The sequence below is a fragment of the Falco biarmicus genome, chromosome 2 (genome assembly GCF_023638135.1).
Source record: "Falco biarmicus isolate bFalBia1 chromosome 2, bFalBia1.pri, whole genome shotgun sequence".
In the NCBI taxonomy this organism is placed as follows: Eukaryota; Metazoa; Chordata; class Aves; order Falconiformes; family Falconidae; genus Falco; species Falco biarmicus.
Window position 1 is genome coordinate 71,553,628 of NC_079289.1, and position 66,698 is coordinate 71,620,325.

General features: G+C 41.0%; 1 long non-coding RNA gene across 1 annotated transcript; it reads right to left on the reverse strand.

The window, feature by feature from the left end:
- Positions 1–26,646: 26,646 nt before the first annotated feature.
- Positions 26,647–42,161, reverse strand: LOC130145269 (uncharacterized). The gene is made up of 3 exons (XR_008820458.1): positions 42,022–42,161; positions 29,130–29,335; positions 26,647–28,196 (listed from the first exon to the last, which is right to left on the reverse strand). It is a non-coding gene; the product is annotated as an uncharacterized LOC130145269 (long non-coding RNA).
- Between the last annotated feature and the right edge of the window lie 24,537 nt (positions 42,162–66,698).

Here is a 66,698-nt window from a genome sequence, read left to right on the forward strand (position 1 = left end):
GTTCTAGGTGAAAATATTAGGGATCAGAAAGTGTCCCAGGGTTTTTCTGGGTACTTATTGCAGGATGTTTGCTTTTGTTCTTAAAATGGCTCAGATATTTGGATGTAATAAGTCTGTATCCTTCTCCTCAGAAATTTCTGGACTATGCTGTGCCTGTGGCTGCAAAAGATGATTTTTGCAAGAGTCCTTAACTAGTGTGTTGCACCCACCCCACCTCATGCCCTACAAGTTGAGCTTTATGACTGCCTAAAAATCTCCATGTGATTGCTAAAGTCCCTCGTCTGCTCTTGTGCTTCACCATCACACTCCACTGAGGCCTTCAATCTGGATTTGTTTTTATGGGTTCAGGTTTTTCTGGAAGTGTTCTGCTGCACCATACACACACAAACTGTTACCGGAAATCTGAACTTTTAAACCCAGAGTATGTATCCGACAATCGGCCCTGTGAATTCATAACTGTAGTGAAGGGAAAGCCATGAAACAGCTTATTCAGTCCATTGAAGAGGCTTTTCTCTTTCTTTTCACTGTTCTGGCTATCATTTCTCCCCCTCCTCTTGCCTCCAACTTCTTTGTGCATTTGGGATTGATGGTTACTCAATAATGAAGAATTAGGTACCTTCAGGAAATGTGCCACTTTCCTTATGATTTGTTTTTTCATATGTATTGTAACATTAAGTTTTCTAAAAAGAAGACATGCTGGAAAATAAAGGCATACAGTGCAGATTTTAATTGCGTTTAGGTAGTGCCCCAGTCCTGAGTGGATGGCTGGACTAGTCCTGCTGTTGGCACAAGTATATGCTAACATCTTTGCAGAATGCTAGGGAGGCAAGCAGTGTGCTTACATTACAAATTGTATCCCAATCCCAATATTCTATTATAGATTTGACACTTAGCTTCTTTGCAAAACTCTTACTTCCTACCTCAGTTACATCAGTGTAAGAGGAGTGGCAGGCTGAGTGAGCAACAACTTCCCAGTTTGAATCTTAGCATTTTTCCTTCCTCTCCCCCACACCCTTCTGTAAAAGCTACACAGTCTTTATCAGGAAAGGGATCTTTTCTATCAAATCTCTTTTAATGTCTTTATCATAAAAAATCTTTACTATATTTCATAAGAAATATGTGAAAATTATGGAAAACCTTGCAATGTTGGAGTCAGGAGCCATTAGTATACATGACTGTACATAGTGCCATTGTGCCACTTCAAAATGGTGTTCAAGTTGGAAAATGCTCTTGGAAGTTACAAATCAGGTAAATAGAAAGTCAATTTTATACATAATTGTTAAAGCAGGCTGAGTTTCAAACTAGTAGTTTATCCATAAATTGTATCCTAGATACACCAGAAACGTTCTTTTATTATGATAGGACCCTCTTGACAGCACAGTACAGTAGTTAGCTGGGGCAAAAAATCTTTGCATTTCATTCAACTAAGGGAACTGCAGCAGAACTTAATATAAGTATCAGGATCAGCCAGAAACCAAGTGCGCTTGATGTTCTTTCCATTCCCATGAACAAAAGCTCAAGCAGCAGTGCTGAGATACGATCACTGCCAGAAGACCTTCTTCATCTCCTCTGAAAATAAAAGCTGCACTTGGAATTTCATCAGCTAGATCAGTTTCTTTTCCTGGAGTTTGTAAGAGACAAGAAGATGGGTGACTCGTCTTTGTATTTCTGATTTTAAGGGTATTTAAATATAAGATAAGAATTACACTTGACTAAATAGAATTACTTTCCTCCATCATTAATCATGATGGAAGAAATGCATCATTAATCATTATGGAACTTCATACAATATGCTGTTCTCTTATTTTAAAAGTAATAGAACTGAATTCTAGTGTGCAATAAGACGGGGCTGCAAAGTGACCTAATACACACAATATATGTAAGTTTAAAGGGTCCAGCAACACTTACATTGTTCTCTGCAACTAGAGAAATGTTAAACTTCCAGTATTAAGCTAAATTATTTTTAAAATTTAAAGTTAAATTTAGATTTCATTCTCTGCTGGGAAGTAAGAGATTCTTCCCCTGAGTAAAGGAACAATAATCCCTCTTTAGAATTAGCAAAATCAGAAAAGAGGATAATAAATAGGAAAACAGCATTTTGGTTAAAGCAGGGGTCCTCAAACTTTTTAACCAGGAGGCCGGCACATGGATGAAGTGGCAGGCAGCCATCTGCGGCTGCTTGGTTCCCCCTCCAACCCCCGGCAGGGCGGGGGGGTCTGTAAATACCGGGGGCCGGATTGAGGACCCTGGGGGGCTGTATCCGGCCATGGGCCATAGTTTGAGGACCCCTGGGTTAAAGATTCAGGTGAATTCTTTTTATTACTGGACTGTCTAGAAAGAAGTTCAGGTTATTTGTACACAGACGATGCATGTTTACCTCTCTGTTTCTTGTTATGCCATATGGTTCCCTTACAAACATTATGACTGTTGACACAGTCTGAGGGACTCAAAAATGGAACAGATGACTACTGGAAAGTATAAAATATTTGTAACTAATTCTTAAGCTTCTGGCAGATCTGTGCCACTGTAGCATTCCCTCCAACCTTCTCCATCTCCCAAAAAAAGAATATAAAGGAACGGGAGCTATAAGGTTTGTGGGAGACAAGTTTATTTTGTTTACCACAGAGTTGCTATATGAAGAGAAGACTGTAGAAATAAATCACCATTGAAAGTGACACTAGAAGTGCAAAAGACTAAAAATGTTATTTCATCAAATGGTGTATTTTGCATTTCTAGGGTTTAAACCTCTAAAGTTCACTTAAAAATACTGCTTTTCACAAATGTCATGGAGGCTTGTCAATAATTTTTATTTCAAGACAACGTAAATGGCTATGGTAATGAATTCAGTCAGGAATTGTTATCTTGGATAAGGAAGGCAAGCAGACACATGTAAGAGTAAAAACATGCTACAACAGCAGTAGCCAAAAGCGTAAGTAAAAAAGACAGTTCTCTTGATTAGCAAGAACTGTGTAAAGATATCAAAACCAACTTGGTCTCTTATCTTCAGTCTTGGAAAGCGGTAGGAGGAGTCAACAACAAGTTGTCACATAGAACTGTGCTTGGAAGGCTCCTAACTGCTCCTGCCCTGCAGAAACATGTAACCCAGGCAATGCAGGGGTAAAGTCACATGGTAAACTCTAAGCAAGGACATAAGGAAGGGAACATTGTCCTCTGGGGCACAGCAGAAAGAGGGTTTGCCCACAGCTTACATGAGAACGATCAGAGACCTGATCTACAGAAGCAAAAGACTGTTTTCTCTCATTGGTGGCTGCACTCATAATATACAGTGTACAAAATGTTCCTTCATAATTAATTTTCTAAAACCAGACCATTACTTAATAAGTAAGTCTATGTGGGCAGTTTAAAGGGGGAAAGGATTTTGCTACCTCCCCAAAAAGATGCTTAAAAAGCAAGGAGTTTCTTAGGTCAGATCCTAATGCACCCATGAAGCTTGGCCCTGTTGTTGGCAGATGCAAACTATTCCAGAGTTGCACTGGAGAAGACAGCATCGGGTTGGTGCAGATGTCAGGTAGAGCAAGATGACAGAAAAAAGATAAACTGGAGGAGAGATGGTAGGCAGAACTACCAGTGACACAGTGAACTTAATATCACTGTACATGGAAAGCATGCATCCAGTGCTGCTTTTAATTGTTAAAAACTACAGCTACTTATATTATCAGGGATAAGATGTTGTAGAATAATTATTGTAGCTATAAAAACATACAATAGGCTTACTACAGTATTTTTGGCTGCTAGTGAATAATGCTATGATAAATTTATTGTCAAATAAGGAGACCCAAAGATAAGAGCTTTAAGAGATTAATGAGGTCTGTGTCATATAAAGTAACAAACACCCGAAAAATATTCACACTTGATACTGAGACAATATTATGTAAGTGCTTTTGTTTCCAACATGGGAAATTAATGCTTGAACTTATTATATTCTATATAGGTGGTATTTATAGAGTTTTGCATCTTTCACTAAGTAAAACTGTGTTCTGGCATGACCAAATGATACTGCTATCAGTACAGTGCTTTCTAGCTTTTTTTCTTTCCCCTCTTTAGAAAGATTGAAGCTTTAAAGTCTATTGCAAGACTTAACAATTATCCTTGGGTTTGTAAAAACGATGAGATTTTCTTTTTTTTCCCTCCTGACAGTTTTAAGAGATAGCTTATTTGAATGGATGTCACTACTTTTATTTGTGCCATTTCATTGGTTTGCCTAGAAGAATAAAAGGCAACCTTTTTAAACAAGTGTTAATACAGATACAGAATAAATGTATGGCAGCTCTTCATCGTAACAAGACTCCTGAGCCTCTTCTCGGTGGGCTGTCCATCTCTCTTCCAATTACACCACTTTGGCCAGGCTGTCTCTGCCCATGGTCACAGGTAGCACATCTCCCCATCTCTGAGGCAGCAACATTTCTTTTTTCTTACATTATTGAGGCCTAGAGGTAGATTTGGGAGTGAGACATTACTTGCCTCCCATTCTCCACCTTTGCCGAAACCTGCAGAGCAGCAGCTAGGTGCCTGTTCTTACTGCAAAGATCGGCTTACGAAGTTCCCATCACAAAAAACAAAATAAGATTTAAGCTTCAGAACATGCACAAGGGTGAAAGTCAGACCAAACCATTACAGGGAAGAGACCATAAAAGAGAAGCAATGAAACAAGGATGCCCATTCTGCAGGAGGGTCAGACTGTATGGAGGAGCAGAGAAGGATTCAGGTGACACTAGAAAGCCAATTACTGAAGCCAGCCTTTGACACAAGCTGTGTAATTTTAATCAGATGGGAAAAGACTGGAAAGGGAAGGACATCATGCAGCTTAAAAAAAAGAAAGAAAAAGAGAGATCTATTAAAAAAAAAAGTCTCTAGGAAAAGGTATATGGTGGAGCAGAATTATAATAGAACTGAGTCACAAAAGATTGAAAATGAAATGAGCTTCTTGAAAAAGATGTCTTAGTTAGAGAATGACCACAGAGAGGATAGAAATGAACCGTACTTTAAAGAACTTCTACAGCCACATGGAAAATTTTGCAAAATAATTTAGAGGTCTTTGATGTGCTTTATCTTAGAATTTGAGCACTATAAAGTGTGCAGTTTAATAGTAGGATATTCTCGCAGAGTTCACCTCATGGATTACTGCTTACCCTCATCTGAAAGGGCAGTAACATTACAATGACTACAGTTCACCTGTTATCCCACATGCACTTCTCACTTTCAGCAGCAGATTTAGAAGTTGTCTCTGTCCCTAGTCTTGCTCCATGATGTAAGTACCTAAGCTGTTTCAGAAGAAGCTGGTGTGCCTACACTGTCCTGTGCCACAATGCCAGTCAGGCACTGGCTGGAAGCTGTGTATTTGTGCTTCTAGATGGTGTCCTGCTTAATTCAGCTTCCCAGCAGCACTGTGTGCTTGGATTCTGAAGCCCACTTCCTTGAGGGACTGCAAGGTTCCATGCTTATACAAACCGGCAGGCACAGATGTCTCCCATCCAGATTGTAAGCACTGGGGAAGGGTCTGAGGTTACCTAACCCAAACAAACAAATTCATCTGACTAGATTTGAGATGTCTAAACTCTAGATGTCTGTTTCAGGATAAGTAACTCTTTCTTATAAGTGGAAAGAAGAAGACATCTGGAGAAAGTAGTTCATCTCATCTACTTCAAACACTAAGGATAAGGTGAACTGTACTGTGGAGGAGATCTGCTTCTTGACAGTGACCACAAAAGGAGCAGAGGGCAAGCAGGTCAGATGTAGATCAGTCTTCTGATGCTTGAATTAGGACAGGTGTTTTATCTCAACAGCCTGTTTCTATTGTCAATGAGGAAAAAACCAGGCACCTCCAGAAGGTAAATCACCCCACATCCTAGAAAGATAGTTGTAATTTCTCTAAATGCTAAAACAGGGACACAAAACCAGGTTTAAAATGTGTGCGTACCTTTTAGATTGCTAAAATGAGGTGAGATGACTCCTAGGGAAGGTGGATACATTCTTTTGTTCCTCTATAGCTTTTTTAGAAAGAATATAAGAGTTTCTTTGTCTTTTTCTCAGGACTTCTACATTTATAAAACTTGTGTGTTCAAATTAACAGTTTTATACTCTGTGACAAATATGCAAGCTTTACTAAATATGAAGTGATTGTTACTTACTGCAGAGGTCTACTTGGTTATAAGCATAATGGCATAACATTACTTTTCCTCCTTACTTCACGTCCTCTTATTCACCCATACTTTAAAATGTAATTCTGAAATACAGTGAGCAGTATAACCATAAGTTTCATCATAAATACGCTCTGTGTGAGCAAAGACATTGGAGTGCTCTAATGCTGAAAGATGGAAGGCAATAGTGAGCAAAGATTTACACCAATGTCTCTAATGCAATATGATGGGTTAAAAATCCAGTGTAGTTTTGGAGATGGATACCCAGAGGACTCATGAAGCAGGGAAGAAGCAGACCTTTCATCTAATGCACCTTGACTGCTTTCTAACCAAATACCAAATTGCCAGAAAAATGTTGACAAACTGGAGGGGTTTCAGAGAAAAAGGGCTAGAAAGGGTGTTAAGGAGTGAAATGCAGTGTGGAAAAAAAACCAGAGAGAAGACAATAGTAGCAATCTAAGGAAAAAGGAGTTGTAAGCTGTATGATAGATCTATCTGGTCTAGCACTAAGTGTCCTATCAAACATGTTTCTCCCTGGGGCATTCCACTCCTGAAAATTAACATGAACAGGCAATAAAAGGAAAGCAACAGGACAACTCAAATCTCTGTCTGGGCTACAGGCTACTGCTCTGCTATCTACTGTCTAATGTGATTTCTTCCTGTCAGTGAGGTAGCTTTATGGCTTGCTTGTTTACTCCAGTGGAATGACTGGGCTTTCTGCCCAGTTTGTTTCTCCAGACTCTGTACCTATGTGACACACGCATCAGCAGCTGGCTAGCTCCTGGCTTGCTAGAAAATAAGTAGCACACCTTCATCTTTTAACATTGGTATGATTAAAATAATACTTTTGCCTATAAGCCACAAATGCATTTTGAACTATAATAGGCAGGGGGAAGATTTTGGGTGTTGCCAGATTTTTTTTCTAATGAAAACCAGAAACCTTGAATAACTTTAGGATAAACTGCATAACTTAGTGAGCTGAGGTCAATGCAGTGTATACTCATTAGACTAATTTGAAACCCTTGTTTTTGTGAATGAATTAACACCAACAATATTGTATTAATATTGTATTTTTTATCCTTTTTTCCCCTAGAGTTGAAGAAGCTGGAGTGTCCTCCAGACCTAAAACCTGGGATTGACAATAGGATGAGGTTAGTAAGTACTAACAGAAGGGAAGAGAAGAATAAACAATGCCTCTGGAACTAAAAGTCAAGTTTCTAAGAACAGTCTCTTGCATGTTGCTACAGAACATAAATATTTCCCAAACAGCACCAGTATAAAATACTGTAAGGAAGCCAGAAACACAGGCTGAAAATATTTACAAAAATGGGTATGCATCAGCAATCTGAAGTCATTGACCTTTTTCCCAATACAGCAAATGGAGTGTCTATATAAGCATTTAAGACCTAAGCGACTAGGAAGACGTGCCTAGACTTAAATAGGATTATTAGCGTAAAGAATTACCGAAGTCATAATGCACTAATTTATGTAAATATCACACATTGCATGGTTTATGATAAGCCATGACACAAAGTCACATAAAACATATGACCAGAGAATAAAAGTATTGCTAATGCAGGATTGATAAATTGCACTGGTAACAAGAAAAAACTTGTTATAGAAAGGCATTTCCCAGCATCATATGCACATAGATGCTGATGAATGTAAAGGACCAAGAGAATAGATGGCCTGGGATAGGATTTACCCTACTTAACTGTGAAGGCTAATTTTGAGCTTCTTTAGTTGCTATTAGTGCCAACAGAGATCTATTAAATGTAAGCAATGGCATATAAAGGATGGTTTACCTTGTGGAAATTTTAGACTGCAATGAGTTGCTCTCTAGCCTCCATTGACTGGTGTTGATTAGGTTGCTATTGACTGTAGTGGAGTCAAGCCAATTGCTCATGTGTAGACATTCACCTTGTAGCTGACTAGCTTAAGACGAGATGAATTCAGTCCCTAATTTGAGGCGTATTCTACCTTATTGTTGAATGAATGCAAAATAAATGAAAGGGAAAGGCAAAGGCTGATATTATTAAATTATGAAAATAGGGTGAGAGGATCAAAATATGAAAAAAACACTTGAAGTTAACTATGCTGATGAAAAATAAATATTCCTTTCCTTTTGACACCTGCCTGGAATGTCAACTCTATTTTATCCGTCAAGGTTATTTCAATGGAGATGTGATTATATGACTAGCTTAGCCATCAATTTTTTTATACAATTTTACATTTATATAATGTGCACAGTTACATTTTATATAATTATAATTAGATACTTTTATATTTCTTTTTTGTCATCGGCTATGTTTTATTAAAATTGAAGTAGTACCTCAGCTTCATAAATCTCAGGAACTGTGCTTTGCTTTGATTTGCTTTTTTTGTACCCCAACACATTAAGACCTTATGCATTTTTTGTAGCTATTCAGAAAGGAAATAGAATCTTTGATGACTTCATAAGATTAAATCAATCATAATTATGCCATTAGGCTGCAAAGTACATGAGTCTTATAAAGGTAACATCTTCTAAAGATAATGTTTGCTTGGTATGGCTTGAGATTTCAAAAACCAAATTCAGACCTCCTCAGGTGGCTGGTTGATGACCCATAACTATTCTTGTGAATTCTAAGGATGGTTAAGATTAAAAACAGGCTTCTTTTGCGTTGTGCCAAACCAAGAAGGAGTAAGAGAATATATTTTATGATCTGGTCAGTAATTCTGAAGGAACACCTTTTCCCTTGGAAGGTGTTACGAGGAAGTGTATTGGCAGTGAGTCTGCTCTGTGGGGTTTGTACACAAGGGGTACTCTCACACACATATCCCAAGCAAGGTGTTATTCTGCTGATGGAAAGCATGGCTCAACTGGTTCAAACCTGCTTTTTTCACTCCCCAGGGAAGTGTATCAGCCAGAAGCCCTGGATGTGAAAAAGCATGTATGAGGAGTATTTCAGCCGCCATCCAGTTCTGCACGAAACAAATTAAAACCCGACTCTACTAAAAAAGTGAAGATGGCTCCACAAGCAGGTGGTGAGGGCTGCTGCCTGGCAGAACCTTCTCTGGCATTTGACCACCTAAAGCATTTTCACGTTTGTCACTAGGGCCAAAAACAGGAAAAAAGAAAAATTCAGTTCCTTCATGAAGGCTCAGAAAGGATGTGCTCCCAGTCCTAGCTACAATCAAATATACAAATGTGCTTTCATGAATAGTTGAGTATTTTTGATGGCAAGACTGGGTACTATTGGTACCACAGCTACCAACTTCCAGCTCAGTATGTCGTGAAATCAATAAGAGAGTTTTGTCTGGGAAAAGAAGATTTGAACTTTCTGAGACTAAGGGGTCACTGAACCCACGTACACCATTTTCCGGGTCATCTCATCAGTATAGATTCACTGTTAGAGAAAAGATCACATACTTTTGAAAATTGTGTTATAGCACTGTATTTCATTTTTGTGCTGTCCTCACTGCTGTCACAGTGAATTGTGTGTGTGTGTATATCAAACTGTGTCACAGGATGACTTCAGATGAGGTCAGATCTGCCTTGTAAAGACCTCAGCACCCATCACCATTACAAACTGTGTCTACACTAGCAAACAGCGTGATCCAAAAACCCCGATTTGTATGGTGACTTAGGTGGTATGGAGCACCTGATATCCACACTATATATACGTTCTTTCTTACACTAGCTCTAGCCTCAGCCCATGGACTCAGTCACCATTACCAGCTGAAAAGCATTTGGTACATTTTGGGAATAAATATAGTTTAATTCATCTGAGCCCTTGAGTGCTTGAGACTCGTCCATGAAGCACGGTGACAGGGACAATCAGGAGATCAACTTCAAAAGTGCACCCCTGTCTAACCTAACATGCTAATATAGACATACCTGCAGAAGAAGAGTGTTACACCAAGGGCAAACTTGGCCAGCAAGCTCCTCAGCCTCTGCAGATCCCAGAGAGGTTAGGTGGGACTTTGTAGGCCACAGTTTTAAGCTCAGACATCTACATGTTGTCAGATTCTGGTTTTTGTACCTCAGTATTTCAGCAGAGCAAGGAGCTGAACCCTTCTGGGCTTTTGTTCCTCAGGTGTGAAGTGGGAATTATGGCACATCTCCCTGTCAAAGGAAGACTGTGAAGTTGAGGAAAAAGACTGTGAATTACTTCAAATGCTATGGTGATGAAAAATAAAGTTAGACACTCTCTTACAACAGTATAGAAAATGTTTTATTAGTTATTTTTAAAAGGTTGTCCATTAAAACACTCCAGTACTAATAAACTAGAAAAAACGACCAAAAATGTAAGTTACGCAGGCGGGAAGCAATACACAAGGAAGCAGAGGAAGGTCTGCTGTGTTGCAGAGCTCAGGGATGAACTGTGATCTCCATCAGCAGCACTAGCAGCACCGGGGAGGGGCCTTGGGCAGCGCGGGCAGATGAGGCAGCGTTACTGCTCTGCTTTGCCTCCTGAGGTGACTGTGCTCTTGGTAGCTCTGAAAGTCCCACATACACATATTGGTGATTCCCCACTGAGGAAGACATGAGGCCATAGTGCAGAAAACTGTTTACTTACACATTGCAAGGAGTGTGCTTTCTTTTGAAAAGGCTGAACAATTTCAGTAAGGTTTAATTTGTGGAAAACAAATTTAAAATTCACCTTCTCTCAACTGACTGATTCATCTTGCCTGATACAGAATACCATCAGGCCTTAGCTAACCATTACCACAGTTTGAACAGCTCACATAGGAACTAGTGACCGAGACTCCTATCTAGACATTACTTTACAGATTCTGTGAATAATGAGAGATTTGAAAGAGTTTGTTTGCAGCTGATATATCGACAACAAGCAGTATTTAATTCCTTGAGTTCTCGAAGTTACATTCACAGATGTTACAAGTCAAAAACTTAATTCTTCTGGAGTTATTTCTTTCACTGAGATATTTTTGCAAGCAATGTGCCCTTCACTCAGAGATTAAATCAGACAACCTCTCTGTTAATTTAAATTTACAATACTCATTTGCTAGGCTATCACTTGTTTTCATTTTTCTAGACAAGCAGCTACTGTTCACCAGCCCGTGCACTTGAACTGCAGATTGTATCTGCATGAAACTCATAATTCAAACCACAACAGCATGCAAGAGCCCATTTGGAAAATGATGCCCATCAGGAAGAGATTCATTTCTCTGCATGAATTTTTGGCAACACTCTATTCTTCATAATTTGTACTGCAACTGCTCTCGTTTACTGGCACTACAGGTGTACCTTTGTGTGTTCATTTTTAACTGTAGGTGATTAAGTTAAAAAAAAAAATCCCTCAATGATAAGTTATCTATTCCGTCTTTGTCAGATTTCCTAGTGCTTGACTTACAGCTTCTTCAGTCTGAGTCAGCTTGACTATGGTATTAATGAGAAAACCAAGCATCATCAACCCTAGGTCTTGAAAAGATCATCACACTGTCATTTGGATGAGTAATGAGTACTATGATCTGCAACTGGATGTGACCAAATCAAGTACCATATCTTCACAGCACATAACCTGTATGAAATAAATGCAAAACCAAATACCTTTGCAAGAGTGGGACTTCATTATCAAAAAACTTCTCTGTCCTCCTCGTCTCCTTAAGCAGGGTTATTTAAAGATTTTGTGCAGACTAATTCAGTCACACTTCTTCAGTACTTTTACTCAGAGATTCCATATTTGAAAATAATCAACAGGTCTGAGAAAGAACTTTTCCTTGTGTTTCACTCCAAGAAAAAGAAAAAAATAAAATAAAAAAAGAATATGAAAATAAATACTCTTCAAAATTGATTCCTAGTAATTTATTCAAATGATGTCATGGAGAATTAAATTAAATTTAAAACACCAGCACGCAGGGAATTACCAAGCTATTCACAAGCACGCAGGTTAGGGTGCTCCACTGTCGAGTATATTTCTTGAGGCTCCAGCAAAGACAGCTTCAGACTGACAAGAAACAATGCAAACCACTTCTTTCTCTGAAGGTCTCCTAACAAATATGTAGGCAGGTATTTGGATTTCTTTTGATCCAGTTATTGTGAGTGCTTACAGTAAGGCAGCAAATATCTCTTCATGTATTCTCATTGCAGAAATGTAGAACTCTTGAGACCTACCAGTATGATAAAAACTGGTTATAACTGGGCGTGTATTAGCAAATGTCAATTGGCACCTAAAGTAAATGCTAGTGAGTTACATTGACTAGTTATAGTCACCTGGGGAGCCGGGGGGGAGTCGTACCTTGTGAATAGATTATGTTCCTAACCATTTCAGCTACTTGCTGCTGAAAGTCTTTGTTCTCTTATTATCCTTCTCTCCTGAAAAACACAGATGTTCCAGGTAAGTGCAATTATACGAGTCAGAGAAGGAAACCCATAAAAAGAATCTCAGTGTTCAGAGAAATGCGGGACAGATGCAAAATAGAGGAAAGGTAAGTCAGACCTGCATCCAAAACAAGGTTTTTCAAAGCTTATTTGGGTATTTCATTTAAAGCAGAAGCTTCATTGAGTCATGAACAATTTGCACGTTGTCTTTACAGCTCATAAATTTTGTTTTTCTCATGATAGAAAGGCACTGACAATCTTAGCAGCAAATTACTTTGATGGAAATAATGCACGGAAATGCACTTCAAAAAATGATTTTATAATACCTCACAAGCTTTGTAAGTAGTCATATTTGAGGCCAAGTCATAGGTTATGTGAAGGAAGATTTGAGGGAAGCATGGGGAAATCCATCTGGATACACATGGCTTGACAAAGCCCTGCCATCTGGCTTTGAAGAGTAGCAGTATGCTATAGCAGCCACGCTGGGTTTGGGACCTGAGCTGACATCTCTGCACAGCACTGAGCTATGTATGCTCCTTTCCTTGGAGAAGCTCAAAAACTTGCAAGGAGATGCAGGACCGTAACTTTGACAGCTTACCACGCAGTCATAGCTATGATTCCTGATGGACCTTTGAACACGCTTTGACAAACTGACAGCAGTAGAGGGTGGGATTCAGTTGCCTACCTGCCTTATCATGCCTGGTGTCCAGCAGGCCACTTTAGACACCCAGTTGTAGCTGTGACATCTGTGCAGGATTGGCAAATAACACAGGAGATGCTTTGCCTTTGGAGTGGCAGCTGGAGGACAAGGGGTAACCCATGGGACCTAAGTGGCATTAAAGAACCATGACTGGGTCGTGGAATCCTTCCCAAAGTGTCAGTGCTTCAGAGCACTGACTTGCTTTGAAATATATCTAAGAACTAGCAGGAGAGTTGGAGAAATAAAAGCACTATTAGGGTGCACTTTTTATCTTGCAATTTTGTACTTCTGTCATTATCATAATTCTGGGAAATGACAACTTTTAAGAACATGTTGTTTTGTCCTTTTAAACTTGTCTTCTTAACTACACAATGGGTTTTATTTTAAAATATTGGGGAACAGAAAAACAGTATTAATAAAGACTGTCTTAACAATGATTTGTGTTTTCTTTTGCCACCCTTACCTCATTAATCTTGTACTGTTCGCTTCATAGTTACAAGTAATCTGTAGATTTGAGAAATCTCATTGTATGTTTTGGCCTGTGGCCCAGTGGACAGGACATGATTGAGCAAGGCACTGAACTTGGGTTTTCCACTACATAATTAATTGCCCTAAATATTTGGCTATGCTAAAAAAGGGGGGATCTGTAACCCCTGCCGCTGAAAAAGGTGTGTCTTGCACAGTTGTTTAGACAACTACTGGTAGCAGCCTACTTTTAGGAAGAAATCTGGGCTCTGGACTCTACATGAACAGAGCTTAACAATCCTTACCTAGGGTCTGAAATGTGGAGTTTAGGCAAATATTTGTGCTTGAAGGCTTTCTAGATGTTTGGCAGTTTCAGGTACCCAGCTCCTCCTGTGTGCCTAGGCAGGACCGCTTGCTGACAGCACAGTCTGATTAAGGGGTCCCAAGCAGTGAAGCTAATGTGCAGTTGTACCTCCCTTTCATAGACTTATGATCCTTACTGGACTGGCTCCAAACCCTCAGCAAGGGTCAGTCTTGTTCCCATTAAAATGAGTGAAAGTTTTCCCACTGAAATCAATATAATGAGAATCAGAGTCATTCTCATTAAGTACAATTCCCATAGATTTAAGAGCCCATCATTTTCTACTGACTGCTTATCAGTCAGTGTAAGAAATGGACCTCATTATGGAAAAAAATGGCATTGAGCTTTGCATTTTCAAAGTATGGTTTAAATGTGAACCAATTAACTTCAAAGTTTTCACCTGATGCAGTGACAAATCATGATGATAAACATGCTAGTGCTGGTTATGAGTCTCACTAACACAGTCTTCGTGCCTTGGAGTCAAGTCTATAAAAAAGTTTTGAAATAACCAAAGTTCTACAGTCATGGGTAGCATGAATCATTTATACAAAGAAAAATAATGAAAGGATTTTACTCAGAAAGGTATTTGCCTTTATGTACCTTGATGTTAAAGCACCAGTAACTTTATATGCTGCTAAAAGAAATGAAGGGAATAGGACAGTTTCTGAGGACATAAAATAAGCTTTTTCTTCTCCTGTAGCTGTCAGAAATTTTGTGACTGATATTTTGTAAGATGAAAAAAAGAGAAGGAAATTGAAAAAAAAAGAGAAGGAATCTACAGTTATCTCCAGATTTTGCATTTTTTCTACTTGATTTTTTAATATTTCATATTTAAAATTACTTGTCCACTGGTTTTAAGGTTGAATCTTCAGATTTTTTTTGTATGCATGTCCCCAGAATGTCAACTTCTTTAAAGTGGAATGAGCATCCCTGAAATGAGCTTTTCTCAATGTTTTGGTAGCTGGACTAGCAAGAAGTAACTTCAGTGAATTGATAAAACCAAACTGAAAGAACTAAGAACAAACAGACACTTTTGAAAACGAAGCATAACACTCTAAAAAAAATAAGCCAAGACTTTCACTGTCTCTTTTCCTAAACTAAGTTAAAGCTCATCACCTGTGTGGGAAGATTCCTTATGACTGGAAAAAGGTAATGGTCACAGTCATTTGCAAGAAGAACTACGTCAGCCTCACCTTAGTTCCTGGGAAGGTGGTAGAGCAAACCTTCCTGGAAGCCATTTCCAAGCACATGGAAGGCAAGAAGGTGACCTGGAAGAGCCAGGGCAAACCATGTCTGACCAACCTGGTTGCCTTCTGGGCCATAGGCAACATGAAAGTAGTAGATAATGTTTATGGTGACCATGGCAAGGTCTTTGATGTAGTACTTCTACAGCCAAATTGGTGAGACATCATTTGGATCAGTGGACTAGAAGATATATAGAAGACTGGACCACTGAGCTCAGAGGATTATGATCAGCAATAGCAAATCCAACTGGTCACTAGCTACTAGTGATATCTTTCAGGAATCAGCATTTGTCTAATGCCCTTTTGTCTTTATTTAAGATGCACATAGTGGGACAGCATGTCCTCTCAGCATGTTTGTGGACAACGCTAAATTGGGTGGAGTGATTAGCAGGCTGGAGGGTAGGGCTGCTATTTACAGGCAGATTGACATGCTGGAGACATGGGTTGATAGGAAGCTTGCACAGATGTTGAACATTGTGTTTAGCAAAGGGAAATGTAAAGTCTTGCACCTGGGGATGAGTAGTCCCATGTATTAGCATAGGCTTGGGGCAACTGGCCAGAAGGTAGTTTTGAAAAAAGGACTTGGTCATGCTGGACAAGAAATTGACCACAATTTAGCTGTGTGCAGAGATCACAGAATTATGGAATCATAGGATATGTCAAGGTGGAAGGGACCCATAAGGATCATGAAATCCAACTCCAGGCTCCTCACAGGACTACTAAAACTAAACCATATGATCAAGAGTGTTGTCTAGTCATTCCTTGAACTCAGACAGGCTTGGTGCCATGACCATTTCTTCAGGAAGCCTGTTCCAGTGACCGACAACCCTCTCAGTGAAGAACCTTTTCGTAATATCCAATCTGAACTTCTCCTGACCCAACTTCATACTATTACCATATGTCCTATCACTGATCACCAGAGAGAGGAGATCAGCACCTCCTTCTCTGCTACCTCTCTTGAGAAAGTTGTGAACTGCAACAAGGTCACCCTTCTCCAAGTTGAACAAACCAAGTTATCTCAGCCACTCCTCATAAATCTTGCCCCTGAGACCTTTCACCATTTGGTCACTCTCCTCTGGAAATAGTCTGAGGTCCTTCTTATGTCCAGGCACCTAAAACTACACACAGTACTGGAGGCTGGGGCTGTACCAGTGCAGGGTAGAGTGGCCAAATCACCTCCCTGACAAGCCAGCTATGCTGTGCCAGCCAGCTGTGCTGTATGAAGGCTAGCCACATATTGGGCTGGGCCAGCAATACAATTAGCCAGCAGGATGAGGCAAGTGATCCTTCACCTCTCCTCAGCACTTGTAAGACCACATCCGGAGAACTGTGGTTTTGGGCTCCCCTGTGCGAGAAAGACTTTGGCATACTGGGCCAAATGCAATGGAGGCCACCAAGGTGGTCAGAGGCTGGAGCACCCAACAAATGAGAAGAGGCTGAGAGAGAGAGTCCTGTTCATCCTGGAAAAGAAAATGTTTTGGGGAAACTTCCTACTGTTCTTACTCACCTAATGGGAAGATTTAAAGGCTGAGCCAGATTCTTCTCAGAGATACACAGAGATAGAACACAAGGCCATGGACACAAACTGAAATATAGGGAATTCCAGATGTAGGGGGAAATTTTAAAGCAAAAGGTAGCTAAATTTTGAAAGAAGTTGCCCAGAAAGGTTGTTGAATTTCCATCCCTGGTGACAAACTAGCCAGACGCTACCCTGAGCAATATGGTCTGACTGGACCTGCTTTGAGTGAGGTGTTAGTCTAGCTGACCACCAATGATTCCCTCCAACCTTAATTATTCTGTGATTCTGTGGTGCTATCAGAAGAGGGCAGAAAAGTGGAAAGGGCTGCAGCATACTCTTCCCCTGAGGACAGCGCTGGATAGGGTAAACTCTTGTGCTTAGGAATGGGGCACAACTTGCAGCTGAGTTATTGAGTTATAGCCCTGCTAATTTCCTCTCTTTTTAGTAGGTATCCCCTTCTGTTGACAATTGAGGTTCACTGGTGAACAAGTGTCTTGCAATGAAAAGTGGTTACAGTGCTTCTGTGCTTCTAGCATTAGTTTTTTCACTTTGTTTTATCTCATTTTCTCTGCGTACCTACACTTTTGCACCTCCATAAGAACAAATGGGTTTACCAAAGTACATTTTTCAGTTTTAGGTGTCTCTCACCCCATTTTTTGGGTGGTGAGACCCAAATAAACTGCAAACAGAGAGAGCCTTGCATACAGCAGGATAAGGCAAGTAAGAAGAAACGCAGATATCATTATGGTGATGAGTTCTGAATGGCACCCACAAAAGCAGGCTGGCAAATAGAGAGTGTGTTCTTATTCCCCAGAAAAGGAACAATAATTTTTTAGTGAACAGCAGAAACAATCTAAAAAATGAGGGCTCCTTTAATTGTACATTTCAATATAGCTTAAAATAAATGTGACATGGAAAACCTGGAGCGTTTTTTGTTCCTTAAATTATAGCTTGTAAAGTCACTACCATAAATATCTTAATCTTTCTAAATGATCATTGTATTTTTAATATTCATTTGCGTAATACACCATCAAAATTGAAATTCAAGAGTAAATTTTTTAGCTGTGAACCATTTGCCTGCTGAATGTCATGATCTGCAGTCTGTATATGCCTCATTTTCCTGCTTCTTTCTCTCTTGCAGATGTGTAAATGAATTGTAGCCATTCTTACTTTAAGAATAGTAATGGTTTTTTTACTGCCAAAATCTTTTCTTCTCCACTCAGGCTTCCCAAGAAAAGTTGAAAACTGTTTGTAAATTAATATAATTTGACTTTATTCTCCAAGGACCTTCAGACATTTTAGAACCAGGAGGTGCCACTAGGCTTGCTCTGTCTTAGAAAGAAGGCTATTATATCCCAGCCCTTTGTCCCCAAAGCAAATACTACACTCTGTTTTTAACTAAACTATTTTTTTTAAACAGAAATGGCTGAATCTGCTAGTCTGAAAGGGCGTACCATCTCTTTTGGTAATTTAACCTCACAATTAAAAGTTTGCATCTGACTTAATGTGTCTCATACCAGCTTTCAGATACTAGTACTTGTTACTCTCTATGAGAATATTTTAATGCAGAATATTTTTTCTTCCTGGGGTGGGTCTTAAATATTGCAATCAAGACACTTTTTGATCTCCTCCATGACAAATATTTTGTCATATGCCATATTACTGTGCACATCTTTTTTTTAAAAATGTCATCCTAGCAGGCCTTTGCTTCAGTCTTCTGAACGATTTTTTGCTCAACCTTCTCCAATTCCTCATTGTATTTGATACCAGAAGTAGAAATTTTCAGGGGGTGGGAGGGGTCTTACATTTGATGATGAGGAGACTGCTGCCATATTCTTCTTCATTTCTTCGTATGTATTGATGTGAAGATTACATCAACCCTTTACTCATGATGTTACACAGTGATACTGCCTTTACTTCTCCCAAAGCCTACTAAGAATACTTACTTTCTACAGTAGCGTATCCCCTTCTTTATATTGATTTATCTTCTTTCTTCCTAAATGTACACTCTCAGGGGGTATTCACCTGACCAAAGGTATTCTCCTGATCAAATCTATATTTACAATGTAGATGTCCACACACAGACTATCACTTACAAGATAAAGGTACAGACATTTCTAAGGCCTTACCACTCTTACCCTGAGGAAGGTGTTTAAAGCAGGCTAGGTGAAATTATGCCCTGAGTGATGTATTCCCTGTGGTGATCGTAAAGGCAGCTGAGACAGCTAGCTCTGATGTAGACAACTAGGAGGCGTCTAAAATGAGGTAAGCATCACCCATCATGCTTTCTTGCACCCACCTCACTAATGAAACACCTTAGTTAGAAATCCCCATTCTCCTGCTTAAATATATATATAATATATATAGAATAAATATATGCCAAATGATACTTATTTCCTCAGCAGTCTGCAACACCCACAAAATGCATTGGCAGTGATGTTATACTTGCTTCCACATGAAGCATGAAAATTTGAGTATGTGATGTTTAGCAGTAATGCCAGAAGAATCACTGAGAAGCTGGGACTGCCCTCTGTTCCCACCCCATGTCATCAGATCATGACCACAAGAACCAGAGAGCCACCAATCCCTAATGCAGTAGTGAATTTACCTTTACCCTTCACAAGAAGGTCTGGAAGAGTTACTTAGGTTGTGTGCAATGTATTTTGGACATGAAATGTAATCCTTGTCTTTTAGAAATTGATATGAACTACTGACTATATACAGTTGTCAGTAACCATTTCCAAACTGAAGGACCTGATGAAGTCCATGTGATGTTTTTTCCATGAATTACAAAGAAGCATTCAATCTCATCTCTGATTTACACAACTTTGCTGTGCTGCAGTACACTCAAACTATGAAACAAGAGCCTAGCAATTTATAAGCTCCCCATTCCTGTTTGGTCAACAAAAACAACTAGCTCTGTTTTAAAAGGTGATGACTTTTTAAATGTTTAACCTAGCGATTGGTGTAAGACACATATCTTCTAAAAGACAGAGATAAAGAAATCTACAGTAGTAAATTTAGTGCTAGGAGAACAGACTGCATTTTTCCTGGTAAAGTCACTGAGACTTCTGTGACTTACACTCTTATTTATGTGATATCAAGGAATAGCAGTGGATGGATTAGTCTGAACGTTGTTTACATTCCCTTGGTGTTCAAATTGACCTTGCTCACCTCTGGAGCACCACTGAGATTTTCTTTTTATCTGTTAACCCCTCCATTCCTTCCTTCCTTCCATTATGGCACTAATTTATGTGAGCTGCAGTGGGTTGACATTGTGGGCTGGAGTCATCTTACCTAACTTTTTAAAGCCTGTGGTGTCGAAGTCCACAAGTGACCATGTCTTCCCAGGCTCAGTTTTGAGTCCCTGGCACTTGGTTCTTCTGATTTATTTTAAACATTCACATTAAAGATGAATTAAATCACACATAGAAAAGACTGCTTCTCTCTGCTGATGATAAGTCCAGGACATGAAAGTCCACAATGTAAATCTGAACATCTGGTCAGGTGAGTCCCACACGGCATGTCTGACTGTAATTGGGTTTCTGTCAGTCCCCTGCCCTTGGTGGTAACAGGGTTGACAGGAAGAAAAATGCAGAAGAGGTTGCTTTGCTTTGAAATACTAACTAAATACAGCAGTGAGTCAAAACAAACCAGTACAAACACATTCTCTGTGGAAAATGAAAACTATTTTAGGCCATAGCAAAAGTCCTCTCCACTACTGAAGGCAAAGCCTGTTCAGTTTTAGGATTTAATTTAGAAGCAACATTTTCAGCTGCAAGTTTTGATTCAGGTAAAAGTCTGGGGTCATTTTCTGTTCAGAATAAGAAAAGTTTTCAACTGATTTATTTAAATGTTACCATTTTTAATCCAAATGCTCTAACTATACACAATTAATTTTATGTATTTCAAAAATGTCTCTGAAAAATGGAACTGAAAAAATACAGAAAGCAGTGACACAGCTAAAACAGGCTGTTCAAGTGTGAATTATTCAGTTTGGTTCTAGGTGAAAAATATTTGTAAAACTATAGATATCAGAGTGAAAAAAAGCACATTGCCAGCATTTATTATTGCATAATCATTGAATCTTCAATATTTGTATTGCTCAGAACAAAAAGATAAGTTATGCCATCAGGCATGATTGTGCTCACATGGCTCATGTTTCCCATGGCAAATGGCCTTGACAACAACAGCAGGTAAGACAGAAATGTGACAATGAATGATGCATGTGTGCACACAGCTGTGTGTGGGTCTAGCACTCTAATTGTATGGAAGGCATCATGCTAAAGAAGAAAATGACTGTCTTCTGGATTAAATGATAACCAGGGAGTTGCACACTTTTGAAAGAAAGAAGTTGTCCTGAAAATAAGAATAAAAGGAGCATAAAATAATTGTATCAGGGGAGAGAGTGCTTGCAGTGGGAATGAGCATCAGTGAAAACTTTGGTGGCTCCTCAGCTCCACAGCCCCTGCCCAGGCAGCCTCCCCAGGGGACAGGGGATAGGGATGCAAGTCAGCAGAGAGGGTGACTGTGTGGGTGCAGTGCAGAAGGACTCACACATTGGGGTGTGCCTGTGCACCTGCAGGGGCTTCCTCAATGTCATGGAGGTCACTGGGGTGTGGGGAGCAATGGAGGTGGCATGCAGCCAGAGCAGCAGAATCTCTCATGTAAGATCAGAACTTCCCGGGGTCAGCTACCAGAAGGGCATTTAGAAATGTGTAGGTGTTTATTAACATTTTGTAACTGTCTAGTTTATCTGTTTATTGTGGTTTATCTGTTCATTAGCAATATTGATTCTGCATGTTTCGTTCATGGATAGTTAGTCAATGCTCTGTTGTTAATAAATCAATAAACTCTTCCAATTCTGATCTAATTCAAACCATGCAAACTGAACAGTTTCTCCCTGTAGCATCAGAAAGGTCTGCAAATAAACATTTCAGTCTATACTGCCATCCTTACAATGTCTTTGTGAGAAGGTCCAAAATAACATTCTTGGCTCCACAGTAAATGAGGTCCTTTTTTCAAAAAAAACCACATTGGAATTGCAAACTCATCAACCCTGCAGCAGACACTGTCCACAGAGGGAGACAGTGGGCTGCAGCTCCTGGAAGTGCAAACAGGCAGGGGCATATTTACAAATGGTGGGAGGAAAGTAGCTCTCTATCTTGCTGCTTTGTGCTTCTCTGTTGATTTGCTAGGGAGCGGCTGGTACAACCCAGCATTGCCCAGATTCCCAAGGGTATTTGTCCCTAGCCAGACACACTTGGCATCACTTTGAATGACTCCTGCCACCAAACCTGGACTGCTACCACAGGGTCCTTATGGCTGCCCAGAATGTGACTTTGTCATGAAATGTTCTATATAAGCAACCGAAAGTGGCTGACAGCAGGAAAGCCTGGTTAGGAGGATGCATGCGTATTTGGGGTAGGGAAGACCTAGGCATGGAGCATTTCTGGTGCCCCTGTACAGCTGCAGCACCCTCTGGGACTGATTCAATTACAAGCAGAATCTCTCTCACTTTAGTAAAGCACCATTAACAGCCATTGCTTTAACATTTTTTTACATTCTTTCCTTTCTTCATTTCTTTTGTGACTGTAATTGATTTTGAAAGAAAAAAAACATAATGTCAGCAGGACTCACCTTGCCCTCCAGGTGTCTTTATAATGGACGTAAGTGCACAGCTAGTCTAGCACCTCACAGCTACATTAACAAGTAACAGCCTTTTCCAGGAAACAGTTATGCTATCACTAATGAAAAAGGAAGTATCTGTGGAAATACAGGAAAATTATAGCAAAGAAGCAACTCAGTCCTTTGTAATTCTGTAACTTGTAGAGGGAAAGCCTTGTGTCTTGACTGGCACTATTGTGGTAGATCTAACCTCCAAGACTGTGCAGAAACTGTTTAAACAGACTCTCCTTGAGTCAGCCAGTGCAATGGCCTCACACAAGGGCCCTCTTCTCCAAGTGCAAACTTTTGTAGTGGTGCAGCTGGTGCACAGTCCCTGCATACACATTACCTGTCAAACAAGCAGGGTAATTAGTAAGTGAGCCCTACATTTAGTCAACCAAATATAGGCAGTTGCTTGCTTCTCTGTTCTGAGGATTTTTCTTCATTCTTCTCCCATAAGTATTTTTATGGAAGCAGTTGCAAGACCAAGGCTGCCTGCTTCCTTTCGTACATATAGCTATGCTGTTTCCGGCCTCCCTGTTCCTGCAGATTCCCAGGTTCATTTCAACCCATCTAGCTTTCATTATAATGCAATGGCACCTGTGTTACCTAGATTTGATTGGTGTCATCCACAGTAGAAATTTATGGCTTTGACTCCAAGTGGGAAAAGGAGCCTGCCAGGTCTGGGCAGTACATAGTCTGTACAAGCACAGCACACTAGTCTCTGTTCTGGTGAAAACCAGCAAACTCTGTTGACACCAGTGGTGCAAACTGATCTGACCAGAAATATATTAATACCAGTGCACAATCTGTAGCAATATTTGCTGATGTGGCTGCCTGGGTTTTCTGTTGCAGGTGAATTTTGCAGATGATGAAACCCTGACTTTCAAATCATAGTGAAGAGAATGACTTTGGGGAAGCTGGTGGAGGTACGTATCTACACTATGGAGAGCAGGAGAGGGGCTAGGACATGTAAACTGGAGCACTGATGCAAACTGGGGCCCAGCTGCAGCTGCTTTGTGCATAACAGCTATACAAGAGGTGCAATGTTTAGTATTCAGATGCTGTACTTCTAAGATGCCAGGCTCATCAGGGGAGATTAAGATGTCAAAAACTGACAATATAGACAATTAAAATTTCCAGTGTTGAAGCCCATGAAGTAAGAGGAAGGTGCACATGCAGGGAGAAAAGGGAGGAGGAAGATCTAATGATTCCTTCAGGGAAATTAATTTTCATCATCACCTTTTATATTTTTGCCAATTTCCGGTCGACAAATGCATGCACAAAAAGCAGGAATTTTAATAAGTGTTTATGACAACATTCTCTCGAATGAGGTTAATCATATTAACCGCTTGTGAGCCCTAGTAAAGATTCTAAATCAATAACCCTTTCTAAGTCTGTAAGGTAAAATAGCTGTATCTGGAGTGGGAGAAAGTGTGTAATGCCTGGTACACATGAAAGGAGTCACAGCACTGCCTCGATTATCACAGTGGCTGTCCAACAAATGCTTGCAGAAGGTTTCCCCTTGAGACACATTTGCAAGTTTCTTATAATGGGGTCTGAGTGTCTACAAGTCTTGCATAATTGAAGTCTGTGCTAATTTTCCTTATTACATACCCGATGGCCTGAGGTATTCCAGTGCTGACTTAAATAGAGGCAAGATATTACCAAGATACTTCCCCACAGATTTACAGTGAAAGCATTTTTCTTTTTCTTAACATGTAGGGGTTTTTGCCAAAATGTGTGCTTTTACTGTTCTAATGCCAGGCTGGTGCTGCATTTGCTGAACTGTTTAATCCGGGTTTCACCATTTGATTTGAGGTTGCTTTTCAAATGTCCTCAGAGGCCTGCAGATCCCCGCTGGATGTCTCAGATCCTGCTCGCTGACCTCCCAGGAAAGCAGGCTCAACACCATGGTGCAGTTTTCCACAACACCTTCCTCTCATCCTCTGCTTGCAGCCTTTCCACTCTGTTCAAAGCACTTGATACACCCAGGACCATCTGCTTGCACCATGGCAGCCCTCCAGCTGGCTGCTTAGGGCAGCATCAGGGACACAGATCACCTGGGTTTCAGTCTCAGTGCCCCTGAAGAGTTACACATTTTGTGCATAGCTGAAAGGCTTCAGCAGAAGTGAAGAGCGCACTCCATCCTATACACCAAGCTGTCTGAGCGTAAAGCTGTTTACATGGGGTGTGAGTTCAGGAGAAAGGAAGATTAGTGCAGGGAAGGTTGGAAATTTTTGGCTGAGCTGAAGTTGTTCTCATGGTTGCTTTTCCTCCTGGTGAATTATTTCACCTTGTAGGCTAATGAAAAATACATTGCTTTGCTTCGGTGTAACCAACAGTGGGGCCCGACTCCTATCTTACACCACTACCAGATTCAAAAGCTGATAGCTTTTTGCACTTAATTTCAGCTCTGTTTTTCTCCTCATGATTAAGAAAAGAGAAATAATAGAATAATGTTAAAATGCTTATCCAACAATAGTTACATTTATCCAGCCAATTTTGCCTTGAAGTAGCTATTGAAGTTATCATTAGATGCAGTGATGCCCATTGCAAACATTATGTAGGAAAAAAAAACCCCAAACTTATCTGGGGGCTGGAAAAAGATTGTTTATATATCCTTTTTACACATACTTATTTTAACATCATTACCCCCTGAAATGTCCATTTTCTGAGACGAGAAATTCTCTAAACAGAAGGGAAAAGTAAATAAGGGTGAAGGATTCTACACTGGAAATTAATGACTTGTCATTAGCAGTGTCTAGTGAATCTGCATGGATAACATTCCTTGGATTACATCCATGGTATTATTATTATCATTACTGTTTTCTGCTCCAGGTTAGGGTCATCCAGCTAGGTGACAGGACAAAATCAGGCACATGTACACCCACTTGCCTCATGATGTTGGTTCTTACAAGGAGAAAAGCCTAGCATTGGGGCTGAGCAGATGCAATGGGATGCTCCAGGAGGTTCCTGGGTTGTGGAATCAGCAGAGCATTGAAGTGAGCATCAGTAAAGTCAGGTATGGCTTTTGGTGTTAGCTGCTACACTTAGAAAATGAGAATTACTGCTAGAATGAGCTTATAACCTGGAAGGTAAGATTTATTAGCAGGGTGGTGGAATTTGAAGTAGCATAGAAGAATATTTATTGGATGATATTTAAGGTACAGTTCTACAGATGTGGTAAGCCAAATGGTAGCAGCTGGCAGGACAAGCAAGGATTTTGTTGAACTGCGGTAGTCAAGGGTAGATGATATTCTGAAAGGAAATATTTATAAAATAAAAAAGGAAATAGTTAAAAGGAATTGTTTTAAATTCATCATTCCCCCGCACGTGTAAACTTTGCTGAATGGAGCAGAACATAACTGCATACTGTCAACAGTTAAACCCTAGCTGTGGAAGAAGTAGGTCACTGCATTTTCAAGTATGGACCCCTTCCCTAAAATATGAATGGAATAGCTGATTTAAGAACAAGTATTACCCTTTCATTCAAGTCACAAGCCTGCAAGGGATCTGTGTGTACTTGACCGATGCAGTGTCATAGCCATGTAAGTTACATGCTTTGACTTTTCAGTGTCTCTGTTGAGGTACAGATGGAAAGTAAGAGCTGCAATGTGTCAGACGGTGAAGCACAGGCCATTAGAAGGGATGATGGAAGTGGAAATGTTGGTGCGTGGCTTGCTAGCTTGCTCATAGGAAGTTCTCAACTCTATAGGCTTTTCTATAGCAGCTGTGGAGAAAATGCGAGAAAAATTGCAAGTGGCATGAAAGCTCTGCTACTAACAAAAGAAAAAAGAATAAAAAAGAGAAACTGAGGGATACAAAGCAAACAGCCGGCTTCTCAGTATCAGCCCGCCAACTTTTCCGTATGGCTCCCATTGCAGTGCTTTGGCTGCCTTAGACAAGGTATCGTGTGGGGAAGCAAGGCCAATAGCCAGTGGCCCACACATTTTATTTGCTACAAGTTTTGACTTTTTTGTCATGGTGTATGAGCAGTTTTCCATAGAGGTCATATAAGTGCTCATTCACTGGACATGTGCATGCAAGATCATGCTTTGCTAACATCTCCCCCTTCCTAGAAGTGTTTCAGTGCCTAAGTAAGGTATCAGAAGTTGTTCCATGCTGTCGTGATTTACCCCCAGCTGGTAACTAAGTACCACACAGCTGCTCACTCACCTCCCACCGGCACGGAGGTATGGGGAGGAGAACTGGGAAGGAATGTAAAACTCAAGGGCTCAGATAAGAACAATTTAATCATTGAAATAAAATAAAAACAATAATAATAATTCCAATTGTAAAAAATATAAAGAAAAGGAGGGAGAAGGGGAGAGGACTGAAATCCAAAGGGAAGGGAGGAAAGAAAACAAGTGATGCACAACACAGCTGCTCACCGCCCGCTGACCAATGTCCCACTAGTCCCCGAGCAGCAATTGGCAGGCCCTGGCCAACCACCCCCAGCTTATATACTAAGCATGACATCCCATGGTATGGGATATTCCTTTGGCTAAGTTCAGGTCAGCTGTCCTGGCTGTGTCCCCTCACAATTTCTTGTGCCCCTCCAGCCGTCTTACCAGCAGGGCCTGAGAAACTGAAAAGCCCATGACTTAGTATAAACATTACCCAGCAACAACTACAAACATCTGTGTGTTAACAACATTTTCCTCACACCAAATCCAAACCACAGCCTGGTAGCCTGGATAAGGTGCCGTACAGACACATTGCTGAGCTGTCCCCAGGATTAGCTATGCCAGGTGGAGGAGCCGCTTCTCTGAACACATTGTTCATGTATAGTCTCAAGGGCCATGTACCCAAGTACATAATGATATTACAGCTCTTACTGTGGCACGTAAATCCCTTTTTTAGGGTCAGACCTTAGGGGTTTAAGTGTGATTGACTTACAAAGGAACTTCTGATCCTAATGGATTGTAGACAGTTTTAAACCGAGAACTTAGAAGTCTAAGTTGTTTAGATGCCCTTGAAAATGTTACTGTCAAATGTCTCTATTAAAGTCAACAGAAGTTGCAAAACCAACACAGGTCAAAAATTAAACCAGAAACACAAGCATTCACTGGATTCTTGTTTTATACTGTCTCCCTTGTACTATTTTACTTTATACTTCCCTAAGAAGAAAAATAACAGAAATCTTATTTGCAGCAGCTGTTAAACAAGTATAATTTTATTATTTTTACACTGCAATGGCACTCTTTGGATCTTTTTCTGTTCATCAGCTTCTCACAGCTATACCTGAACGTTGAATATGAACTCAGGCAGTTAAGGTCTCCTCACTGACTTTTTATAGGCAAGCTGATATTGCCAGGCCCAGAGAAAAATTAAAGTTTTCATTGCAAAGAAATGTCTTTAGAACAACATCACTTCACTGTGTCATCTTAGGTGCATTTCCACTTGAAGTGTCAGAGCTAATTTTAATGGGCTTCAGGTGCCCTTTAATTTCCATTTAGAAAAGAAAAGAACAGCAAAAATTCATAGTTGGCGAGAGGTCCTCAGAAGGAGTGAAGGAAATCCAGAAACCTGGGCTGGCAGTCTGAGCTTTTCGCACTGCATCTTGCTGGCCAGCCACAACCATTGAACACTTTTGTCTCCTGATGAAGAAGGCCTTCTTCACAGCTTCTCATCAAACATACAACCACTGCACCCGTCTCTCCAGACAGGCCCTGTCTGTATGCAATTGTCCATACCTCTATAGCTCCTAGAAAATGAGGCTTTTTTTCATGATCAGGAACCAGGAGGCAGTAACTGGAAGGAATGCAAAAACCTTCATAAGAACCCGAGTTTCCTAACAGCCAAATTTCTCAGTCTGGCATGCAGTAAAGGTTGTGTGTCCAGAACTGGCTGTGCTGCCAGGTTAAAGCATGCAGATTTTGCCCAGTGTTTTGCATTAATGAACAGGGATTAATTTTACTGAAGAAAGTATTAGTGGTGTTTAGAGATCTTGTGGGAGCAGTCATGTACAGTTCTTGACAGAATTCCTTCATCATCTAGTTAATAACTTTAGTTTCCTACACTGTTGACCCAGAGATATCTTTGAGAGGAGATAGATGATGAAATTAGTTTTTCTTTTAATCTTTGATTAAACACGGCAATGACTTACTTGGATTGAAACACACATTATAAGACCTGTTTCAAGGGAAGAGGCCATGGGGAAGAATGGAATATCTTTCAGTTACAAAGGTTTTCCTTGTGTGTTCACAGTGAAACAAATTTCTCATCGTGGTAAGTGGTTTCCACAGGCTCTTGATCTAAACTGAATGTTAGCTCCAGGGCCATGTTTAATCAATAAACTACTTCATGAAAGAAGTAAATTGCAATTAGTCCTCACAAATAGATTTTAGTAGTTTTCTGGAGCTAATACAACCTAGTTTAAGGAACTTCATGAAATTACAAGACCATTGTCTTCTATGTGCAGTTTCTATTTTGAGATTTCCAGGTGCTAAGTTTGAAAGTGATTTGAATTCTGCTATGTCTGAAACAGAAACAAAAGCAATAGCCACTGGACACAAATTTTTGATGTGTTCTAAATCTGAAAAATGTCCTTTGGATGATAAAAAAACACATTAGTAACTAGGATCATTTTACTTCTCTATATATACAAAAAAATCCCTATACATCTGAAGTACTAAGCAGGGCATCGTGTACAAACTCAGTAGCAGCAGTTACCCCAGAGCTTACCCTGAACGTTCTTGTTAACTGAAGTGATTGAGTGCAGAGATCTAGGTGACTCTTTCCTCTGCTGTTTTGGAAGGAGTCACTGAATGCAGAAACCTTCAGTTTGGATAGACGGGCAGTGTTGGCTTGTCAGACACATTCATCCAATAGATCTGTCATAGGAAAGATCTATCAAGGCTTTTCACAAATCTCAAAAATTCCCATAATTTCTGAAAGAAGAATGATTAAAAGTATTTTATTAAGATTAGATTAATAAATTTATCAATCTTTGTAAACTTAAAGAAACATCTAAAAAAATTAAGTTCTTTCCAAAAAGATTGTAATAAGTTGCATCATTGTCCTTTCTTTCTTTTTATTTCAGAAATAAACTTTCTTATTTTACTTTACAGCTCTGTTCTCCTGTGTTCCTCAACACAATATTTGCTTTCTGAAGAGATTCACATGAAATGTTATATCATTAAACCTTTTCAATGCACTTGCCTACAGATGAGATTGCAATAAACAATTCATGTAAATTAAAACTAGGCATAAAGATATGCAGAAAAGATAAAATGAGTTTCTGATAATTTCTTAAAACTTGTCTCATTTTTTTTACAAATAATTGGCCCACACATCCTGAGACAGACACATGGTATTCTTAGAGTTGTCAGAATATTCTATGTAGAAAACTTTGGTACAGGTGTCTATAAGATTTATGTCATGATTCAGTTCATATTTAAATGTATATGATCAACTCTTGAAAGAAAACTGAACTGTAGGAGGGAGCTTGTGAAAAGCAGAACTCAGGAAGAGGGAAAATAAGTGTGCAAATACAGATGCTTTACGTGGTCTCATTCACATGGCTCAGAACCCCCTGTTGATGGCAGCTGTTTTCCTTCCAGATTTGCCCATTACTGTCAGGCAAAGGCCTGAGTACAACAGTGTTTTCTGCTGGAGCACCTGTGGTCACACACTTATCCCCACAACAGCTGGTCTTTCAAGGGAACACCTCTTGCAGCTTTTTTGTTCTTTTTAGAAACGGTATTGAAGGGGATGTTTGGCCAGCATAAGAATCTGCACCACAGCAAAGCAGAGTAAATGTCTGTCTACCTGTTGTCCTGTCTCGGCTTTGGTTGGTGTAAAATGCTTAAAATTGAAATTAAATGTTCTTTTCCTGTTACTTATGCCCAGCTTTCAGCAAGAAACAGTTTAGGGAGGGGACATGTTGCAAGAGCTCCCAAGGTACAATCTGTTAGTCTTTATGAAAGCTCTTCTACAGCTCATAGCATTTCAGCAAAGAAAACGTTCAGAAAAAGGATGAAATACACTGCTGCTCCCTTTTTAGATGCAATACATTTTCCATAAAGCCCTTTCTTTTCCAGCATTTCTTAGAAACACTGTTAAGTAAAGCAATATTCAATACTTTCATTCTTCTGTATGCTGCTCTTTGTTTTGCTGATCAACCCTCATCTTTTCTCAGTGCTTGCATCCTATTGAAGAGCATGGAGGACACCTTTGACCATGATTCTAAAAGTAACACATGGAAAAGCCTTGGGATACCCATTCAAATGAGCAGGAGAGCACCAACCATTATGTTTTATTTATTTCTAATGGAGTACATTTCATTATGTATTTCTATCAAGAAGAGGACAATCATGGCAGCACAGCCTACTTAAATCTGTTCTGAGTGCATTTTACATCGGTGATACGGCTGAAAATATTTTTTAAAAATTAACATTAGCCAGAGTGTTCAGTTATGTTCAGAACCTTGCTCCAAGAATAAATAGCAACTGGGGAGAGAACAGCTTCTGCTCCTGAGACTGTGACAAGGAAACAAATGTTCACCGTGAGAAGTCAGGCCATCTCACTGCACTTTCTGTTTTCTCTCTCGCTTCCTTTCAGTCAGGCAGAGCTCTGTGATGTCACCCAAATAAGGTTACCAATATCAAAGCAAACAAAGGCAATTTCCTTATCTGATAATTGTGACCTTTCTCATTCCCTGCTGTGTGTGCTTCTGAAATAACCAGTGGCATTGACATCAGCAGCTACCAGTACATGTTGTCTCATTTGCACACCACATGAAACGAGCTGGTAAGAAATGTTCCAAATAACTAGGAGGCTATTCATCCTCAATTAACAACATATTTTAATGGGTTTCTTAGCAACATCACTCACTTTAAGTGTACGCCCCTAAGGGATGTGTTCTGTGTTGTCAGACAAACAGCAAATAAGGGCAGCTATTGATCCCTACCCTGTTGGGTGCTGAATTACAACATACCAGAATAACTATGTCAAAATGACATTTGGACTCAACACATTTAGAGTGCTAGATGTCTCCATTAAAAAATGAAATGAGTATCTTTGTTGTGCTCATATTCAGCCAGCTATATTCAGAAAAAGCTGAAGAAAACGGATCATGTTCTTTGAGTTATGAATCATTTCAGAAAGTCATGAGTTTTTTAAATTCTGGTTTCTGCCTCTTGTTTTGAATTTGTATTTCTTCCAAAGTGAATCTATATCTCCCATTAATTTAATAATCCAGAAGTCCCTGTACTCTATGCATTTAAAGTTTTAGAGGCTGTAGACCATATCCCCAAGAGATAGAAGTCAGCATAGCTCCAGGAATGTAATTCAAGCTCTATTGATTTATACAATCTGAGGATATGCTGGTGAATGAGATACAAAAAGGAAATATATTCTGAAAGACAGAAAAATCCTGTTAAGAAAACAGCTGAAGTTGCTACTTGCCAACATAGTAATTTTCTATTGCATTCATAGATAACAGGTATTTAAAAGACAAAGAAAAAACCACCTAGGGATATTAGAACCCTTGTCTTACCCTCAAAATGCCACATTTATTTTCAAATATATTTTAATTGATTCTTTGTGCCATGTGCCTGATTAGTATGCGTGTGCCTGATTAGAAGCATCTAATCTTATAACTTGTATTCCCATAATCAAAAAAATCAAAAGATGTTCTAAGGGCATCTCTTGATTCAAAATCTGCCTTCAGAAAACCTCGGCCATTCAGCTTAAATTATGGATAAAACCATCAAGAAATAGGACTCTCTTGGCTTTATCCTCTTGTCAGCTTCACTGGTCTTGTGCCCCTGAGCTTAAGAATTAGCAATGTCATGGAAACAGAATTTGGCAGTCTTCCTCTTTGTTACCAAATCTGAAGGGATTTCCTAACTCTTTTAGACCTGCAGCCTCAGTGGAAAATACACCCCACCAGCTAACTGAGGGGGGCTGTGCTCAGTATTGCCTTGCTCTGTTCACAGAAGATGCTGTGTCTGATGAATACATGTGGGAAAGGGGATTAACAGGAAAAGAGTCTGAAAAGAAGTGGGGACTCTTCCTTGAGGCCAATCTCCTGCTCCAAGAAGCTTCATGAAAGCAGAGAAGGAATGAAAAATCTGTCAACATGAAGGCATAATAGAGCATATAAAGAGAAAGCATAAGGCAGGCATTTCATATATTAAAGATGTGTATAGGAAAAGAAGTACCAAGAAAGGCTGAATACAGTACTGAGCCTCCCTCTCAGATAAATATAATTTGTTTCATAAGATTTCCTTGACAATGTGAATACAAAGGTGAAGAGAACATGACAGAGCCTCCTGGTAATGGGAAAAAAAACACTCATCTTGGTGTAAATTGAATTGGATTGAAGCTATTTAATTTATGGCATGTATTTAAATAATAATCATTGAGCTATACATTCAGGATCAATATCTGCACCAGAACAAATGTAAGCTGTGTCTTATGACCATCAATGCGGTCTGTCATGTACTAGGACAGGTAGAAAAGTGTATGTTGCTGTGCTCCTGTGCCAAGATACAACACCTCTTTACGAGCAGGGAAAACTTCAGGATTGCCTGAAGTAAGGTCTTGCTCCCCTTGTTCCCTTTTTGTGCTTCAACGTCCTTCCACATGTCATTCTGTGCTGGGTTTCTCCTGGCTGCTTCACACATTTGTCTCAGAAACAAGGAAATGGCATCTGAAAACTGCTTAGTATGTGGAAACAAAAGAGACGGCAGTGACAGAGTACAGGGGTGGAGTATGGTTCCCTAAAAATAGGTGTCCAGGGGCTATTGAAATGTTCAAAGTTATCTGGCTGCCACTCCAGAGTGCCATGAATCTCTTCTAGGGCAGATAACCTAGGAAAGCATTATGTCATATCTGACAGCCCATAAGGATTTCTTTCCCAATTGTCACTTGATTCCTTTATGGTTAGATGACAGCACCAAGCCAATTCAACACAGGCAGTGGAGTTCAGAGATTTATTCAGCTTTCCCTGAAGTCAATGCTTACACTTGCTGAGTTTGGGAAGAAACTTCCTAGCAAGGTTAAAGGGAAGACAGTGGGTTTACTCTGGTTTGAAATAGCATAAGACAAAAAGTCAAAATAATGTAAGACCTAAGATACAGTAAGGGCCTTATGGTGTTAGAAACAGCAATATAATTTCATTTGGTATGCAAATTACTCTGGGGAAGAGGTAAAACCTATTCAGTATTACTGAAAGGATTGTAGCTCCAAAGGGCCCTTCCATTCCCTTTCCACACTTTAAAGTAAGGGTTCTGGTTCACTGGTGTTCCCAACACCTTAGCTTAAGAGGGAATTGCTCCTGGTTACAACGCACCATCCTTACCCTGATATAATATCCCTATTTCATACTAGGAAATTTGGTTTAAGTGGGTCAAATACTCAATCATGTCAATTGGCTGAATTACTGAAAAAGTTAGTCTACCTCAGCTTTGGCAGCTAAAGATCTGAGCTGGACACCTGCAATACCTTTGAAGTTGGTTCAAAGAAAAAAGTGCCTCCAGAAATGACTCATCTTGTCTTAAAATACTTGTCCAAGACACATCAAGCAAACTATCACTGGAGGTACCCGTTTTTCTCTAATAACTGTAAAAGAAGCCTGCTGTGACTGGCCCAAGCTTAACCATCCAACTTTGACACCTCTGGGATAGATGAGATGTGTTTGCCCTCACTGACTTTGTGGCCTCTAATGGTGTCAATGAACATCAAAGAGGCAATTCTGGAGAAATCAAGTTGCCAAGGAAAAAGAAATGCCAGGTTTGGATCCCTCATCCTGGTTGTCAGAATTCTGAACAATACCACAGGCTTACAGGTGTTTGGTTTTTTTGTTGGAGGTATTTCTGTTTTGAAAGCAGAGTTTCAGTGAAATGTCATTAATTTCCACGTTTCTTTTTTCTTCCTCAGATCTTTAGGTGTCTCACACAGACGTATCCTTAACGCTTCAGATTTACAGCATTGTGAAAGGAGAGGTAATCACTGCCGAGACTTCAGTTTGGGTTGTGTCTTATTCCCAGACAGCACATACACTTCATCCACAGGGCAGTATTGATCCTCAGCTTCTTGCTTTGGAGTCCTGAAGAAAAAGTAGCTCTTGCGCTTTTTTAACTCTGGGGATTTAGCTCTGGTGTTCCAACCTTTAAACAGGCCAGACAGAAGATACTCATGCCTTGGATCATTCTCAAAAACGGTGTTGCTTACCTTCCAGTTCCCACAAGGTACAGAAGGTTGATTTGCCGGTTTAGTTTTTCAGCAGAAAAACTGCAAAAGCAGTGGTGACCTGACTCCACCCCAAAAGCTATAGATCAGGGAAGTATGGCAGGGCAGAGACAACTATGTGGAAAGCCAAGTTTGCGTAAGCATCTTTTTTACGTTTCTCAGTTATGATCTATATTGGTTTTGTCTGTATGAGGTATTCACATTCCCAGAATCTGCTTTGTTTACAAAAACAAATACGATTTATTGTAAATAAGAAGGAAGCTGTAACTTTTTCAGTGAAATGTCTAAATCAATGAAGCATATTAGGAGAAAAACATCATATGATTTTGGCACAATTCCACAGGTTATTATTCCTTTCAAATGATGTAAAAACAAATACCGTCACTGAAGTGACAGTCTGGTTCAGTAAGAATCCCATGCCAAATTACAGAGACTCAGCAGAGAGTCTGATCCTATGAAACATTAATTTAATAGTAAATCCATATGTTGTACCTAGACAACCAGGGGTTTTCAGAGCAAGCATTTTCAGATTCACATATCAGGTTATATTCAGCCTTTAGCCCAGCTATGTACCCACTGGAAGGAGATCTCTGTGGGGCTGAAGAGGCAGGGTGGAGTTGAAGAGAAGGTACCCACATTTCAGGATCTCCATATCTGGCTTCCCTTTGCAGAAGGTTGCGCTGCTCTGAGGACTCACCACAGCTGTGCAGAAGGGGCCAAATCCTCTCCGCAATGTTTGCTGCCTTCAGAGACCATGCAGAGGGAGCAAACACTGCAAGGGTGGACAAAAGCTGAGTCTCTGTGTCTCCTGGTGTAAGACAGGTACTCTACTAAAGAGGAAAGAATGTAGGAGAAGCTATGGAGAAGTGGCTGTTTTATAGCGACTTTCTGCAGCTTGGAGATGGCATGGTATCAAACAGATCTTTGATTTATTTAAACTACACCTGCAAGAGTACCCTAGAACTGCTCTTATGGGTATCAAAAGATGGCTTAGGCTGGAAGCAGTTTATATACACATTAGGAAGGAACGCTTAGAAGGCTGTCTCAATAAGGTTTTATGTATTTTACAATCAATACTGAAATACGATTTAAGGTGTCTAGAAAAGACTGAATTAAAGGTAGCTCTGTGAGTGAACAACTTGGCAGCTAATTTTTATGTTTCCATCTCTTGATTGTTAGGAATATGATGTTAAATGGTAATGTTTACAGTTTCCGCAACGCTAATTGTGTTAATTATGGGTTTGTGTCTATAAGTTTGGGATTAGTATAATTGATATTTTAAATAAATTTGTTTAATATTTGCTAAATTACAGGTTTTACTTGCAAAGTCTATCAAGAAAATAAAACTGAGTTATTTCCCTAAACTACAGTCTACAATCTGATTAAATTAAAATTCAAGTGCTTTGATTCCCATCAGTGTTTAGCAAATACTATGAGCTTTTTTTTTCTTCTCTCTTTTCCTTGCTTCTTTATGGGAATACTTGAAAGCTAGACAGGGAGGAAAAGCCCGGCCACTGAGTTCACCATCATTCTTCAGAAAAGATTTTGGAGGTTCAATGCAATCTATTTAAAATGTTGTTCTATCAAAAGAAAAATAAAATAGAAGAAAATAGCTATTTTCACTTCTTCAGGGTGAGAGCAGAACAGATAATCTCATAAATGCGGATTCATCTGAGCATAGCAGTTCTTTTTCCCATCTACATATGTAATCTGTAAACGAGAATATTTGTTTTTCTCTCCGCCTACTGCTTACCTTCTCAGGTGAGTTAGGAAAGCTTCAAGGCTGAAGAGCTACATGTCCTAAGGCCTTATTGGTGCAGAGACTCCCCTGGTGACCCCATGATCTCTTCAGTTATATCACTGCCATTTAATAGGAGAGCTTTTACTCTAGCACAGCCTCCTTCCAGGAGCAAGCAGGGCACTCTGTCCCTACCTGTATGGTCTCTGTTAGCCATAACTCAATGTGAATTTAAGTCAACAGTGCCTGTAGAGTGTAATCCGAGGTAAAGTCCAACCCTGTGCACAAGCCTTGTACAGCATGTGGATTGCGCATGTCTCAATAATTGAGTCACTGTTTACGTACTAAGGAAGATCAGGACATTTAGGCTCAACCCCAAGAAACAAGATTACATAACTTTGCAGACCTTCCTTCCACTAACATATCTGGTGAGCATGATGTGTGTCCAGTCTTCAAACTTGGTGAGGAGGGGAAAGGAGAAAAGACGGCAAATATAACCCTTCTACCCTTGGCACCTCAATCATAAGTGTTGAGAAGACTTGGTCAAAAGGCCTTTGATTCTCAGCAACCAGAAGAGGGGTTTTTACAACTGATCAATTTTCTGTTAGTGGTAATTGTATCAGTAACCACCAATAACACTGTCAGAGAAAGAGGCTTTGTCACAGCTTTTTGCTCCTGTTCATGGGCTGGCGGATTTCCCAGCCATGTATTTCAGGCTGCTCCTTAGGTCATATTTTGATTGTTACGGCTGTCTGCTATTCTGATATTTGCATGCCCAAGCTCCCTCGTTCTCTTCCCCTTGATGTCTGTTGCACTCACTTTGCTCTCTCTCCATTCCTACTTACTAACAAATTTCCCAGTCCAGCACCAGCCAGACAGTTTGCTCCCCGCAGCAGAATTCCCTTGGGTGAGCAATATGGGCTCAGCTGAGACTGGTACTCTGCAGTGACTCCACCCTATGCTGAATTACTTCTTGCTCTGCTAACTACACTTCTTCTACCTCCCTCCCTCCATACTACTGCAGCAGTGCTAGTATGAACTCCGAGGCAATTACCCCGTTTTCATTTTTCCTTTCATTTCTGTGGCTGGCCTGTTTGCAGTATTTCTGCACAGGGAAGTACAAATTTACCCTTCGTCACGCATTAAGATAATTAGATGTCACAGCCTGCTTCTTTGTGAATAAGGTCTAATAGACTATGTCGACATCCTGATAATATTCCAGGCACAAACACAGTATAAAGAATATGCATAAATTTTAACAGAACCTGATGTTTCTTGTGCTGTTGTCTTTTCCACAGTACCTGAAATAAATGCCTTTACAGCTTATCCGCTAGCCAACAGCCAGCCTCTTCCTCTGCGGAAGGTGCCGCATGACCGCATGTAGCTAGCATGTTGTTTGAAGACTAAGGCTTGTATCTGGAAGCTCCAGCCATTAGGGTAAGTTTATTAGGGCTAGACCCAAGCTGCTGTTCCACACTCTTTCCTCCATGACAATGTTTCTCTGTCTCATTGTGGCCACCCTTACTATCTCACTAGCTTGTCATTCAGTTGTAGTGGTTCTGTTTTCTAGCTTTTCACATTCTGGACATGGCTTGATATCATTTTTTCCTTCTGCAAAAGTTCCTTTACACAGTATGACTCTCACCAAGGCTTTCATTTTATTAGTACAAAATTGTTTTCATCTGCTTTGGCAAATCCCTCTCTTTGCATATCCATTCAGACTGCTGCTGCAAAGTGCTGTTCTATGAGTCATTAATTTTGATCATATTACTCTTGTCTTGGAAGCTTTTCACTGTCTTTTTTTCTTTTCCAATTTATCAGATGCAGGCTACTTGTCATCTCTTTCAAGGATCTTAGTATCTTTGCCTCTTAATTTCAGCTCTGTTCACTATTTAAAATGATTCTGGCCACTCTTTTCAGGCTGTGGCATCACCCACATTTTCCACAGGCGTCTGTAAACCTTTGCAAAGTTACAATCAGGAGTGTCCTTCAGTCCCTCCTTCACAATCTCTTTCTCGATGAAGATAGCAAAGACCTCAACAACATCTAGCCTGCTGATGGGCTGGAGCCTATACCTCCAGTGCCTTTGCAGTACAGGGATTTCATTTACCTGATGTGTTAGCTGTTTTTCCTGTATGTAGTGTGCAAACTGTCTGGAGAAAGGATTAGATCTTTTGTTCTGTGCTTCTATTTTCCAGTCTTGGTAGACTTAGTCCTCTTCCATGACTGGACTTCCTAACCACTCTGGCTTACTGCCAGATGGCTGTGGGACTTTTCTAAAGCAACATATAGATATGCTCACATAAGCCTGAATGAGAATACAACTATATTGATATACTTCCTAGAACGGTATAAGCAATGCTGGCATAAGTGCTTGGGAAAGATGAAATTGAAGCTTTTATGATAGTTAAATAGTCAAAGCTGCAAAACATCCTTATTTGGGAAACCTGTAGGTCTGACTCATTTCACCGTCAGACACTGTAAGGGTGGAGATGGGAATATACTGCTATGGGACGCATCAATATAATGACAATGAGGGCTAGAAAATATATATGTAGATATTTAGTATAAGAGATTATACAGGCAACACGGATGTCAAATTAGCTGGCAAGACTAAGAATGTTTTTCAGGGGGACAAGATGACCCTCAGTGACCAGTCTTCATCAGTTGTCATGTCTATGAAATCTTGCTCCCCCGTTCCCCAGCACATGCATGGATTGATGTCCTCAGAGAATGATATTTGTTGCAAAGAAAGTGAATCTTTAGAGATATGACTTTGCCTTCTTTTATGTTTTAATTATTATTGAGGCTTCTAATTGTTCTTCATCAATTCTCTCTCCCACTGGATTTTTTTCTAAAAAAGCATATCCAACACCAATTCCTTAAGGCAACACTGCAGGTGCTCACAGCTTCTTTGCTATGACAGTAAAATCCTAAGGCATGTTTTCTCACACTTCCAGTAGGTTTAGACTGCCAGGAACAAAGTCTGCTTGATCATATGCACATCCCTTAAGTTTAATGAAATGGGATAACCCAATCAGTCAGATCTGTTTGAAGAACTGGATTAAGAGTTGTAAATAGCATGTTAGCAGTAGGAGGTGTAACACTTTGATCTCTTCTAAATGCCCTAGTAGTAAAGAGTGAAGACTTGATATATCTGAAAATAAATCCTTTCACCATATGTCAGTCCAGGGAGCAGAACTGATGCAGCAATAAGATTTAGGAAGAGCTCAGATAAAGCTGAACTTGTAAGTCTTTCTTTTCATAGGGAGAAGTCCTACCACACATCCCTCCACAGAAATATAGTTGGGGTAACACTCCTAAATGATATAAAGTAATCAAGAAGCTAAGGCCCTAATTGAGCAAATCCTCTGCTCCGCTACGTTCAAGTTAAAGGCCTCCGCCTTTCTCATGTCATGTCCTAATTAGCTACATGACAAGAAATGATATAGGGCAGTGGTTAAGGAAGCTGAGAATTAGAGACTGTCATAGGAAATGATTGATAAAACCTTCTGCAGGGGTTACCTCTGACAGTGTAATGTTGAAAAATGACTGGATTATAATTCCATTTACAGCAGCTCCAAGCCCTCTAAATATTCCAGTTCTAATAGTGGCATGTTTGCTATGAAACTTGGCTAAATCACTGGAGAAAGAATTAAGCCTACAGAGGTGGATCCAGAGTTTAGTCTGATACTAGAATACCATTTTTCCCCCATATGCTTATGCCCTGAGGTAGACTGGTCCTGGATCCCAAACCTTTAGAACAACATATGTTTGGAGCATGGCATTTTTATTTTTATTTTTTCCAGCCTGAGTAAGTATTTGGATTTCCTTTCCATGGAAAATTGACAAGAAGTTGGGCACAAGGACTGATGCAGGCCAAGTCACGCTTGCAGTGAATCCAGGACAAAAGCACAACTCCATGAAAGAGTTCAGGATTTCTCCTGGCTCATTATTTGTAGCCTCCCCTCTATATGGACAAGCACAGGCAGACACTATTTGCTTGGTTTGTGGTCTGAGCCAGAGAAGCCATCTCAGTTTATTCTTGACTGTGGTCTATGAGTACAAGTGCTCCTATACATTTAGGTTGGGTTCAGTCTTGAACCCAGATCAGATCACCATACTTCATTCCCTCTTCCTACTAGAAAACAGGAAAATCATGTCTCTAAATCTGAGAGGGGGGATGATGTGATAAAAAAACACATTACCTTCAACATCAGCTTCTGACAAGCACTTAATCAAGTAGGGCTAAGCAGATTGCAAAATCAAGCAATATAAAGGCAGCTGATTTTTGACTCTAAATAGAAGTATTTTCATAGTCAGATAGTGTATGGCAACTGTTCACCCTTCTTTAATGAGGGAAAAAAGGTTGTTTGACAGCACTACATAGTTGTGTTTTCAAAATGCTGTCATGCAAATGCCTCTTGCATTACAGTCATTCACAAGAAATGTCACTTCAACCAAGCAAGCTTATGGCTGTGGCTGAGGCCTTGTCATTTCCATCCAGTTTGCACAGTGAATCAGGTGCTGTGGTAAAGGGGAGCAGAAGGCAGACAAGTGAGGTAAGTGGGGAGACGGCATGCTGAGAAATCTTGGCAAGACAATTTTCTCTCAGCTTTAACCAAACTGGCAAATGCTAAGAGAATGCCATTTACATGAAAATCGTGATCAGCTTGCAAATAAAGTTTGGTGAGTCACAAACTGCCTCTGTCCTTCTGAAGCAATATTTGTAGGGCTGTGAAATATTGCATTTTCAATACAGTGACATATAGGATACAACAGCACAGGTTGCTGCTTGTGTTAAAAAAAACCCTGCATTTTGCACCAGCCCCAGCCCAAGGACACACAGATATGGTTTTGTCACCACAGTTGCATCCCTATTTGATGTTGTGACCCCCATTCATCTCCTCCAACACTGTCCAAAGCCCTTCCAATGGAATTGGATATCCCAGAAACTGCTGCACCGTATTTTGTGAGCTTGAAGTTCTGCTGAATAGGACAGGGATACGCAGACATTAGTCATATTACTTCAGCCCTGCCTTTGCAGCTACTAATAACTAGATTGAGCACGGTTCTGGCTTCACTGGTGAGCCCAACACATAAGGGGGATTAAAGTCTGTTTGCAGCTATCCGAAAGGAGTAAGAGATGAATGAAATAAAATGCTGGCTCAAGTCTTCTCCACCCTTTAACTGGAGTGTCTGTAAAAAAACTGAGAAAAGAGCATGTGGACAAGTCTTGCAACTCACCAAGCCAGCAGACTGGTTGAACACTTAGGCTGCCTTTAGTGCCAGGAGTTTACTGCCCACGTGGGTGTCATGGTTTAACTCTGGCCAGTAATTAAGTACCACGCAGCCGCTCACTCACTCCCACCTCACCACAAGGGATGGGAAGGAGAGTTGGAAAGGAATGTAAAACGCAAGAGTTGAAATAAGAAAAGTTTAATAATTGAAATAGAATAAAAATGAAAGAACAATAATAACAATTACAATTATAATGAAAAGGGGAAGAGAAAGGATAAAATCCAGAGGCAAAAGAAGAAAGAAACACATGGTGCACAATGCAACCACCTGCCTACCGGTGCCCAGCCAGTCCCCCAGAAACAATCTGCCTGCCCCAGCCAGCCTCCCAGGTGTACATACCAGGTATGGCATCCCATGGTATGGAACACCTCTTTGGCTAGTTCGGGTCAGCTGCCCTGGCTGTGTCCCCTCCCAGTTCCTTGTGCCCCTCCAGCCCTCTCACTAACAGGGCCTGAGGAGTTGAGAAGTCTCACATCAAAGCTAAAACACAGCTCCACACTAGCTCCTAAGAAGATAATTAACTCCACCCCAGTTGAAACCAGGACAGTGGGTTAAGCAGACTTTCTGAGGTCATGTCAATCACATGGTATCAAGCCAAGCTTACAGTGTTCCCCTGGTTATGTAGGACATTACTACATTTGTCCCTGTAATACTGTATTTCTATAATAATCTCTGACTGCTGAGTGGACTTTGGGGACAAATAAAGATCCTTCCGTAAGTTTTAGCAAGAACAGAAATTCAAATGTATGTGACGCTAAATCCCTTCTCCCACCCCACTCCTGCCTAGTTGCATCTATCACCCTAAATGGATTGGCGTCTGCATGCAAATGGCTGAATCATCCTTGTAAGACTGTGTCAAGGGGCACAGTGATGCTGGCACGATGGTACCAGAAGCCAGGATAACAATGTCACGTCCCTGTTTGAATCATCTCTTACATACATAATTTGGGGGACAGCATCTGAATCCCAAAAGACTCAAATCATCTCTTACATGAATAATGTGGGGGGCAGCATCTGAATCCCAAAAGACTCAAAAATTAAAGTTAAAAATATCAATTTAATTGTGCCTTTTTTTCTGACTAGTAAAAGCTACAAGCTGCTGCAAGTTTAGAGTCGTGAATTAGACACTGGTTTAGCTGTGAGCGTTCTCTGGGGAATCAGTACAGCAGCAGCCTAATACATTTTGTTCATTACCTGAGCAGAATTTATCCCAAGTATGAGTGTGATGGTATTTCACTGAATGAAGTCAGCTTCACTGGTCTGAAAGTGAGAGCTCACAATTCTTAGGAAATAGCCTATGGGAATGAAAATCTCATATGTTAATTATTTAGGGATAATAAGGACAATTTGGATTTTGTAAGGACTACACATTCTATTTATCACAGTGACTTTTAGCTGGCCCTCTTAGACTGTTTCACAAGTGGCTTTAATCCCCAAAAGTTTGTTTTGTGTTTCTGTAGTAACTTTTCCTAACTTAAATTTAGAATCTAGCAGTATCTGCAAGTTTAATTCAGTGAACTCTCAAACTTAATTCAGTGAAGTCTCCTGATTGTATTATTGTCAGGGTGGATTCAGCCTATTTAGAACATATATAATGCAGTCTGACCTTCAGGACATGTACATTCTTACACAATATCTTAACAAATCAGCAACTCATCCAAAAATATTTTTCCTAATAAAATCATGACATTTTAACAAATGCTATTCTTTTAAGCCAACCAACACTGAGTATGCAGTTTATTATTATGTGGTATGATTGGATTCTACCTGAAATATTTTAAAAGAAGATAAAACATCTATTCTTAATTTCCCAGAAGAAGAGGGTGATTATATCTGCTTTTGCATTCTCTTTAAATTACCCTCAGTTTATTGTAAAGCATGTATATCTTCAAGCCACAACCCAGAAAAGCTGGTTAGTAAACATATTTTGAAAGTTGTCCTGTGTGCAGATCACAAAACTACTTCATCCATGGGCAAAACAAGTTATCTCAACAGCATCAGATACTGTATTTAATTATATCATTCAGTAAGAACAGCAAAATTAATCAAGTATGATTATAAAGAAATTTACCACTTACTGTCATATAAATGTAATGCTGCATCTTCATTGGAACTGCAGGTTTCAGGTAACTTTGAGCTGTCCTCAAAATGACAAAAACTTTCTCCAGCCTTTCACTTCTGAAGGAAAATGTGTCAGTTATAAGCACAACCTTACATAAAGATCTCCACCAATGACTTGAACTAGCTTTCCTAAGCATAAACATCAGGAGCCTCCAGGCCTGGCAGAATGAGATTTGAGCTGCATTATAGCAGGAATCCAGGGTTCTTTAGAAGGTTAGTCACAGAAGGTCCCACTCTAAGTGTTCCCTGTTTTGGGCATTTGAGGATTGTATGCTTTCTGGAAGACAGCCTGCTTTAAAAACAAAACAAAACAAAACAAAACAAAACAAAACAAAACAAAACAAAACAAAACAAAACAAAACAAAACAAAACAAAACAAAACAAAACAAAACAAAACAAAACAAAACAAAACAAAACAAAACAAAACAAAACAAAACAAAACACAAAACAAAACAAAACAAAACCAAAACACCCCACAAACCCCAAACAAAACACCCCACAAAACCCCAAACAAACCCTAGAAGACTGATTTATGAAATAAATTACCATTTCAAGTGGCATTGAATTCCAGAAATATCCCTTGCAGGACCAGATCAGTGTAGAGTACGGAACAGCATAAGCTTTCTCAGAAAACCAGTTATTAAATTTGTGTCCCTTCCTCACACAGGCAGTACCTTTTACGTATTTAGTTCAAGCCTACAATCTAAACAATCAATATAGCATATTACAGCACTCATTTCACTCTTAAATCCATGGCAATTAAAAATAAAGCAGTCACAACCAGCTGGAAGGATCCCCTTCTTTTCTTCTCCCCATCAAACCAGAAGGGACATGTAAAAATTGACAAATTTTATTGAGAAACAGAGAATACCCGGGGCTGTTCTATCAACACAGTATTCCAGTTTTCCTCCTGGGTAACAGACATGGAAAAGATGAATACCTGTATGTAAATTAGTAAGTAAATTCCTGCCGTCTTGTAGTTGACTTGAAATGCCGTCACATGATGAAAACTAACTAAAAGCACATTTCATAACCCAGTAACCAATTTTCTTAGCGGGGGGATCCATGTGTGGGGTCTTCACACTGTGCATAGGAAGGGTCCTGTTCTGGTGTTGTGTGGGAGCAGAGTTATCAGCAAAGGAGAGGCTCCATGCTGGCTTGGGTATATTTCCACGGTGCCTGCTTCCACAGCACCTCTGTGCCTGGCTGTCAAGTTTAAGATACTGCTTTCTGTCTGAGAAAACCTTGGAGCAGATCATTGCAAAGTCAGGAAAACCGAGATTCTAGTTCCTGATAACAGACTGAGAAAGGGCAGTAGGAAAGGGGAAATGCCTGGAATCAGCTCTGTCAGCTATGTATCAACAATAACACAAGTAGGTCCCTGAGACTTACAAGCTGAGTTGATCTGACCAGTGAGACCAGAGGGGAGCAGGCATCAGAAAACTACCAGGCTTCTGTTGTGACCATAAATATTACACATTATCCTGTGGCCAGGAGGCTTGTTAAAAGTACTTGCAGTTACTTTTGTAGCAGCAAATAATGTGACAATGGGGTGCATTGTGCTGGCCTGGGAAGATAGCACTCCTCAGTATAACGAAGACACATTTGATTCACAAATTAGCGATCTGGTCCTCAGCACAACTGAGGCAGAACAAGTTCCCATTTGCACCATAAAATAAAGTGACTCTTTCTGTGCTCTGTAAAGCCATAAATACCACGCTTTATTTACCTTGTTTCTTTGTTCTCCCAAAAAGCTCAAACACTTTTTTGTTAAAGTTTCAAATTTATACTCACCAGTGAGTAAGTAAAGCCACAGGAAATCCAGACTTGTGGACCTTCAGATAAGTTGTGTGGTACTTTAAATGGAAGTGTAGGCTTTGAAGTAGCATTAAATGGATATATAATAACCTCACAGTTCTTCAGCTATAGGTCTTCTATGAGAGTTCAGGCAACAACAATTAATCATGTACAAAGAGGTATACAAGGCTTTCTTTGGGAGACAGATACAGAAAATACCTCTGCTTACCTCAGCTCTTTCATGTAGTCCCACATTTATCATACTACCAATATGCACAAGTTAAAAATAAATCTGAATGTGCAGTGTTTCAGGATGTTCTGATCTCGAAGTTCAACCTCTTCAAATGTTTTTACATGGTCTGACATAGTCACAAAGGCAGTACGGTACACCATTGTATCAGTTAGCTCTGTCTTGTACTGCAAGCAGGTTAAGCATGACCATCCTGGAAAAAAAATACTACTGGGAAGACTTAACACTCAATACAAGTGCAAAGTCCTGCACCTGGGTCAGGGCAACCCTTAGTATCAATACAGCCTGGGGGGATGAAGAGATTCAGAGTAGCCCTGCAGAGAACAACTTGAGTATACTGGTGGATGAAAATCTGGACATGAGCTGGCAATGTGCACTCACAGCCCAGAAAGCCAACCGCATCCTGGGCTGCACCAAAAGAAATGTGTCCAACACATTGATGGAGGTGATTCTGTCCCTCTACTCTGCTCTGGTGAGACCTCACCTGCAGTGCTGCATCCAGCTCTGGAGTTCTCAGCACAGGAAAGACATGGACATCTTGGTGCAGGTCCAGAGGAAGACCACAAAGATGATCAGAGCGCTGGAACACCTCTCCTATGAGGAAAGACTGAAAGAGTTGGTGTTGTTCAGCCTGAAGAGGAGGCTCTGGGGAGACCTGATTGTGGCCTTTCAGTACTTGAAAGGTGCTTATAAAAAAGATGATTTCAGATGTTTTAGCAGGGTCTGTTGCAATAGAACAAGGGGTAATGATTTTTTTTTTTTTAAAAAAAAAAAAAGCAGGTAGATTCAGACTAGATATCAGGAAGAAATTATTTACAATGAGGGTGGTGCAACACTGGCACAGATTGCCCAGAGAGGTGGTAGATGCCCCATCCCTGGAAACATTCAAGGTCAGACTGGACAGGGATTTGATCAACCTGATCTAGTTGAAGGTGTCCCTGCTCATTGCAAGGGGGTTGGACTAGATGACCTTTAAAGGTCCCTTCGAACTCAAGCTATTTTATGATTCTATGATAAATTAGTTTGAGCCCAGAAGCAGCTGGAAAAATTAATGAGAGAAAAGTCCTTAAAGTCTGTAACACATACATGCAGCACATCTTCCTCAGGATGCCCCCACGTCTCAGGCTGCTGGAGCTGGGAGACTTTTCTGGGGAGATACTCATTTGCATGTGTTGTTCTTCTGCTCTTGACTACCTGTGGAGTAAACATTCTGGGCTTGCTGGACTTCAGTATGAGCCATGATGGCTCCTAATCCTTCTATATTTACGCTGTGTCTTTCTTGATGTTTGTGAGCAAACCATTTCCATTCCCCATGTTATCTCCTTCTCAGGACATCACATGTTGCTGTGTGTAGGTCTCATTCTGCACTCCAATTCAGTGGTTTTCTAGGCCAAAACTTTGTCCTGCCCTTCAGTGTCTGCCTAAGTTCCCCTAGCACAAACACACCACCAGAACTGTCACTCACTTTTGCTCTGTTTGGGCAATGGTAGTGAGCAGCAAGACAGCACCACATTTGACAGATGGTTGCCCAAGCAATTACTGTTACAACCTAAGTGGGCAGCTGCTAGGCTTCCAGGTCTCCCAACCCTGTATCCTTTGCATAAAATGCATACACTGCCCCACTGCTTTAACTCCTTACTAAGCAGCTTCCAAGTGCAGTTATGTACTTGGCACACATACACTCGCCGGTTTGTCTCCTGACCATGTATTTCACATGAACGTCCTTGCCATACGAGGGGCTGTTCTGGCTTGTAGTGACACCGTGACTGAAACTGTGGGATATCTGAGCATCTTCAGAGATGACATGTTTACCTGAACTACTTCAGCCTCTTTCTGCATTTTTCCTCCTTTTCTCCATGTGTCTGTCCCTGGCTTCTGTGAATAGACCCACATTCACCCTTATCACACCATTAGCATGCCGCAATTGTCTAAACAGGAAAACAGAGAAAGGTAATTTAAGGTAAGACATAGAAGCATGACATTATTTTGCCCTTCTACTATTCCTGAATGGTTGGCAATAAATAATTTGATATAATTCTTCATAAAAAAATTTAGCAAAACCTTACTACAAGATGCTTAACAGGTATTTTGATACTAACTCATAACACCAAGGCTGCATTTCTTGAGGAATGAATTATTTATCACTGATCTTTTTGGTAAGAGGAAAGTCTGCTGGGCTTGGGGTCATCAGGTCTTTCTTTTTGGACAAGTGCCAGAATCACTTTGGGTCTGGAAACAGCAATGGTGGAAACCCCTCTAAGCCTCTCTCATCTAATTTCTCAGTTAATACTTCTTAATAACCCTTCACTTACCTTTATGCTATGCTTACAGAGCTTCAAGCATAAAGTGCAAACCCCTTCTTCCTCCCACACTCAGTGACTAGAATTGTTTGAGGTTAATTAGTTCCCCAACAGACCTGGCCAGAGGTAACTGCTTGGGTTATCTGCCCCTAAACCTCACTCTCTTGCTGCCTCTTGATATTTATTTTGTGCCTTTCTGGCTCCTTGGCTTTCCTACAGACAACATGTTAAAAACAATGGCAGAAAGTGCACTGGCTGCAACCAAACCTAAGTGTCATCTGTCATCTCCTTGCCTCTTGTGGTTCCCCACTTGTCAGTGCCCCCAGGAAGCCATGGCAGCTATGAATTCAACAATTAATGTTTTTTATTTTAAAAACCATTACAAGCATTTAGGGAGTAAATTCTTTACTCTCAATCCTACCTTACAAGCTGCAGCAAAAACTCTCTCAGGAGCTTACTTGAAGTTAGATCATGGCATATAAATATTTCTGGCAGGCAGGAGATATTTATGAAGATATGAAGTGTTCAAGGTACTCCTGCTTTGTCATTACCGATTAAAGAGTACGTATCCTCAGTGGTCACATGGTTGTGGGCCACGTTTTCAGCAGTTATCCTAGTGTTGCCTAATTGCCACCTGTCACATCAACATGCCAGGTACTATGCCCTGTGTTCCCTATTGAGAAATGTTGATTCAGTGAGTTAGAACAAACACACCAAGGGATATGTTTTCAGTTAGTTCACAAAAGGTTTTGTTACGGTGAGTTTAGGCATTTTGCGGGAAAGGGGATAAGAGTCTTGAAATACCTAAGAGAACTAGGTGTTTTTTCCAAAAGAAGAGAAGAGTAAGGGTAGGAAAACTTCTTATCTTAATGCCAAAACAACACCTGATTCTTTTGGTCACAGGTACATGACCATGCAAACATGCATACAGGGAGGAGGGAGTCAAATTAGTATTTTCTGAAGCTTTTTATTTAACTATTAGCTTGTTCCCTAACCCTGTTTTGACCTTCTCAGGCTGGCTGTCTTCAAGATAAGTTTTCAGCAAGGGTACTAATAAATCTTCCATTTGGCTATGGCACTGTGCTTTCATCTAGCTCTGCATACATAGTCAGAGTGAGCTGGGCTTTGAGGCTTAATTGTTCCACATTTCTGCCAGTAACAGGCTTGGGGGGTTCAAGCTTGTGGAGTCAGTGAGAAAGGAATGGAAGAAGTTGTAGAGGTAAAAAAGCTGAGAAACAACACTTCACATTGCACTTCTGAGAGCAGCTGGCCTTTTGTGTATTATAACGCTGCTAGTGAATTGAAATAGGTCATGGACTGATCTTGCCAACTGCAATAAGAAATGTTAGAAAACTGTTTCAGTCCGATGTGGGGAATGGAGAGACCAGGGGACTTTCACAGAAGTCAACCAGGATGAGAATAAAGTCCAATTAATTGTAAAGTCTCCACAAATTTTGAAAAAAAGAAATCTATTTCCAGATTTCCAACTATTTCTAAACATCACAGGAAACCACGGTTGAACCTGGAGCATAACTGAGGTAAGAGAGGTTAGGATTACAGATCCCTGAAGAAAAAAACCACAGGGGGCAAAAACTTGCTTCAAACAAGCTCTGCAGAGCAAGCTGCTATGGTTAGCATGTCAGTGGTCCTGTGAGACCTCAGAGAGGCACATTGACAGGGTCACTGCTGCCCCTCCAGCTCTTTGTGAAGCTTTGTGGTAGCACTGGCCATCAGAAGAGTCTGTCCCAGGCAGCTGGCTTCTGCCAGACCTGCCACAGAAAGTTCTGTGGCTCTCTACGTGCTCCAGAAACCACGCAGATTTATGAAAGTTTTTGCTCATTCCTGACATGCTGAAAGGAAAACAGGAGTTAATATAGTTCTATAAACACGCTCAGAGGGAGCAATTACTTCTGGCATGTGAATGATAGGATCAATATGTACACATTCTGAATAGTCTCTGCCCCGTCTGCTCAGTGCATAGGGGAGATTATTTTTAGTAGTGCAAATTGTCTGCCAAGGTAGATTTTTCTACCTTTTCTAAAGTTACTTTAGCCTGGGAAAGGCCAGGGGAGAGACATCTGGTGGAATGGTATGGATATAGAGCAAGCTTGCTTCTAAAAGAGAGAAAAAGTTTGGATGAAGATTGCAAAGCCAAAAGCTAGGTTAATTAAAACGTTTCATTCTGTTACTCTGATGTTCATGGAAGCAAAACAAAATACTTAATAGTGCCCTTCAGGGTCAGACTGTGCTTCCCTTCACTTCTAGCTGCCTCCCCCAGTCATTGTTAAGTGGAAGCCTCCAGCTCATAGGGACATCAAGCTTATTAATCAGATTTCAGACGAGACCACATTATATTGGTCTGGGTCCCAGGATTGCCACATGTTTTCTGCTGCTGGGGACTGAGTCTGATACTGTAGGTTGATTGTCTATTTCTGGGCATTCAGTGGAAACCCATCCTCTACAGTAATGCTGATAAGGTATCACCAAATGAGGTATATCACATGCTGTAAAAGATTAGCTGTATTTCATATTAACAGAAAGCATTTTGGGCTAAAGTAGAAGCACACTGAATGGTGTAGCATGGAAGAGGAAAGTCTTGAAACAAACTCTTCCAATGTCCGTAAATTACCAGCAGGGAGGCTGCAATATGGAGTTGCATTAGGTTTCTGCTGAATCTGTAGAATTTCTTCGAAGTCCTTAGAAAATCTTAAATTTAATCTCCCTGAAAAGCCATACATCAAAATGACAGAAGTTGAAGACTATGTTTCTTGTGACTTGAAGCTGAAATTGGTACCATGGTCTCAATGACATGAGAAAAGAGCAGAAAAAAAAGCAGGAAAGAGAAGATTGACTCAAAAAAAAAAAAAAAAAAAAGGAAGATCTAAAGATCTGTCGTGTTTGAACAGAAGGCAAATATTTGAGAAAAAGACAAAAATAATTCCCAGCCATTGCACATCCCAGCCACAGAGACGCACTCAGGAGCGCATGTTGCTCCTCTGTGTCTTCCCCTCAGGTTCTCCAAACTCAGGTTCTCCAAACAGTCCAGCCTTTACCACACTACCATGGAATGACTCCTCCTTGGGCCAATCAGTCCTAGCAGGAGATGGCAGCCCACAGCATATTTGATGAGTTTTAACATGACCTCCAAACCATTCTTACTCTGATATTTTGTGTAATAAGAGGTGCAGCATAGCTGGGTACTCTCAAATAAGTCATAGCACTGGACAGCGGGACACAGCCACATTGGTGAGCTCAGGTAAGCATAAAAGTCAGTGTTGCACCATTCCCAAGAGACAGCCTTTAGGCAAAATCATTGGAAATGGATACATGCCAGTCAAGGTTTATTTCTCCTGGTTAAGGAGAAGATTATGTTTTTCCTGGAACAATCTAAGGGAGTATACAGTTTAAAGAAGAGGTTAAAAACCCGAGCAGATACCGTCTCCTTTGCTGCCTCTCTCTGTTCAGCCTCAGGACTCTTGTCTTATCCATGGAGGTCGATTGTAACTAGATTAGTCCTGAACACATACTCTGTCTGTCCTGAAATTCAAAATCTGTCTCTCCTTATGTCTGAAAGAGAGTTTCTTGCATGTTTCCAAGTTTTTGAGGCAAGCATAGGAAGCTAAAGCCTTTCCCAGGCTGCTAGTTCTTCCTGGCTCATCGGTTAGCACCAAGAATCATGATTCTACTGCTCAGCCCTACTCTGAGCCCCTGCTGGTGTCAGCCTTATTTATGCACTTCTTTGCCTTCTCCTACTTCAAATTCCTGTTTTCCTTTGAGCCTTTCTCAACTACCAACAATGATAGAGCAGTACTTCAACAGGTATACATCAGCAGGGCACCAGAACATATTTTTAAAGAAAAGAAGGGAATTTAAAAAACTTTTTTGTTCAGTCCACAGCTCTTTCTGAAATGCTGTGACACCATTTCTTATTGTTGTCCTCCTAATTTTTTCTTTATTTACCCCAATCATAAATTAAACTGGAACCTATATCTTCTTCAGAAAGTAATGGAGAAACAAGCAACAGAATAAGCAGTTATAGCTCTGTTTTGTAAAGACTTCATGTGCTTCAAAGGAACGAGATCCCAGCACTGCATTACTGGGACAAATAGCTGCTGGAGGCACAACAGACTCCTCTGAAGCTTTGCAAACACCACCAGAAAAAAGAAATCAAATGTAAGCCCTTCCTCACATCATACTTAATCCTCTAGAGTTACTGTAGCTCTTGTCTTCTCATACCATATCCTTTCTTTTTCTTTATCTCAGATGGCTGGTTAGATGGTCTCCAAAACTCAGGCCAAGGGGTGAGTGAGGTGTGGGGGAAGGTCCTGCTGTCCTGTCTGCAAAGGGAGTTATTTCCTCTGGTGGAGGGGGAGTGTATTTGCCAGCTCACACAAAGCTTCAGTGTGGTCTGTTCTACTGCAGCATAACATGCAGTATTTGACTGAGTATTAGTGACTTTCAGAGGCTTTCAGAAATGTATAGTGTTCAACACTGCCAACTCATGAGTTTATCACATTATTTGTGAGTTTTTCTGAGAAAAGATTATATACCCTGTTTTTTTACCCTTTCTCTTTCAGAAAGCACAAGCCTTGGAGCCCTCTGGGTGCATATATAAACTCAAAGGATATTGAGTCAGGGTTATTAAGACTTATGAGGCAGTTGGGGTCTGAACCCTAGTAGTAACCCCCAGAGTTGGGAAAGGGTCTGGGGAAGAGCAGGCTGACAGCCCAAAGCAGGAGTCAAAGTGTCTTAGGGTGAGGAAGTGGGGAGAGGGATGGGGAGCTCACAGAAACGGAGATCAATTCAGCAATGTGGCTGCTGCATGGGCTGTGGCTGCTGCAGGGATGGGGAAGAGGAGGTAGAGGGGAAGAGGTCAGTGATATAGAGCAGACTCAAGGTAAAAGCATGTTGATAGTTTTAGGTTTGGGGCTGACATATGGAAGGAGATGGAGAATTATGTCCCCAAACCCTGAACTTCAGTCTTCTCCAGCTGTCAACATACAGCTGTGAAATGCAACAACAGAAGGTGTGCCTTACTAGGTCTGGTGGAGGTCTCTGCAGGTGGGGATGTGGCATCCTTGCTGCTGTGGTGGCCTCCACCAGCCCCAGGCAAAACAGCTAAAAGTGACAGCACTGTGGATTGCCCAATCCCATGTCAAAAGGATGGTACCTACAGAAGCCTTGGGTATCCCTTCTATTTGTGTTTTTTAAAAAGCTACAAAGGCTTCATGCAAAGCTACTACAAAAAATATTGAAAGAATGTAGGTTTCAGATTTAATGATTTCAAAGATAAGCAGTGACAGAAGCAGGTACAAATCAGTCTTTGATGACATGTATATTAAATGTTGCCAGTGTCATTTTGGAAAAGTGGTGTCTGAATATGTAAAGACTCTCTCATGATGCATACACAGTAGAGGAAAGGTGTTACATACAAATTACACAACCAAAATTTGACTTTTCCCAGCTCATGAGTGCTTTTTTTGGCAATGATAGTAGTGTTATTTTAGCTTCACGAGTTCCACGTAAGCTTTTGCTGAAGTTAATGAGAGGCAGTATACACTGAGCTGTATAATGACATCTATTATTACTGTAAGAGTTTGGAGCATTAATGCCCTTTAAACAGGTTATAGATTTTGCTTAAACTGGGTGTTTATTGCTCAGTCTTTCATATGTTTGAATTTAACCTCTACAAGGTCTACTTACACAGTTTGTGTGTGTGTGTATGTAAGCCTATATAGATATGTATAATAAAACATTGTTCCATCAGCTTCGTCAAGTGAACAATAAATGGAATGCTACTTACTGGTTTGTTTAGGATATATTTTTAATGACATATATATACCTATGCTAAAAACATGCGTATGAAGACAGAGGATATAGAAGATTTTGTAAAAAAATACTGCTTTCACATTCTCCTGCTTGTGTTGCTCTATACAGAGAATGGATGACTGTGGTAACATTTTTTTGTAACTAGGTAACTCATTTATCTATTTTCACAGCATTTTGACTTCTAGGAACACTAATTGGTGTTCCATTAGGCACAGTGCTAGCTTCATTTAGAACAAATATAGCAAACTCTTCCAGTATGCATCATTAATGACTGCATAGCACACAAAATTGGTCTCCATGAAGAAAAGACAGATGGCTTCCTTACATTTTTAATATTGCACACAGTCAAATCTTGCAATTGCTTTTATTCAGTAAAATCTTATGTCTCCTCTGCAATAAGATACATTCTAGCCTTTATGGCCTCACAACTTATTAGATAAATAATTACTGAATTTCCATCTATCACTGAAGTCACAGATATACTATAGATACAGATGGGACTGGAGTGTGTTTATGAAACTGATAGATCATCTTTAATCAGTTGGTTCCTGAAGTGACCTTCAGAGATATAAATAGCTGCCATCAGGTGTCTGACTATGAAGCCTACCTTCCTATGAGGAAAACAGGGTAGTAAGGAATGTCCAGAGGGAAGGTAAGAGGAAGAAAGTTACTAATATGCTTTAAATTGTTCTTTGAGAGGATGTCTACCTCTGCAGGTTAGGTACGGTGCCTAGGAAAACAGTGTGAGCACCTAAATAACGTTAGAGTCTCAACAAATACCAGTTGAACCCTGCCCTCTTCCCTCTTCTCCAAAGAGGGACTCAGAGGAGAGACTATCTTGGCAAGTACTTTGGTTATAAAATATCTTAAGCCCCAAAGGGGTCCTGTGCACCTCCTCCCAGCTGAGGTAGCTTAGGAGCATCCAAGCACATGCTCCATCTTCTGTCTTCATCTCAGAGGCAGTATATTACCTGCTGATTATGTGATATAACTAGAAATCCATTTTTTAGTAGACTGTTGGAAATGTATCTACAGGAAAGCTCTTGTGCCTGAAGACAAGGCAAAGCCAGGCTGTTTACTGGCCGTTTCCCCACTCTGTGCCAAGCACTGGGGCAATGTGAGGAAGGTAAGGTGGTCGCCTTTCCAGATAGAAGTTAATGATCTGCTATGAGCTATTTACCTAAGCTGCTATGTGAGTCAGTAAAGGCAGAGAAGTGATTCCTTACCCCCACCTCAGGCAGAGAGATGTTTTGGTGAGAGACAGCACATGTGAACCGAAACTGAGAGGGACACATCATGTTTTTCAAATCTTGGGTGACCAGTTGTGGTCAAGTAGCCATTCTCCAGACTATTGGGTGGTGGGGGTGGGGTGTGTGTGGGGGTGTGGGGGTTTGGGGGTGTGGAGGTGTGTGTGTATGTGTGTGCATGCATGCGTGCGTGTGTCAATTACAACACTAGCAAGAAAATAAAGGATGGAGATCACTGGTCCCCTAACTGAGCAAGGAGAAATTGAAGTCACCATTACAAAGCCCTGCTCCACAGAAAGCAGAGGACCCTCATTAGAGAAGTCTTGTACAGCCTCTCCTTTGGGCACTGATTTTGCTGTGGAATAAAGTTATTTACTCCAGAAGGACAAATGACTGAAAGCACAAGTGTTCTGCATTGCGACTTGCATTGTGTATGGCCCAACCAACTTCAGCCCTAACCAGTGTCTAGAGTATCCTTGGATGAAGGCATCAAACGTTAACTCTGACTGCTCGATCAGTCTTTCTGATAAGGAAGAATAATTTCTTTCTTTTGCAGTAGTGTAACAAAGGCATAACACAGTTGGGCAATTTTTAAAATGTTGGAAAAGGACACGAGGAATTCACACTGCTGTTTTTGCAGTGGAATCATTTTTTTCTATAGTTTTCCAAATCTAGATGAAAAGGAAGCTCAGGCCATCTGTAGTTTAAGGATAACCTGAACAGCTGTTTCTTTTATATAGGTGATGAACATTTTTTTCTCCTCTGTGATTTTTCATTGGGTTTTGTTTGCTGTTTTTATTTTTTATTACTATATTCTTGCCCCACTAGGTCTAATTTTTCTTTCTTTATAGGGGTATAAATCAACAGCAAGCACAATGAAGTCAGTGGTGCTGTGCTGACATGGAGACAGCATTTTCTCAGTGGAGAAGTCTTTAGACACGACTTCCTGATGCTGTCACACACTCTTCTGTAACTGTGCGTGAGCTGTGGAAGCTAGTGATTTTCTGAGCCAGTAGTTTTAATATCTAGTTACAAAATGTAGCCATATGGTCATTTGTCTCTCAGTCCTAAGGGTCCATATATATTTGCATTCTTCCTCTCCAGGGCCACCACAGATGAAGAGTACTTTGGGGACAGAAGACGACAATAGCAGTAGCAACACGCACTTCAGCTGGGTGGGAGCAGATTCATACCATTCCCATGGTACTGTTGGGATCTTCCACTTGTTGGGATATTTATAATTTTCAAGTTATATAAGAAAAGATTGCGTGCAAAAAGGAAACAAACATGCAGAGAGGGAAAATTATGTGCAGTGCCTTTGTAAAAAATATATTAACTGGAAATGCGTTTGGAAAATTACCTGGTGAAGAAGGCTTTAAAATAAAGTTGCAGGGGAAGAGGAACTTTAATCCATCCCACTCCTACCAGTTTGATGCCAGTGCCAGCAATAGATGCCTAGAGCCTGGTGAGGGATTGCAAGTCAGCAGGAGAGCACCTGAAAAGCAGCACAGAGACATTCCAGCCGCTCCATCCAGAAAGTTAACTTCATTGGGGGCCCAAATTAAATGTCTCTATGCAAAAGCACATAGTATGGGCAATAAAAAAGAGAAGTTAGAGACATGCACACCTGCAGGACATTGATCTTATTGGCATCACAGACACATGATGGGATGTTCTTATGTCTGGAGTGTTAGAATGGAAGGATACAGGCCCTTTAGGGAGGACAGGCAGGGGACACAAGGAGGGAGTGTCACCCTGTGGTATTAAAGGGAGGGCAGGGACAGGTGACATTATAGTGGGGGTCTGCTACAGGCCACCTGACCAGAAAGACCAAGTGGATGAGGCCCTCTATAGACAGATAGGAGCAGCATCACATTCACCAGCCCCGATCCTCATGGGGGACATCAACCACCCTGATACCTGTTGGAGGGACAAACACAGAAGGGCATAAGCAATCCAGGAGGTTCCTGGAATGCATCAATGGTAATGTCATAATTGCCAACAAGGAGAGGCCCTATGCTAGACATTATTCTCACAAAAAAAGGAGGGACTGGTAGGGAATGTGAAGCTCGAGGGCAGCCTTGGCTGCAGTGACCATGAAATGCTGATGTTCAACATCCTTAGGCAGCAATGCAGCTGTGCAGCAAGCTCGTTACCCTGGTGTTCAGAAGAGCAGACTTTGGCCACTTCAGGGATCTGCTTGGTTGACTCTCATGGAATAAAGCTCTGGAGGGAAAAGGGGCCCTGAAAAGCTAGTTAATATTCAAGGGTCACCTTGTCCACAATCAGGAGCAACGCATCTCCAAAAAAGAGGAAGTCAGGCGAAAATGCCAGGAGGCCTGCATGGATGAACAAGGAGCTCCTGGACAAAATGAAAGGAAATAAAAAGGAAGACTACAGAGGGTGGAAGCGATGGGTAGCCTGGTAGGAATACAGGGAAATCGTCTGAGCAGCCAGGAATCAGGTTAAGAAAACCAAAGCCCTGACAATTACATCTGGCCAGGTAACAGGAGAGCTGGTTATTCAGGATATGGAGAAGGCTGAGGTACTCAATGGCCTTTTTGCCTCAGTCTTCACTAGCAAGTGCTCCAGTCACACCACCCAAATCACAGAAGGCAAAGGCAGGAAATGGGAGAACGAGGAACTCCCTGCTGTAGGAGAAGATCAGGTTTGAGACCATCTAAGGAACCTGAACATGTACAAGCCCATGAGACCTGATGAGATGCATCCATCGGTCCTGAGGGAACTGGTGGATGAGGTTGATAAGCCACTATCCATCACACTTGAGAAGCTGTGGCAGCCCAGTGAAGTTTCTGCTGACTGGAAAAGGGGAAACATACCCCCTATTTTTAAAAAGGGAAAAAAAAGAAGACCCGGGAAAGTACAGACGTACAGACCAGTTGGTTTCCCTCATCTCTGTGCCCTGCAAGATCATGGAGCAGATCCTTTTGGAAACTATGTTCAGACACATGGAAAATAAGGAGGTAATTGGTGACAGCCAACATGGTTTCACTAAGAGAAAATTCTGACTGACAAATCTGGTGGTCTTCTATAATGAGGTTACAGCACTGGTGGATAAGGGAAGAGCAACTGATGTCATCTACTTGGACTTGTGCAAAGCATTTGACATTGTTCCACATGACATCCTTGTCTCTAAACTGGAGAGACACGGACTGGATGGATGGACCACCTGGTGGATAAGGAATTGGCTGGATCGTTGCACTCAAAGAGTTGTAGTCAATGACTCGATGTCCAAGTGGAGACCAGTGTTCCTCAGGGGCTGTTACTGGGTTCTGCACTGTTTAACATCTTTTCCAGTGACATGGACACTGGGATTGAGTATGCATTTGCACCCTCAGCAAGTTTGCTGATGACACCAAGCTGTTTTGGTGTGGTTGACACGCTGGAGGGAAGGGATGCCATCCAATAGGCTTGAGAGGTGGGCCAGTGTGAGCCTCATGAAGTTCAACAAGGCCAAGTGCAAGGGCCTGCACCTGGGTCAGGGCAATCCCAGACACAAATACAAGCTGGGAAGAGAATGGATTGGGAGCAGCCTTGAGGACAAAGACTTGGGGATGCTGGTGGGCAAGAAACTCAACATGACCCAGTGATGTGTGCTTGCAGCCCAGAAAGTCAACTTCATCCTGGGCTGTATCTAAAGAATTGTGGCCATCAGGTCGAGGGAGGTGATTCGGTCCCTCTGCTCTGCTCTGGTGAGACCCCACCTGAGGTACTGCATTCAGCTCTGGGACCCCAAACATAGGAAAGACACGGACTTGGTGGAGCAAGTCCAGAGGAGGGCCATGAAGATGATCAGTTGGCTGGACCACCTCTGCTATGAAGACAAGTTTCTGTCTTTATAGAAGTCAGTACAGCCAGGCAGTATCTCCTTACACTGTGTGGATAGGCATGATGACGTACTGTGACCAAGAGGCCTACCTGTATCACCTTTCTCTTTATGGCATATCCCATCTTCCTCCTTTCCCTCTTTTAGATTTGATTTCTCCCTAATTACAATCTGGAGTACCTGTGGATGGCAAAAGGTAAAGGTATGAGACCCTTCTGCTTAAATCTAGTTTGGGCTGTCCATCAGATAGAAAATGAATGTGCCTAAAGTTCTTAAAATTCAGAGAGGGACAATAATGGTAGGTGGTCTTTTGTATCGTGCTTCTCAAGTAGTGCTGTGTGCACCTATGATCTTTATTTGCCTTTCAATCACAAACAAAAGCTTACCGCTGTGCTGCTCCTATTCCCAACATCTGCTTACAAAAAAATATCTCTGGGCAATGCTGTGATGGCTCTTCTCAGATACATAATTGAAGAAAGGGAATCTCTGAGGGAAAAAAGCACTTAACCATGTTTAACTTTTTGAATTAGATGCACAGGAGTCTTTGACCCTAAGGATGATCTCAGATATAACCCAAACATGATAAATATTCAGGAAAGCTCTTGAAAATGTTGTTTTTCTATTATCCAGCCTTCTTGAATTTCCCTCCTAGCTCTGTGTCACATTTCATGCAAGTTGTAATCTCCAAAGGGAAAAAAGCACTTAACCATGCTGTCAGGCTCTTACTTCAGGCTCTCAACATTCTGCTTCCTCTGAACACTGGTGTATATGTATGAGACTTATAGATATTGTCTGACTAAACAAATCAAACCACCAGCTATCTCATGGGAATTCCTCAGGTAGCTGTACTCCTCTACTCTTCAAAATGTTGGAATGTCTTTTAAATATGATCAAAACTCTGCTAGAAATGCCATCCAAGGTGTAGTAACTTGAAAACAATCACATGGATGTAGGTAAACAAGTTTGATAACTTTGACCTAATTAGATAGATATTAATAATAACATGTTATAAAGGTATATATATATAAATTTGTGAAATAATAAATACACACATACATTTTTATATTGTGTATATAAAAATATGTATATAAATAGTATAGCAATGTAACGTAATATCGTATACATTGTTACAATAGACTGTTTCAGTTGGAAGGGACCTACAATGATCACCTAGCCCAACTGCCTGACCATTTCAGGGCTGACCAAAAGTTAAGCACGTCGTTAAGGGTATTGTTCAAATGCCTCTTAAACACTGACAGGCTTGGGGCATCGACCACCTCTCCAGGAAGCCTGTTCCAGTGTTTGACCACCCTCTTGGTAAAGAAATGCTCCCTGCTGTCAAGTCTGAACCTCCGCTGGCACAGCTTTGAGCCATTCCCACGTGTCCTGTCACTGGATCCCAGGCAGAGGAGCTCAGCACCTCCCTCTCCATGTCCCCTCCTCAGGAAGCTGTAGAGAGCAAAAAGCCTCAGCCGCCTTCTCTCCAGACTAGACCAGCCCAGAGTCCCTAGCCACTCCTCACAGGACATGCCTTCCAGCCCTTTCACCAGCTTTGTTTCCCTCCTTTGGACACATTCAAGGACCTTCACGTCCTTCTTAACTCGTGGGGCCCAGAACCGCCCACAGCGCTCCAGGTGAGGCCGCACCAGGGCTGAACACAGAGGTACCATCACCTCTTCTGGCCGGCTGGTTGTGCCGTGTTCGGGGCACCCCAGGGTGCGGGTTGCCCTGGTGGCTGCCAGGGCCACTGCTGACCTGCATTGAGCCTGCTGCCGACCAGCACCCCCAGATCCCTTTCGGTAGGGCTGCTCTGCAGTCTCCCCTCTCCCAGTTTATTCTTGTGCCTGGCATTATTCTGTCCCAGATGCGGAATCTGGCATTTGTTCTTGTTAAATGCCATTGATGGTGTAATCACTGGGCGTGATCATGCCCAATACTCCAATCTGTCTAGAAACTTCTTCAAGCCTCTTGTCCCTTGAGAGACTCAGCAGCACTTCCCACTCTGCTGTCATCAGCAAACTTGAAAATGGTGCACTCAACTCATCCAGATCATTGATAAATACATAAACAGGACTGGCCCTAGAGCTGAACCCTGGGGAACACCTCTGGTGAATGGTTGTCAGCCAGAGGTAGCACCATTCACCACAACCCCTTGGGCTCTGCCCTTCAGACGGTTCTTCACCCAGCGCACAGTGAACCTGCTCATCCTACAGTTGGACAACTTGTCCAGAAGGATGCTATAAGAGACAGTATCAAAAACCTTATTAAAATCCAGAAAAACTACATCCATCGCTTTCCCTTCATCCACGAGGTGGGTGACCTTATCATGGAAAGATATCACAAAAGACTTTTCCTTTGTGAACCCATGTTGACTGTGCCTGATTTTCTATTGCTTTGTAAAGCTAATTTCTAGGAGCCTGAGAAATCTGGGAACCCTAAAGAAAGAATCTATGTGTGACCAAGAACAGGTTAAATCTATTCTGACTCACATTTAGAAAAATACCAGGAAGTCACTATGTCTTAAAATATCGTTAATCTACACCTGAAGTAAAACATGGTTTGATGGGTATTTCACGGCCAAGCAGATTATCTGGGGAAAAATGATCCACAGAAGAATAGGCTGTCTGAAAAAGTATATGTTGGTGTACTCTACACAGAACAGATATGTTATCAAATTGAAGAAAATAGGAACCTTCTAGGGGAAAACAATTAACCTTGTATGTGGATCACAGAAGTTAGTCACATGAAGAACCATCAAAGTTGACCATAACTAATATTTTAGGTTGTGTGTATCGCACTTCCTCACACACAATTGTGCAGACACGGGTTTTCTTCAGAGCTGGGTGTGCAGAATTGTTCATTCTGATATCCCCCACTGTAAACCTAGGTATGTCAGTATTAGTTTTGTAATATTAAAAGGAAATACACTTCTATTGCTGGTGTTTGGTTTGGGATCCCACCCTTGAGATGTGTCTGTAATTTAGATGTCACAGAGGCATTTCTTCTGCATTACTTTCACGGTTCTTGCACACTCTATGGAACCACATGCAGCTCTACAGAAATATAAAGGAATAGCTTGGACCTATTTTTCTTCCTTTCTTTTTTCACTTTCTTTTCTTCCATGCTCAATTTTCCAGCCATCACTGAGACACAGCTCACGGTTTATGGAGAAATCTCAAACATCCTAACAAATGGCGTGAGAACAAGCCTTTGATGCAGTATTCTTGTACTCAACATCTCTGCACTGGCAAGCACTTACAATTCCCCTTAGGTGTCTCTAATTATAATGCATGGTTCATTAAAAATGACAACGGAGTTCATTGAGCCTGCATTCTTGTGATTAATTGCAATGTTCTCCTAATCAGTTGTTGTTATTTATACCTCTGCCTTTACGCAACTGATTATACTGTACATTTGCACCATTCAGAGAGTAACAGAAGGGACACGAAGGTTATGTTTACATGATGCAATGGAGCGTGTTGTAGATATGCCCAAACCAGCGGTGACCCAAGCTGTGTGCTGGCACAGCACAGAGCTTTACAGCGCTAGAGATACTTACTCGTCTGGGTCTCTGTCTCAGAGCCACAATGAGGCCACACCAAGCCTATAAGCTCTGCCTCTCAGAAGGATTTGTTAGACTCAATGAAGAGCTGTGGAGTCGTGGTTTTTCTGCTTTCAGTTAAGCTCATGCTGTCTCCAGTTGGTGAAAAATCACAGGCAGCTCCATGCAGGTATTTCTTAGGAACTCCCTTTGAGTGTTCCTGCCTGTACGTGTGTACATATATATCACATATCAGATTTCAGCAACCAGAAGCTAAATCCTTCTTTAAGCCTCCTAAAAATATCTTTAGAATATCCTAAATCCACTGACTAAGCACTGCTGTCTTTTAAAGAAACCACTGAACAAAATCCAGAAATAAAGTTTCTTTGAAAATCAGCTCCCATCAAACTGGAGGAACAGAAATTTTGAGGTGCAAAACTCTGTAAGCTGCCAATGACAAGGCTGTAGTTTGATCCACCTCGGGTTTACATTTGTCTGCAAATGATTTCTGGTTTTTGTTTTATGATCTCAGCTAAGGTAGTAAGCAATTTGAGAGGCCTGTTATTGGATATCCCAACCTGAGACAACACCAGTAATCTGATTTTTGGCAAAACTGCAGAGCAGCTATCTCTGAAAACAAGTTAGTTCCTCTTGGGTATAGTGGACGTGCATACAAAAATTGTAGCAGTGCCACATGCCAGCTCATTTTTCATAGTATTTTTGCAGAGAAGCTGCAAACTTCCTACATTGCTACTGATCTTTCTTACGTCTTCCTCTTCTTTCAGATTTCTGCTTGCTACACATCTGCTCTGCAATTCTCCTGTTGCTCAGTGTCAGACTTTTAGTTGCAATCTAATGCTATTTGCACAGCATTATCGCCTGGAGGCCAAAGTCAACTTTGGCAAGCCTCCTACTGGCACGTTATGTTAATAACTGATTGGTTTTGTACTCAGCGAGAGCAATTTGTTCCAACAACTGGGATTCGTCCCACTTTTCTAGCGAGTACACAGCTACACTCTAGCACAAACATTAAAGGCCAAGGTCTTTAAAAATAGAAAGGGAGGGACCACCAGCATCACTGCATCCAGCTCAACAGCTGCAGGCAGCTATAGAGTAGCTGCCTAGTCCAAACTGTACACCCACACCTGACCCTACCATCACAGAGCCTTGCTCCTGAGAGCAAATTTACATTTTCTGACTTCTGACTGAAGTTTTTTAGCATCCGAGCATCCCCACCAGCTTCAAATATTTAGACTTTTTAGGTGGATAGTTTTTAAAACTTTGGCCCACACTGGTATGTAGATACTGCAGGAAAAATCATGCAGATAAGGACCTGCATTAGTTAATCTACAGCAATGGGAATTCAGATTGCAGAAAGCATGCTTATCTGTAATGTACTTGTTCTCCAATATGTACAAAGTGTGTCCCTAATATTATATGCATTTTTATTTGTCAATACATGGATGTACCTCCAGAGTTTAAGCAAGCTGGATGTTTTAACTGCCTGGGAAGTTTCAAAAAAAATATCTCCAGACAAACGAAAAATGCTACTCATAGGCAACAAAAAATACTATGTGAAAATTTCTTTGCCATCACATGCAATTTGCATTTTTAAATTGTGTCTGTGAAATTTTAGTCATTTGCATTTCAAGTCAGCAATTAGATTAAAAAAGCCCACAACTGCAGCTGTGACAAGTACTCTGTTATGTGATAAAACATAAATAATCCTCTTGTCCTCCAGTAACAACTCTGATGAGAATGAATTTTAGCATAGCACTCAACTTTTGCTTCTTCACCATTGTTTTCATCTTTGATACAGTATAACTGGAAACCCTAAAAGAATTACAGTCCAAACAAGATTAGTATTTAGTACTACAAATTGTTCTTGGTATTGCACTTGACCCTTTACAGAACGTTTTTTCAGGTGCCATTAGGATCAGAACCACAGAGAGGCTTTTCCTGACACACAGGGTAGGATGGAATCCTATTAGGTTCCATCAGCCTTCAGATGAAGGGGAGATGAAGGTCTCTGGGGATGGACATCTATCAGTTTCCCTGGAGCTAGAGGCACATGACCTCCTTAGGAAGGGGAGACGAGTCCATATGCTTCTTAACCATCTTCCCCACCTGTCTTGTTGACAAAGACGGAGACTTTGAGGCTTTGGCAAAAAGACATTCAGAAGAATGTGACTGCAAATAAATACCACCTCTTTCCCCAGCATCCTCCACCCTCAGTACCAAAACCAGCACCTTCCTTGCAGAGGTGCCTCCAGCTCATCCTGAGCATTGGTGCACCCAAACCCAGGCATAGCAGTCAGTCCATGACTACTTTGGGGAGTAACATATTCAGCGTAGAGAGGACTGATGCTAAGAATGTAATTGTTCAACAGCTGCTCATGGATCAGGTCTCTGTATTACATGACCTTTGTCCTAAGTTTTGTCTTCAGGTTCTTTCTGTCCTGTCAAACAACGCATCTCCCCACTTTGCTCCAGAACCAGCAGGTCACAACTGGCTGTGGGATCACTATTTGCTTGGGGCTTCATGGCATCTTACTTTTGGCAGGGGCATTTTGGAAATCAGGTGTCCATGCAGCCCTGCAAGTGGAGTACCAAAAAGAAAAAGGACAGGCAGTTTTAGTCATTTTAGAAAATGTCAGCTTTTATTCAGTAGTGGGGTTTAAAACACATCTCTGCATCAGCAGAGCTCCTTTGGCTTCTGAAACAGCCCTGCTCCAGCCGGCTGCTGGCTGCACCCACAGGACACAGCCCACACTGGGCAGCCAGAGACACCAGCCATATGTTATCAGCACAGTACACTGCTCTGGTCTGTGCTTGGTTGTTGCCACTACTGCAGGTTTTCCCTCAGTGATTATTAAGCACATTTGTGAGTGGTTTTTATGCTGAGCTGAGCTGGCAGGAGTAGGTGCTGCGGTCTGCCCAGCCCTGTGCTGAGCACCTTGCTTCACGTGGGGAGGATGGCTTCAGTTGCAAACCCCAAGATAATTCAGTGTTTCTTTTCCTGCCAGCATCAATGCTCACGTTGTAACAGAGGTGTATTATGTCTGAGCCCCAAGACTCCACAGAGGAAATCTGGCACTTTGGAAACTATTCACCACCTGTTGATGTCTGGTTTTCTCTGTGCTTCAAAACTTGTTCTTGCCTTGTCGTTGGAGCTGCATAGAAGATACAGAAGACTTGGTGTCTGTTATTCGTCAGTGAGATGAAATGCAAGCTTTCCCTTCACCTTTAATACAGGTTTTCTCCTTCCTATTAATAGGTGTTAACATGAACTCCTTTCCTTACATCAGAAGGCAAGTGGACATAACAGGGAAAAGAGAATTAGAGACACAAAAGAAGACTGAAAATAAACCATGAACTAAGGCTTGAGCAGGGGAAGAGACCAACAAAGCTTGTTGGGAGAGTGTGTCCAAACAACACAAGTGAGGACATCTTCAGGAGGAATAAAGACAGCAGGCACAGTACATAATATTTTGATCATTTATGATCCAGAAAGAGGGGTTTTGCTACTTTTTTTCTGCAACAGGTGAGAGAAAGACTGAAGTGTTGGTTGGGAGAAAAGAGCACGATGTGACTAAAAATAGCTGAACTTGTTTTAGCTCAGCAAAGGGAAGGTAGAGAGAGATGTGATTTCTTTCTAGAAATATATCAAAAGAGCAAATGCCAGATGGAGGAGGGCTATTTGAGCTAAAGGGCAGTTTTGGCAAAAGAACAAAAAGGGGGGGAAAATCAGCCATAAATACATTCAGCTGGGAGAGCTTTCTAACCATCCGAGCAGCGGGAGTCTGTAGCGTCCTCTTGTCTGGAGCCACAGGGGCCATCTCTGGGACTTAAAGGTAGACCCTGATCACTGCATGAAAAAGAGTGAGTGACAGGGCTACCTGGCTTTGGCGAGGCAGGATGCTCCTGATGTTCAGTCCTTGCTCTTGAAAAAGCCCATGAAAATGGAAATGAGTGGAGGATTTGCTGACAGGCTTTCTGCTAGCTAGCAGCTATTGATAGGACTGAGTGCACTGAAAATTTCCACAGCTAGCTATCAGATCCTCATCCAGCCAGTCCCCTGAAG